The sequence below is a fragment of the Pteronotus mesoamericanus genome, unplaced genomic scaffold, assembly GCF_021234165.1.
Source record: "Pteronotus mesoamericanus isolate MK-2021 breed Mesoamerican mustached bat unplaced genomic scaffold, CSHL_Meso_final scaffold_408, whole genome shotgun sequence".
NCBI classification, from domain to species: Eukaryota; Metazoa; Chordata; class Mammalia; order Chiroptera; family Mormoopidae; genus Pteronotus; species Pteronotus mesoamericanus.
In genome coordinates, this window is record NW_026555315.1 from 7692649 (window position 1) to 7764225 (window position 71577).

At 45.6% G+C, this 71577-nt stretch overlaps 2 protein-coding genes across 4 annotated transcripts in view; one reads left to right on the forward strand and one right to left on the reverse strand.

Moving 5' to 3' along the window:
• Nucleotides 1-4003, forward strand: part of ETV4 (ETS variant transcription factor 4) — a 12951-nt gene extending 8948 nt beyond the window's left edge. For all 3 annotated transcript variants that reach the window (XM_054593275.1, XM_054593277.1, XM_054593276.1), the window contains exons 5-11: nucleotides 1-55; nucleotides 281-540; nucleotides 2353-2427; nucleotides 2549-2617; nucleotides 2790-2962; nucleotides 3232-3333; nucleotides 3675-4003. The exon at nucleotides 1-55 is cut by the window's left edge. In XM_054593275.1, coding sequence (XP_054449250.1) covers nucleotides 1-55; nucleotides 281-540; nucleotides 2353-2427; nucleotides 2549-2617; nucleotides 2790-2962; nucleotides 3232-3333; nucleotides 3675-3899 — 959 coding nt within the window. In that variant the 3' untranslated portion in view covers nucleotides 3900-4003. The remainder of the gene's footprint in view (nucleotides 56-280; nucleotides 541-2352; nucleotides 2428-2548; nucleotides 2618-2789; nucleotides 2963-3231; nucleotides 3334-3674) is intronic.
• Nucleotides 4004-7685: 3682 nt separating this feature from the next.
• On the reverse strand, nucleotides 7686-33117 carry DHX8 (DEAH-box helicase 8). Its single transcript, XM_054593210.1, has 23 exons — nucleotides 32960-33117; nucleotides 31404-31489; nucleotides 30948-31020; nucleotides 30159-30244; nucleotides 28764-28873; nucleotides 27989-28378; nucleotides 27424-27568; nucleotides 27125-27328; nucleotides 26322-26409; nucleotides 24493-24590; nucleotides 23409-23556; nucleotides 21999-22180; nucleotides 20378-20572; nucleotides 19881-20066; nucleotides 19556-19766; nucleotides 19031-19212; nucleotides 16783-16923; nucleotides 13631-13786; nucleotides 10930-11067; nucleotides 10138-10266; nucleotides 9791-9987; nucleotides 9155-9334; nucleotides 7686-8402 (listed from the first exon to the last, which is right to left on the reverse strand). The coding sequence occupies exons 1-23, from the start codon at nucleotides 33111-33113 to the stop codon at nucleotides 8183-8185; spliced, it is 3699 nt and encodes a 1232-aa protein (XP_054449185.1). The 5' UTR covers nucleotides 33114-33117; the 3' UTR covers nucleotides 7686-8182.
• Between the last annotated feature and the right edge of the window lie 38460 nt (nucleotides 33118-71577).

The window sequence follows — 71577 nt, forward strand, 5'->3', positions numbered from 1 at the left end:
GATCCTCCGGCACCTCCCAGCCCCACCCTGGCCATGGGTACCTCGGGGAGCATAGGTAAGGAGAACCCCCAGAATGCAGGCCCAGATCTTGGCAGTTTTTTCTCAGTCCCAGAGTGTTCTGCAGCTGCCCTTAGAAGACCTGGTGTGGTGGGGGGAGGCAGGGAGGAAGGGAAATTGACAGACACCCTCACAGTGGCGCCTACTCTGCAAGCTCTGGGAGTGGCAGGCACAGGGAGGGCTCAATCTAATACTCTTTTCCTTCTCATTCAACCACATCCAGCTCCGTCTTCCAGCAGCCCTTGGATATTTGCCACTCCTTCACATCCTCTCAGGGAGGGGGCCGGGAACCCCTCCCAGCCCCCTACCAACACCAGCTGTCAGAGCCCTGCCCACCCTATACCCAGCAGAGCTTCAAGCAGGAATACCTTGACCCCCTGTATGAACAGCTGGCCATGGGCCAGGGTGGGGTCAATGGGCACAGGTACCCAGGGGCGGGGGTGGTGATCAAACAAGAGCAGACGGACTTCGCCTACGACTCGGGTAAGAGACCCTCCGGGTGGGAGGGGTTGGGGTGAGGTTGCTGAGTGGGGTGACATGGGATAACCCCCAGAACGTCTTTCCAAAAGTTTTTTACCTTCTTATCCTTTTACTAGTTCATAAATCTCATCCATTCCGTTTTTTCATAGCTGCGAAAGAATTGTCGTTTTTCAGTCAGCAAATGTACTCAAATCAATGATAAATGGGATGTAGGTCCTTGCCTGCGAGTAGTATGTGACTTATTAGGAAAGTTAAGGCATTTCTTTCTACGTCTATTTAGCAGGTGTCGGGGGTTTTAATTGCCTACGAATGCCAAAATAGTGTTCGAGAGCATGAATGTGTGCAGTTGGAGGATACAAAAATGAATAAGATGAATAGGCTGTCCTCTGTCCCCACAGACACTTAAAAATACAAAGAGATTTGAATGAAAAGAAACATGAACTTGAAACTAGCCAGGCTCATAGCTTCCACTTGGGAATCAGGGTTAATATGTGGTTTCCACAACCTTGTTCATGCCTAAAAGTTGATGGATGACCCGCCACCCTGGCCAGCGCAGGATACCGGAAGTAGGGACCGCTGTAAATTCTAGTTCCCCCTGGTGCTGACCTGAGTGAGACGGGCTCAGCCATATTCATAAATAGCTGTAGTTCACCGCCCCAAGTGCAGCGGGAGGTCGTCCTCAGTGACTAAGGGCCCAGAGAACCTTGGCTTGTTACATTGTTATGATCCCCACATTTGAGCTGCTATGCAAACTTGCATGAGAAAAATAAATTCAGCGATTTGAGTGGGCTCAGAACTGGCCAGAGCTTTCGAATTTCCCCTTTTTTTTTTTTTGATGCCTAGGCTTTTAGGGGCAAGGGAATGAACCATAAACCCCAAGGCTACCCACCCAGAAGGGTATACCTCTCCTCAACCCCAGGGCATAAGCCTGAGCCACGCCTGGCAGTGAGATGCAGGAAAGGGGAGGGAGACGCTCTTGCTGCTGACCTTCAAAGGATGTAGACCGGAGGAGATCATGTTTCATGCCCTTGAACTCCTGCCCCTCCCCCTTCAGCTTCCTCTGAATGGAGTCAGGAATTCCATTCACAAAATGGTTGCGTGAATGAGCCCACCCTCCCGCCTCCTCCCGGAGGTGTCGGGTTTCACCATCTCATTCATAGGTGGGAGTGGAGGGGGTAGGGCAGAAGGGGGCTGGAACTTGAACGGGTGGCTTCACACCGGCAACCGCCTCCAGGTGGAGCGGGGAGGCTTCAATCCTATGGAATGGAATGAAATGGAGTGGAATGTGCTCTGCTGTCAGACCTGAAAAAAACCGCGGCCCCATGCCCACTGCCACTTCCCAAGATATGGAGACATGGAGTCTCTCCCTCACTGCCCCCCGACTCCGCCTTACCTCCATTCACCCCTCCCTCACACACACACTGGGCAGGGAATCTGACCTGCTGACCGGAGATTAGCCCATTCCAAGGGAGCCTTAGACCCGGACACTGAACCCTTTCCCCGGAGGTTCATCTCTATGCCCCCCTCCTCCCCTTAAACTCACAGGAAACAGCTGCTCCCTGGAATCCTGGGCCTTGTGGAACAGCTTTACCAGCCCCAGCTGCTGCCGTCCCCGCCCTCTGGCCCAGCCCGCACGCTGAGGGGCTCCAGCCTCACACCCACTCTGGGTGAACTTCCCCTGGGACCGGTGGTAGGCAGGCAGCTGGGAACTGAGCAGAAAGGCTGGCAGGAAGTTTGGAACTGTGCGTAGGCCTGCTGCCCCCGTCTCCACCTCAGCCTCCTGTAATGCCTCCGCCCTTCTTCCTCTACCCCCAGATGTCCCTGGGTGTGCGTCAATGTACCTTCACGCAGAGGGTTTCCCTGGACCCTCTCCAGGTGATGGGACCGCGGGTAAGGCAGCCCTCTCCTCCCTGCCGTGGGGGAGGGTCTCCTGGCCAGGAGTCCCTCTGGACACCCTGGGGTCTCATCAGTGAATCCCCAGGCCTGAGTGACCCCCAACTTCCTCCCCCAGGCTATGGCTATGAGAAATCTGTGCGACCATTCCCAGATGATGTCTGTGTTGTCCCTGAGAAATTTGAAGGTCAGAGAAGTGATTTCATGAGGGTCAAGGGGTCTTATCCACACCCCCTGATTGTGTCACCTGGGAATCAGGATACTGCATGAGAAAGGGCCTGGAAAGACTCCTGGGAGAGAAGGTTGCTTGGGGGACCTGAAGGCACAAACCCTGCCCCCCTGTTTGCTGTGTTCCCCAGGAGACATTAAGCAGGAAGGGGTCGGAGCATTCCGAGAGGGACCACCCTACCAGCGCCGGGGTGCCTTGCAGCTGTGGCAGTTTCTGGTGGCCCTGCTAGACGACCCAACAAACGCTCACTTCATTGCCTGGACAGGTCGGGGGATGGAATTCAAACTAATTGAGCCTGAGGAGGTAGGCCTCTCGGATGTCCCTACCGTTCCTCCCAACAGCTTTGGGACCTGGAGATGACAGAACTTGGGAACAAGTGGCATATGTCTTTACCATTGTTGTCACTTTATCTGACCTGAACTCTTATCGAACCTGGGTCTGTGGGCTGGTGCTTAGTTGCAGGACCCGCTTAGCATTTTGCGCTAAGAATCTCAAGGGTGTTTTCTGGCCTGCCCCCCGTTTTTCCTCTGCTGAGCTAGCATCACCACCCCAAAACTCTCCTGTTCCCCCAGGTCGCCAGGCTCTGGGGTATCCAGAAGAACCGGCCGGCCATGAATTACGACAAACTGAGCCGCTCGCTCCGATACTATTATGAGAAAGGCATCATGCAGAAGGTCAGGGGTTAAGGGTTCAGGGACCAAGAGGGTGGGGGCAGGTGGAAGGGTGATGGGGACAGGCAACAGAAGAGCATTCTCAGAGTTTGTGGGAGCAGATTACGAAGCAGTCGGAAGGGACAAGAAATTATGGACAATCCCAAGATTTTTCTGTCCCAAAAAATGGTAAACAGTAACTGAGAAGCATGGAGAGATTGAGATTGGAGATGAACAAGAAAGGGAATTGGCCGGTTAGAGGAACCAGTATTGGAGAGAAACGTACCCCACACTTGAGCCTGGACCCATTCCCCACTCCTCCACGGCCCTGGGGAGAGAGACTGACCCATCCCCTCTCCCTGCAGGTGGCTGGCGAGCGCTATGTGTACAAGTTCGTGTGCGAGCCTGAGGCCCTCTTCTCTCTGGCCTTCCCGGACAATCAGCGTCCCGCTCTCAAGGCCGAGTTTGACAGGCCAGTCAGTGAGGAGGACACAGTTCCTTTGTCCCACTTGGACGAGAGCCCCGCCTACCTCCCAGAGCTGGCTGGCCCTGCCCAGCCCTTTGGCCCCAAGGGTGGCTACTCCTACTAGCCCCTGGCAGCTGCTCCCTTGCCACCTGGGTGGTGTCCTGTGTACATATAGACGAGTTTGGTGTTGGGGAAGCCCTCGCTCTGAAATCCACAGTTGTCTTCGAGCCGACCTACTGGCCCGTCAGTCACCCTGGCACAGGCTCTGAGCTGCTCACCAGAGTCTTTGGGAAGGAAAAGTGGGGACACTGCAAGTTCAAAGGTGGAGTCTCACAAACTCCTAGGGGGTGGTCTCACCTCTGGCCTTTTCCTAGGTCCAGCTTAAAGACCCAAGCCCCACTCCCTCTCCCCTATCACAGAAAACAAGAGTTTGTTCTGGGGGACAAAGAAGGAATGCCCCCACTTCATCCTGGTGGAGAGGGATGCATTGAGCTCCCCAGATCTCCCACTATGGGGGCCAGAAGCCTGGATCCTGCACTCTACTCCAAGCTGTGGCCCGGACGGCCCTGCTTGCTTGCCAGTTCTTGGTGCTCTGTTCCCAGAGGCAGGGGGAGGCTGGAGGAAGAACCCAGGGTGGGGGCGGGTTGCTGGTGGAGGCGGGGAGGGCTGGGTGCCTGCTCGGAGGGCCGTTTGCTCTGCCTGTCCCTAGGTCCAGGCCTGGGGATATCACCTCCACCTCCACCATGTCTGCCAGACCATTAATAAAGGCCCCTGCTTCTCCTGTTTTCCTGTGTCCCGTGCTGCCATTGAAGGGAGGCCTGGGGTTGGAAGGAGCTGGGCCTTGGGGCAGCTGGTCAGAATTTGGGGCCTGACCCTGACACTTAAGTTACCAAATGGGTTCTTGCAAAAAAGACAGTTCCCCTCTGACTTTTCCCTCTGAGAAATGGGCTTAGCAATACCCGCTCTTTTCCCCTCCTGGGATTATTGTGTGAGGGTCCTGAAATCATAGGGTACTTCAAAGTCTAGCCCAGTGCTTTTCGGCTGCTTGCAGCCTGGCTCCTATACCACTGCCCGTTGCGGGGTGCGTGGTTGCTGAGCTGCGAGGCCGCCTGGGGCTTGCTCAGGCAGGGTGTGGCCTGTGGCTTGGCTGACCACAGTTGCTCCCGGGAGCCACACCGCTCACGTGTACCCTGTGTGTCCCCCTCCCCACTCCTGCCAAGGCTCCAGGTGGTTATTTCTGCTGAGGTTGAGGACAAGCGTAGAGAGGATCTGGAGAATGAAAGAAGGCACCCCCAGCATGAGGGTGAAGGGAGACGCAGGAACAAGCCCTGGGTCCTGGGCAGTTTAGGAAAAGGACATGAGATCTCTTGGGGGAAGGGAAGTAGGGGAAGGCACAGATTCTCCCTGCCCGAATCTGGGAGGGACCAGAACCCTGGGGACAAGTTTTCTGGGGGGTGGGTGGGAAAGGCAAGGCTGAAAAAGCGGGGATGTCTAGAGGTGGGAGTGACTGAGTAATTACAACAGAGGGGTAGCTGTGGAGGTAAGAGGGCAGTTGTAGACCCAGCCCTTGTGCACACAGCCTCCCAGAAGCCCCGGGCCCTCCGGAGCAGAGCTGTGCAGAGCCTGCGCCGCCCTCCCCTCATAGATGCCCGCCCCCACTTCCCCCCAAAGGCCCTGCCCAGCACTAACGCTGAGACCTGACAGGCTTCCCAGGGAGGGAGGCCTCTCAACCACTACCCATAAATAAAAAGCAGTGTAGTTTTTTCTTTAAACAAAGCATTAATGTACTGACTTAAAATTTAGAGCAAGGAAAAGAATGTTTTAAAATACAAGATTTTTAAAATATTTAATTCCATGTTAAAGCCAGGCGGTGACAGGGAGGTGTAAAATCTGAGTGGAAAGGGGCCCTGAGTACCAGTCCATGAGGGACAAGGGATTTGGATGAGAAGCAGCATCATGGAAAAGGTCTCCCCAGGCTGAGACATGTGACCTCTGCCCTGTGAAATGTTCATTAACAAGCCGCTCCTCACAACGCTTTGTTCCCAGCCTTTGCCTTGGAGCGGCCCTGCTCGGGAGACATCTGACAGCCAGTGGAGGAAATTCTTTGGGCTGCAGGAGAGGCAGCCAAAACCAAAGCTTGCTCCAGGATGGATGGTGAACCCAGAACCAAGAAGCCTGACCCAGCAGTAGAGCTTAACCGTGCCCCGTGGGGACAGTCCCCCACATACACAAACAAGCACAGACTCAGCACATGTGCAGGGGCAGGAAACTCCTGAGCTAGGCTCCCGCAGGGGCGCAGTGAACAGACTTTAATGGCCAAGAAGATTCCAGCTCCCTGCATGAGACCCACATCCTCTCCTGGGCTGTCACTCAACCTCGGGTAATATTGGTTCAAGGAAGAGGAACAAGGGTTGCATTGTGCGGGCGCAGCAGGCGAGTCCTCCTCCTGAATCTGGCCGGAGGCCCCCTTCTGAGTGGGCCGGGCGATGTGGCCTGTGTGCCGTGTCCTGAGGGACAGCTAGGTCAGACCCCGCCACGCTGTGAGAGCAGAGAAGTGACCCCAGCTGCTAGGGGAGATGTCACGGAACACCCACAGAGCCAGGGCCGCCTTTTTGCGCACCAAATGCAAGAAGATGACGAGCCCTGCCTCTCACCTTGTCTCTCACTGTTAAACATCCCCTCTCAACCTGCCCTTAAAGCCCAAAGCTCCATCTCGAGGGGGTTATGACCTCAGAGGTGCCAATGCCCTCAGTGCTGGTCCCTCAGCAGGGACAGGTGGGCTGCGAAGCCAAGTTTGTCGCTGAGCAAGAGAGACCTGGGCGGGAATTACGGTCGGGGGGCTGGCACGCAGCCCCTGCTACCATCCCAGTTTCCTGTCGGCCCTGTACCGTCTCCTCCCCACAAGGCCTCAGCTGTCAGCACACAAACACCGCCCGCCCCCCGCCCTTAATTACAGGCCTGGGCTTCCTGAGGAGCACACTCAGCTCTAAAGAGGGGTAGGGACCTCAGTCAGCAGACTCCTTGGCCTGTATTCCTCTGCACTGGCTTTTCTGAATTGTGTCTTCAGGGTGATTTGTCTGCCGCCCAATGACAGCCTACATTCCTTCATTTCCTAGAATGTCGTAGTCTCTGAGTGCCTGGTGTGCAGTTCTATGGTAGTTCTAGTATTTACATCATTTCAGAACTGACTAGAATGGGGATGGGGGGAGGCAGTGCGGGCCATAGCATACAGTGCTCTCAATCCCCCAGACACTTCTAAACAAACTTCACATCCACAGCAGCTTTCCAGTCATTCCACAACCCGGCCAGGCAGCATCTGTCTGTTCTTCTTAGTCAAGAGCCTCCTCAAAAACTGGGAGCAAACCACTCAGTGCGAGGCCCAGAGCACAGATGCTGGGCAGCCCGACCTGGCTCAGACAGGTCAGGTGTTGTGCTGGTTTTGTTTGGGGCAGGAGAGGGGAGGCTTCGACCATAAAAACCCTTTGTTAAAAGTCCATCGAGGACCCCAGGGGAAACAAAATAAAATAAAAGCTTTGTTGTTACATGTTTCAAAAGGAAATAGGACACACTGCACGTGGAGTGCGGCGGGCGGGAGAGAGAGCCAGGGAGAGCCTTCGGCAATCAGTATGTGGCATCTGTAAACATGCGGGCGCCCGCCCTGACCTGGGAGCCTGTGCAGTGGGTGTGGTTAATCATGGGGCGACCCACGGCAGGGCTAGCCTGTCACGGGTGCTGAGACAAGACTGGGGGTCTGGGCTGTGCATCACCTCTCAGCCCAAAGAGGCCCTGGGCTCTGGTCTCAGCGGACTCTCCACCACACGCACCGGTGTCACAGATACTAAATCTCCCCACCCTGAGCCCAGGCCAATATCCTAACCTCTTGGCCCAAAGAAACCTTCACAGAAAGCCATTTTTGTTTCCTTAAGAAAATAAATATTTTCAGGAGGTTAATCAAAAGTACAGGGGTTGGACAGGAACAGGAAGTTGGGGCCGACACTTCCAATGAGCTTCACAGCTCCCTCCTCCAGAGAGAACCAACCAGGGCATCGGGGTCCTCACCATGTCCATCTGTCTGTGTGTCCAGGCGTGAGATGCTCATGACCCATTTCCCATCCCAGGGCTGCACAAGTTGCCCCTTTCTTGGAGATGATGCAGTGTCCCCCCATGTTGGCTGCGAGCCCCAGGTGGCCCCAGTGACTTGGGGTAGTGGGGGCTGAGGGCTCTCGTCAACCAGGCATAAATCCATTTCATTTTACCATGAGGGAAAAAACGCAAATCAAGTTTGGAAAATGTCCAGCTAAGATACGCAGTTACTGGACAGCCATACCCTCAGGATCAGCATTTCACCACAAGAATGAGTCCAAGCCCTGGGTCACTGCTGCGGGAGAAGCAAACAAGTCCTGCCCTTCAGCGCCGCCGGAAAGCCCGGGATATTCTCCAGGCGTTGGGCTCCTCATAGCGATTGTACAAGGGTTCAAGACGCTGCTGCTTCTTCTGCTTGCTTAGCTTAGTCGGGTCGGAGACCTTGAAGAAGGCAGGAGCAAACTCCACAAGCCACCGGGGGTCGATGGTTGTGACCTCGCGCATGTACTCCTTCGTGGTCAGCACCAGCTCATGGTACACCACCCTGAATGGGGACAGAGATAGGCTCAAGCCTCCGACACAAGCCCCACTCCAGTCACCATGGTCCCTGGTGGGCCACAGCTGAGCTGGCATTTTACCCTCTAACCTCTCCTGCCTGACCCCTCAAGAGACTGCAATTTCTCTTTATGACAACCATGCTCCAGTACTGAGGAGGCTACGCGCTTCTGATCACAAGAAAGCTGACAGGACAATCTGTTCTAGACCTGGCTCTGGCTCCAACTGGTTAACTGACATAGAGCCAATCATATCACTTCTCTGGACCTCAGTTTCCTGCTCTGTGAAATGGGACGGTAGTTTTTCAGGCTGTCTCCAGAGGACTTAGGGCCCCGAAGAGGAGCCGAGGAGCCTCAGGAGCTGCTGCAAGGAGGTAGGGAAAGCCAAGCAGGCCGGGCTCTACCTCTCCATCCCTTTACCATGGTGGCCCAGCAGTTTTAAATCAGTTTTACATTAGTGTAGGTAAGATTACACTTTTTAAAAAATGCTATTTGAAAAAATAATTTTTTAAACAACCTCACTAAATGATCTGTAAGATCCTTCTTAGCTCTCACTCCCATGATTTTATTTCTCTCAAAAGGGTCCCACTGTGCCTAATTCAGGTTTCTGCCGCCCTAGAAATACACGCCATGTTAGAACAGGAAGTGCTGGGGGTGGGTGAAGACACAAACACAAAATACCAATAGATTTACAGGTTCTCTCTGCAGAGAACAGCTCCCAGATCTGGGCTTGCCCACCTACCATTCCGGTTGTCTGTTGAAGAGGGCACTGGAAGGGTGGATGTAGACCACCTGCTGGTCGATCAGTGTCCGGTAGCCCTCCTGCGGGTCTTTCTTGGCGGCGTTTCGGAAGAATCCACTGCAGATGGCCTTCTGCACTCGGACTGTGGACTTACCACAGGACACCACATCTAGCTTGTGTCTATCAGGAAAACAAATAAGAGGACAAAGTTGTGAGACAACTGTTTTCAGAGGTTCCATCTTGCAGAGTGATGGTGCCCAACACCTCCATCTCGGGTCCCCAGGGTAGGAACCAGGACCTTTCATCAGGCCCTAAGTGTATTATAGGGCAGCCCTGCCCAGTGAGCAAGATAGACACAATAAGAGCCAGAGACTTATCCAATTTGACTAAGAATATTCCAGATGCTTGTAAACAAAGTTTTTTTCCAAAAATAAATCATCACCTTCCCCTCAGGAACTTTCTGAAGTGATTCCCACCTGTACCCTTGCATGGGAAGGAATATAACAAAGATGGAAAAGCTGGAGGAAAGCATTATGCAATGAGTCGATGGCTCCACAGGTACATACAGCGATGAACAGACATGAATGACATTCAAGGAAGTTCAACTCAAATGTGGGAAAAGACACCAGATGTTACCTGTCCATTATGCCTAACATCTGCTTGCGAATGTCCTGGGCCCGGCGCAGAGAGCGGGCCTGGATAAAATTCTCGTAGCACCATGGGTTGGAGAACTTGTTGTTCTTCCAAGAGTTGTACACAGCCAGCAGGGTGAGGTGGTCTCCTTCGGTCTGGTGGAATTTGGCCTTCTTCTGATCAGCGAGCGCTTGTTTATCCTGCCAAACGGTGGGGGGAAAAGATCCTTTTCCATCCAGCAGCTACTAATTGAACATCCAGCAGTTGCGAGGAGCCCCACATGACCCTGTCAAGCATCGGCAATGACTGATGTCACCCAACCTAGCCACATCCTGACCTGAACTCCCTACCTTGGGCCTGTAGAAGACGTTCTGCACAGACAGCATGGACACGATGGTCAGCATTTCCTCACTGCAGCCCAAATGCACAGACATGATCAGCATTTTGCACAGCATTGGTTCCAGGGGGAATTCTGCCATCTAGTGGGAGAAGAAGAAAACTACAATTTCTTCCTTCTGGAAAGTCCTTCTGGACTTGCCAGTATGAGACACTGGTCAGAGTGGTCAATAGCCCACAGCAGGTTTACCCAAGCATGTGAGATGCCCATCTCTATCAGAAGATGATGATGTTTTTTATTTCCCAAAGAAATCCCAATGAAAGATACCTATATGACCAAGAACTTAACTACTGTTGTGGTAGGTAGAGACTTTGCAGACATCTTTTAAAATTAAGACCAGACTCGCCCTGGCTGGGTAGCTCAGTTGGTTTGAGCATCAACCCAATACGCCAAGGTTGTGTGGGTTTGATCACTGGTCAGGTCACACAGGAGACTTAATCAATGAATGCATAAATGAGTGGGACAAGCTGATGTTTCTCTCTCCCTCTCTCTCTCTCTCTCAAATCAATTTTTAAAAAGTTAAGGCTAGACTCAGTAATCTATCCTAAGGTCAAATTGTGGATAAAACTTCTTTTTCTGTAAAGAAACAGTTTTAAGTGACAGTGGAAAATCCAAGTTAAAACAGGTACCTAGAATTGTACTCAAAGCTTATCCAGAGCCCTAGAGCTTGATTTTGCACAAAACAAAAAAGTGTGGAAGACTGCCCAGCAAATCTTCCCAAAAGCACAGGAAGTGTGTCCTTTACCCTGCGGCCCAGGCGAGTAAGCAGTCCCTCATCATCCAGTGCCCCCAGCGTATACAGCTGCTCCATGGCTGTGATCAAGGTTTCCATTGGTGGGGCATCCATGAAGTCAAAGGACAGCAAGTCATTGATGCCCATGGCCTAGAACAGAAGGGAAGAAAGTGTGTGATGGGAGGGTCAGCCTCGCAGTGTTAACATGGAGAGACTCCTTATCCCTTTCTTTCCTGTTTCTTCAACTGCAATCAGGAAGCCATCAGCAAGGGAAGCAGCAACCTCAAGGGCTGGGCCACACAAAACTCAGACTAGTAGAGAGCATGTATTTTCTTAGGAAACTTCAAAAAACAGTCTCTCAAAATGATAGTACATACAACTCAACAACGAAAAGACAATTAGCCCTGACCAGGTGGCTCAGTTGGTTGGAGCATCATTCACCAAAAGGCTGCGGGTCTGATTCCCGGTCAGGGTGTATGTATATTGGAGGTAACTGATAGAAGATTCTCTCTCTCCCTCTGTCCCTTCCCCTCTCTCCAAAATCAGTAGACAAATAAAATCAATAAACATATCCTCAGGTGAGGGTTTAAAAAAAGACAACAATTTAAAAACTGGCAAAGGACCTGAAATACCCATTTCTACAAAGATATAAAAATGGTCAAAAAGTACATGAAAAGATACTCATCACAATGAGTAATTAGCAAAACGCAAATGAAAATCACAATGAGATACTACTTCATATCACTAGGATGGTTATTTAAAAAAAAAAAAAAAAAAGACACCAAGTGTTGGCAAGGATTTGGAGAAACAGGAATCCTCATATATTGCTGGTGGGAATGTAAAATACTGCAGCCAATGTGGAAAACATTTTGGTGATTCCTCCATAAGTTAATCATAGAATCATCATTATTATCCAGCAATTCCACTTCCAGATATATATACCCAAAAGAATTGCAAGCAGAGTTTCAAACAGATATTGTACACTAATGTTCACAGCAGCATTATTCACAATAGCCAAAAGGTAAACACCACCCAAGTATCCATCAATAGATGAATGGACAAACAAAATATGGTATAAACATGCAATGGAATATTATTCACTTTTAAAAAGTAATGGAATTCTAACACATACAATATGATGAACCCTAAAAATATTACGTTAAATTAAATAAGCCAGATACAAAAGGACAGTGTTTGATTCCACTTATATGAGGTAAATTAATAGAAACAGAAAGTAGAATAATGATTCCCAGCAGCTGGAGGGAGGGAGAAAGGGACAGGTTAGTTTAATGGGCACTGAGTTTCTGTCTGGGATGATGAAAAAGTTCTGGAGATGCGTAACACTGACGGCTGCACAACACTGTGAACATACCTAACACCACTGAATTCGCAGTTTAAAAAGGTAATAATGGTAATGTGTTGTGTATTTCACCACAATTTAAAAAAATAAGACAATACACCAGCTTGTCCTACCTCTTGCACACATAATACACTTCCTACTCTGCATTTGGAAGTGTCCTGTACCATATTCAGTGGCAGGGAGATGAAGATGACTAAGATACTGTCCCTGCTCTCAAAGAATTTATAATGGTGACACACATGGACACAAAACCACGACAACGCAGTAGAATCTGCATGCCTGGTACAAAGTAAGCAATCAATACATTTGTTAGCTAATTTGATGGATAAAAGAAATAAACGAATAATGCACTATCCCAGTGTATACATAGGGTGATGTGGCAGGACCTAAGCTTTCTGTGTCTTTCCCATGAACTGATCATAACTATAAACACAGCAGGTGTTCAAGTTTATTGTATGAATAATAACTACAAGGAATGATGTTGGCAATCAGTAAGCACTGTGCCAAGTGTCTTTACCTGTATTATCTCCTTTATCTTCACAACAGATACTATTAACAGCACCCCCTTCTGAGAGGAGAATACAGAACAGAGGGCCGACCAGGTAAATTGGCCAAGGACACACAGCGTAGAACAGAGGTCTGAGCCACAGATGTCTCTCTGTTCTCACTCCAGAGAGTGGAGCAAGTTTTTTTCTGAAGCTCTGTTGCAGCCTCTCTTACAGGGAATGAATAATAAATTACAGCAGAGCAGTCTGCACCAGTAGAGTGCTAGGGCTCCAGGGTAGCATCAGTGTCGGGGGCGGGAGGAAAGGGGGGGGTGCCATCATCTGGAAAATTACTCTTGTGGCTCCCCCTGCCAAAGGAGAATGAAGGTCCTCACTGGGGACTGAGAGAGGAAGAGCAATGATTCAGAATGAAAACCAAGACCCCAGAGGGCCAGTCTGAAACCTCTACTGATACCAAGTTTTTGGACTGAGAGTTTTGCTTCCGTTCTAAAAGAACAGAATGGTATCTGACAGCCAAAGGGATGAAGGAAGTGTGTTTGTCCAGTTTGGCACTGATTAGATTTTTCTAATATCCTTTTAGAAAATGCTCCTAATGAAAATCTTTCATAATCAAACATTCTGCTGGTTATTACGGTAAGGGAAAAAAATGTGTGTTCATAGCAGACATGCCAACTTGGCCCCAGACCAACAGTGGAAGGCTGTTATCACAACCATTTGCATTCCACTCAAAGGGACTGGTTCTGTGGAGTTACTGAAGTATTTAACAAGGTTCATAATATTGAGATTCATTTACTAATGCCACAGGATTGGACTGGTTTACCCATTCTAGAAAAACAGTGATTTCTACCTTGAGCGACAGCACTGTGCTTGCTAAGTTGGTTCTCTGGATTTCCGGCACGTTTGTGGTCAGCATTTCATCTCGGTAGGCACGCTCTGTGTACAGCCTGTAGCACTTCCCTGGGCCTGTTCTCCCAGCTCTGCCAGCTCGTTGCTTTGCCTGAGCCTAGAGGGGTGTGCATAGAAAATTAACATATCTGTTAAACATTGTTTAACTGCCTTACCCAGGAAATCCGTTAAAAGAGGGGCACTTAACTACCGACAAAATCCAAAATAGGGTTTATTTCACTTCCTTTAGGACCATTTCCAAGACTACCAAGGTTATTATCATTCCCTCTCCAACACTCAACATTTCAGGAGAGTGTGTTCAAGTGAAACAAATACAGAAGGAAAATAGAAGAAATATTATAAAGATCATAGAAATATGCCCTCAAAATAGTGTGGCATGACATAAAAGACAAAGCATAAAACAAGAAGACAAATGCTACTTCCACAGTTACAGCCAAAAATTTAAGTGAGCTAAATAAAATAGTCGTCATCATATACCAATGACAACCGCAGCCATTTTAAAAATCAAGTTTGAGATGCTCAATGCCAGAAGGAAATGTTCACTCACACAGGAGAGAAAAAAGCAAGTTATAAAACAATATTGATTTTGTAAAAAAAACCTTTATGATATAGTATAAACTACCAGAAGGAAAAACCTAGGCAAAAATACCCTAAAATGTTAACTGTGGCTAACTCTGGCAGTAGGCTTGCAGATAGGTTCTATTTTCTTTACTTCATCAATATCCGATATTGAACACTATTACTTTAATAATCAGGAAAATTAAATACTTAAACAAAAATATTCAAGACACACTTACCAGACTCCTGGAATTACCACCATGAAAAAAACAAACAGGAAAAAGGACAGGCTAGAGAAATATTAAAATGATGACAGTGGTGATAGCATTATGGGTAAATTGTTTTCTATTTCTCAAAAATAATGTAATATTACTTCTGTACTTAGGGGGAGGGGTACTAATTTTTAAAATTAAAAAGATTGCCCTGCCTGGTGTGGCTCAGTGGACTGAGTGCTGGCCTGCGGGTCATCGGTTCAATTCACAGTCTGGGCACATGACATAAAATTTTAAACAGTTTCTTAAATATACATGTAATTTAGCCACAGGCTGCTAGAAAACACTGAATAGCAATCTGGAGAGCCAGTTTTTGACAAAACCATCTGTCTTACAAACAGTATCAGGATTTACAAATTCTTATGCCAGCTCCAAACAAAGGATGTCATGTGAAAGGTCACTAGCCGCACAAACGCGGGCAGCAATCACACACGGTGGCAGACCCCACAGCATTATCAACAGAGGTCTTTCCAAATCAGAGAGGAATTAATTTCTCTACCACTGTGAGTTGCCTGCACTACCCCAAGAAGTGCTACAGAGCACACACTGGGGCCAGCCTGCTCAGGTTCAAATCCTGACTCCACAGCTGTGTGACCTTAGGCCCTCTGTGCATCAGTCTCCCCTGCGAAATGAGGATGGTAATACTACCTACCATTAAGTAGCAACATGACCTGCAGATGAGAGGGACACAGCTGGATGGAGCTAACCAGGTTCAGTACTAAGGTGTAAGACAGGACTCCTGAACTCAGTGAGTGTATGTAAGTGAAAGCACCTAGGGACAGTGCCTGATAAGGCACCTAGGAGGTACCCTGCAGGAGTTAGCTGCTACTACTTACGTTTCAAAATGAAAATAGCCTGATGGTTTTCATAAATTATGAAAGTAATCCATGCCTCTTATAATACTAAAACAATATATAAAAGCATAAAGAAAAAAAATGCACTACACCCATCAGCACAGTAACCAGCAGCGCCACTGAGAAATAACCTCGGCTTTTTGATTATGTGCTTTCAGGTCGCAGGTGGATTCACATACACGTGCACCAGCACACACCATCCATTTTTAAACAAAAATCGCATTATACTATTCCTGCTTTTTTGTAGTTCACTTTTCAAAAAATATATCACAGTTATATGTTTACCTCATTAAATATAGAAACACACCACCATGTTAATGCCACATTACATTGCATGGCTTGGATATACCATGTTTTATTAAACAAATTCCTTTTGAGGGAATTTTTCCAGGTTTCTTCTAATATAAACAGTACTTCAATGAACATTCTTTTGCATTACCTTTAGATACCTATTCAGCTATGTCTAACTTTCAGATATATTGGAACTGTTAGGTTAAGGAGGTGACCTTTAACAGATCTTTATCAGATTTTTGATACATTGTGGCCAAACTGCCCTCGAAAAAGGATAAGCAGGTTTTTTTTTTTTTAAGATTTTATTTATTTATTTATTTATTTTTAGAGAGAGGGGAAGGGAAGGAGAAAGAGAGGGAGAGACTACAATGTGTGGTTGCCTCTCACGTATCCCCATCCGGGGACCTGGCCCGCAACCCAGTCGTGTGCCCTGGCTGGGAATGAAACCGGTGACCCTTTGGTTCGCAGGCTGGTGCTCAATCCACTGAGCTACACCAGCCAGGGCTGGGTGGTTATTTAAATTTTTAAATATAATTTAGGCAGAAAATTATTCCATAATTACTAAAGAAACACATTATCATCTCATAAATTATTACTATCTCAAATATCTCTGGCTAAATACAATACTTAAAAAATATGTTCTTACTGCCCTAGCCGGTGTGGCTCAGTGGGCTGAATGCCAACCAGCAAACCAAAAGGTCACTGGTTCACAGGGCACATGCCTGGGTTGTGGGCTGGGTCCCCAGTAGGGGCCGTGTGAAAGGCAACCACATACTGATGTTTCCCTCTTTCTCCCTCCCATCCCCTCTCTCTAAAAATAAATAAATAAATAAAACCTTTTAAAAATACATATGTCCGTCCGTACTATGTATATTCAATAACCTGTGGTGCTAGGATTCAAAACTCTTTTTTAAGTTCAAATTTTACAGGGCTTTTTAATGTTGAAACACTATTCTAAAGATTAAAAACAATACAAAATCTTCCTTATCTCACAAAAGCACCCAGTATATTAAAACTTCATTTTTAAAAACAATAAAGTTCAAAATACAAAACCAAAAATATTTCAGAAAGGCCCAAACCAGGATTTTCAGGAAAGCTGTTGGTAGAAGCTACCATACCTGAGAAATAGGAGTCACCACAAGCTGGTCGATTCCTGTCTTGGAATTGTAAACTTTCTGCTTCACAAATCCAGGGTCCACCACATAGTAGATGCCATCGATAGTCAGTGATGTCTCTGCAATGTTGGTGGCAATCACGACCTGCAGATGAGAGGGACACAGCTGGATTGATCTAACCAGGTTCAGCCCCGAGGTATGAAACAGGACTTCTGAACTCAAACATTTTCCCAAAGGAGTGTGCAGCCATTAGTCTCCTCTTCCAGAAGATTAGATAGCACTCTCGGTTTGGCTGCAAATGGGTGAAGGGGATGTGCCTTCCTCTTAAGGGTTAGCTTGAGGGGGCGGGGTGGATGGGGGGTCGTACCTAACAGAAAAGGTGGAACTGGAAAAAGCAAAGGCCAATCAAAGCCAATTTCATTTGGTGCAAATGGCTACATATCTCATTTTCTAGATCCAATGTTGATTACTACAATTTTAATTTTCCAGCACCCTGGGCAAGCAGAGACTTCCTGGCATCACATGTGCCAGTGCAAAACGAGATTTTTCTTCCCCCACGGGGACATCTGGACTACAAAATGGGCTGTGTGTATATGTGGAACAAGGGGGAGTTGTTTTTTTTCCCTAATCATAAAATGAACCACAAGGCAGCAAAGGGATTTCACGGTTTGTGTGCATGCAGCAGTGTATGTGATCTAGGAGATTATTGGTCTCAGCTTGGCACTGCCACTGCTCTTCCACCCAGAGGTTCGGCTAATAAAACACAATTGCTTGGAAAAATCATTGCTAGGAGACACCAGGATATCTTGCATCACGCCAGCACTGTACAGGCCCCGAGAGGCTTCTACCTGCCTCAGAGCGACAGAGCCCTCTCAAAAAGAAGTCTAATCATCAGAAACAAACACAGAGGAATCACCATCCTTCTCCCCCAAACCCCTCCTCCTCCTCCATGATTCCCTCCTCAGCACCATCCTCCTTCCAGCTGCCCACAAACCAGCAACCTGGGAGCCATTCCTGACCTCTCCCCACCCTTTCCCCCTACACTTCCAGGCATCCACTGTGCCTTGTCCAGTCTAACTCTTTAATGTTATTCAAACCCATCTGTCATCCATTCCTAAGGAAATGAAAACATACATATGCACACAAACTTGAAAATAAATGTCCATGGCAGCATTATTCATAGTAGCTAAAATGTGCAAACAACCCAAATGTCCATCAACTGATGAATGGGTAGACAAAATGTGGTACGTCCGTATTTTGGATGTAGAATATTCTACAATAGAATATTATTTGACAATAGAAAGAAATGAAGTACTTATATATGCTACAACATGGGTGAATCTTGAAAACGTGCTATGTCAAAGAAGCTAGTTACCAAGCACCACGTATATATGATCCCACTTACATGAAATGTTCAGAATAGGTAAATCGATAGAGACAGGAAGTTGATTAGTGGTTTCCAGAGGCTGAGCAGAAGGGTAAATGGAGAGTGACTGCTAAAGGGTACAGGGTTTCTTTTGGGGGTGATGAAATTGTTCTATAATTATAGTGATTAATGGTTAATCATTAATTAATAATGGTAATTAATGACTGCACAATTCTGTGAATATACTCAATTGTATAAAGGGGTAAAGTATGGTATGTAAATTATATCTCAAGAAAGCTGTAACTTAGAATTAAATCCATGTCTCCTTTGCCATCGCTTGATATTCACACACCGTCAGTTCCAGCTACTGGAACTACACAGCTCCCTGCAATGGCCGCACTCTCTCGCCTCTAGGCTATCACGGGCTATTCTGTCTACTCAGAGCATACGTCCTCCTGCTCTTCTTGTTTAGATGGGCAGGAGGACATATGTTCTTCAAGACTAGCCTAGAGTGTTACTTCCTCTAAGAATACTGGGTTGGGCGCCTGCTCAGGGTACCCGGAGCACCAGTAGCACTTTCACACTGTACATTAAAGGCCTGTGCACTGGTGGATGCCTCACAGTGAGGAGAGGCCAGGCCTCAGACTGCTGCCCTGGTGTCTACTCCAAAGCCTGCAAGATGCTCAAAAACATCTGTCAAATGAAAGAAAGGAGAAGAGGAACAATGGTCACACACAAAACCCTCATTTCTTAACAAAGTGGCTGAACCAGTCTCTAAAACATACTAAGCAAGACTCACACATGTCTAGGCAATCCCAGTCGGGCCAGCTGCATGCACCACACGGTTTCAGAACACAAGGCAGCCTCCCTTCTGCCCAGGGTTACCTTTCTGCTGCCGGGTGGAGCTGGGTCAAAGATTCGGGTCTGCATCTCACTGGGGAGGGCAGAATACACTGGGAGGATAATCAGCTCTGGAACGTCAGGTCCCAGGGATTTCATCCTCTCGTACAGGATCTCACAGGCGGTGTCGATCTCTTCCTGCCCCGTCAGGAAGACTAGGATGTCCCCTAACAAGAGAGCGGGAGCATTAACGTACTTTCTGTGTGTGTGTTCTATACAAAGGCCACAGTGACATTAACAGACTCCAAATGACAGGAAACACACTCAAATTCCAAGCTCTAAAAAATCAAGAGGTTTTCATCTGTCCTTGTTTACTCTGTTATTTATAATTTGTGTCTATGTTTAAATAGGTACATTTCAACCCTGCACACCATTATTTACATTTTCACCACTATCATTTCAAACATGCAAGCCTAATATACTACTTCAAAGGCATTTTTAAAAAGCTGAGTGAAAAAGACGCCCACATCAGGACCTTTACCCTAAGAGGAAACCATGCTCTCCCCTCACCTGGTGGCTCCGTTAAATGGATCTGCATCACAGTGATCAAGCTGGCGTCCAGATAATCCGTCTCAGGCTCCTTTGTGTACAGTATTTCCACTGGGTATGTGCGACCGGGGATGGTGAAGATGGGGGCTTCATAGAAGTACTGGGAAAACTTCACTGCATCCAAGGTAGCTGAGGTGACAATCAGCTTCATGTCCTGCCGTTTCTGAACTGTCTAAAAGGAAATGTGATGTGCCTTACTGAAAAGGACTACCCAAAAAGACACAGGTCCAATTCCCAGAATTCAGCTGCCAACAGCTAGAAGAGTCACCAAAGAGCACCCAGTTACCTTCTTCAACAGTCCAAAGAGCACGTCCGTGTGGATCGTTCTCTCGTGCGCCTCGTCCAGCATGATGATTGCGTACTGCGTGAGGTCAGGGTCGATCAGGCACTCTCGGAGCAACATGCCGTCTGTCATGTACTTGATGACGGTTTCAGGGCTGGTACAGTCCTCAAATCGAATGGTGTAACCCACCTAAAGCAGAACAGAAGTCAAAAACCTTAGACACAAACCTCTCATCTGTGCAATCACCAGACAAGATTTCAGCCCAGTGAGACCATTTACCCATAACCTTAATAGACAAGAATTTAACCACGATGTAGAGTGATTTCCTCACAATAAAATCAACTTTGGACTTGACCCTAAGCAGATCAATGATGACAATGAGAACCCTCTCTCCCTAAGGAGAAATCTGGAAAGGTCACTTTACCAGCATTTTACTGGATAGAGATCTGTGCCTTTACCCTTTCTTCAGGCACTTACAGAACAGCTTCACTACCCCTTACCTCTTGGCCTAAGCAACAACCAAACTCCTCTGACACTCTTTTGGCCACTGACATGGCTGCCACTCTTCTGGGCTGGGTACATCCAATCTTGCCCCTGGAAGTGTAGCCTGCCTCCGCCAGGTACTGGGTGATCTGTGTTGTCTTCCCAGATCCTGTCTCTCCAATAACGATCAGGATCTGATTGTCATGGACGGCCTGAAAGCAACAGAATGCGGATATGGTTATTAACATTTGCCGCACATTACTCTAGAATAAAATAATGCTTATGTTCTAACACTAAAGGAGAAAAATGGGACACAATAGTACACATATAATAAAATTACAACCAGGGTTTAAATTATTTTAATCATGCATAGAAAAAAATACTGCCCTGGCTGGTGTGGCACAGTAGATTGAGGGATGGCCTGCGACCTCAAAGGTTGCTGGTTCGATTCCCAGTCAGGGCACATGCCTGGGCTGCAGGCCAGGTCCCCAGTTGGGGGCTTGCAAGAGGCAACGGATTGATATGTAATATATCTCTCGCACATAAATGTTTCTCTCCCTCCCTTCCCCTCTCTCTAAAAATAAAATAAATAAAACCTTTAAAAAAAAATACTAATGATTTTTCTGTGCGCAATGATCTTTATTTTAATTGCATGCATAACTTAAATTTAAAACATTAAACTTTATGGGTACTCTGTTTTCAACTGACTCAAATTTATATATTCTTTAATTTACTGGTTTTCTTAGATTGATAAAAACATAAAGAGGATGCTAAAAGCATAAACTATCACCCAGATCTCCCTAATATATGCATACAATTTTTTTGAAGTATTACATGCACATGGTTAAAAAGCTCGACACTAAATAAAAAGGTATAGATGGTATTCCTTTTCACTGTCACTCCCAAACCTCCAGTGCCAAACCAACAGTCCTCTCATTTTTACACTGTTTATAACAGCAAAGGACTTCCATCAACCTACATGCCTACTAATATAGGACTACTTAAATAAGTCAGAGCACATCTACATAACAAAGCACTAAAAATAATAATAAGGAACAATTTCTGAGCTATGTCATTAAGGGAAAAAAGCAAGATGCAGAAGAGAGTATATAACATGCTACCATCTAGAAATACACAGTACCTATAAAACATACAATGTCTGTGTGTACACATACATATTTACTCACATACATACATACGTATGACATTGTTGAAAGGATTCACTGGAAACTAGTCAACTCAGTTGCCTGAGGAAACGTGGCGGTCTTAAAATCAGACTTCCAGAAAATGGAAATAAGTACCTGAAACAAAGTCTCACCTCTACGGGATCACTGGCTGCCTCCCCCAACCCTTTTTTCTCACTGACTAGAGCTGTTGGTCTGTGCAACACAATACTCTGTCCACTCAGAGCTGCTCTAGGGTCCCCCAGTTCAAACAGGTTTATTTCCACACATAGGAATAAAATGTGTAGTGTAATATATATATATATTTTTTATAAGTACTTGGAAACGTTCAGTTGTTTTCCCTATCCCCTTTGGAAAAGCCACTTTAAACGTGCACACATCTGTCCAGCTAATTTCAATTAAAATTTGTCACCCTTCTCTTAGAAAAGCCCCTTATTCCCCGACCACTTCTTACCTGGACCAACTGCTCCTTCAGTTTGTAGATGGGTAGGCTCTCTCTCTGCTCAATAATTGACATCTGGGTCTTTTTTCCATAAGAAGCTTTGTTGCCCCCAAAGGCATGCTTCTTCCACTCTGGAATGTCATTGGGCATCATCCCAATACCCCTCATGTTGGCCGCAATCTGCCTGCCTTCCGCTGCAAAGGAAACAAGCCACTCATTGTTGTCCTCAGGCTGCCCCACTGCCCCCTCCTCCACAGTCAACAAATCAGATTTCCCCAGCACATCCCCGCTTTGTTAGCTCCGTATCCAAGCTACCATCCGCTCCCCCTCCGGACTATTACTATAAAAGCCTCCTGACTCGTCCCGTGTGCCACCTCCAACCCATTCTACAGCGCACCCTCAAAACCCTTTGGAAATGCAACTCTGATCACGTCACACCCCTGCTTAGAACTCTGCAACATTTCCCAGTGAACTTCAGCATTGAGCCCCGATTCCTAGTACCATCCACAAAGTCCTGGCCTTCCACGCCTCGCCCCCCACCACTCACCCATCTCTCTCTGTATTCCAGCCACACAGGTCTTCTTTCCCACCTCACAGCCCCAGCACAGGCTATTCCTCAGCCGAGAACACATTCCCTAACCCCTGCCCCATCCCTTTTAACAGGCTAAGTCCTATCTACTCTTCGGTTTGCAACTTTCCCAGGGAACTGACCCACCACAGCCAACTACATTACTGGTACTTCCTCAAATAGTATTAGTCATGGTTTAGTTAGTTATTTGGTAATTATTTGACAAGTATAATCTTTCCCACTAAACTGTAAGCCTCATAAACTAAGAATGATGTCTAATGCACAGCTGTATCCTCAGCTGCCTAACATAAACTAAAAAAAACACTTGTTATAGCTGCATTTACCAGCAGTTAATATTTATTGTACAAAGAATTAAGTGAAACGGGAAGTTTCAAAGTTGTATACTATTTTTAAGTTATTCAGAAGAAAAAGTCAGCCAGTCTAATAAATTGACTGGGATTACTAAAACATTTTTGACTTTAAACATTTGTTTAAAAAATAGCCCTGGCTGGTGTGGCTCGGTGCATTGAGCACCAGCCTGCAAACCAAAAGGACACCAGTTGATTCCCAGTCGGGGCACATGCCTGGGTTGTGGGCCAGGTCCCCAGTTGGGAGTGTATGAGAGGCAACTGATCAATGTTTCTCTCCCTCTCTCTCTCCTTCCCTTATCCTCTCTTTAAAAATATACATACATAAATAAATAATAACATTTTAAAACATGCTTTAACTGAAGAGAAAAAGCAAATCCCCAATGCCAAGGCTGAACCTTTAGTTACGTGCCAGTCGTGTCCCTTCTGTGTACCTGAAGGGCCAGGGTTGTTTTTAAGCCTCCACCCCCACTCCTAGGGTCCTACCATCAGGCAGAGGATCAACCCAATGTTTGTTGAGTCCCATGGGAATAGAGTCCATCTCGGCTTCCCGCTGGGCCTGCTTGAGTTCCCGTCTTTCTTTGGCCAAGGCACTCTGCATCATAGCTGCTTGGGAGAGGGAGCCATCTGGGTTCTAGTGCAACAGAGGACAAAGCAGCAACATCAGAATGGGGCCTCAGCACACAATGAATGTCCAGGAAATAAAATGTAGATGTTAAACCATTTGAATCTAAAGAATGAGGCCCATCTATAAGAAAGTTCATATCAACTTACCAGACTGCATGAAAGAAGTAAATTGTAGCAAACTGAAGACAATGATAAAGCACTAAAGAAACTGAGGAGGTTGGCTTAAAGATGAGAACCCCAAGAGAGATGGGACATACAGGAAAGGGGTAAAAATTCTTCTGTATGGACCAAGAACTAAAATGAAGACCAGTGCAGACACTTTACTAAGATAGATTTCAGTGCTACCTAAAGAAGAACTAATGATCAGATCTATCTGAAGATGGAACAAATCTCCTTAAGGGCTGGTGAATTCTCTGTCACCAACAATGTCAAAAAGAAGACCACAGGGAGGAACACTGGAGAAGGGTACATGACTGAATATAAGAACTGAATGAGTGAGTGGGCTGAAACACCTTTAAGATACCCCTGTTCCAAACCTAAAATTTTATCTTCTCCTCACAGCTCTGGCCTCCGCCCAGTGCCACAGCTATTAGGGGCCAGCAACAATTGGTAAAGTAAACCCTTCCAAATTGCCTGGCATACGCGAGGTAATGATTCAAGCCCTAAGGCTGGGGGAAAAGCCATGATGATGGATCAAGCACACATTCACCTCTGCTTCCTCCCCCAAAAAACACTAACATTAGAGTAAAATAGTTAAAAAGGCAAAAGCAACAAAGCAGAGTCAATATCTCTTTAAAACAAAAATATTCTAGACCCTGATCAACAGTCAGTACTACCTCGTGTGGCCTGAGTTCTGTTTATAGAACCTGCTCTGAAAAATAGAACTATTACGTTAAGAAAAGTTCAGGTGATAAATCCAGATTAGAGTCCCAGCATTTCTTACCTTAACGATTTTAATAGGGCTCATATCCATGCTTTGCTTGGTGTGCCCTCTCAGGAATGGAGGCTCTTCCTCAACCAGTTCAATCTCAAGGTCCTCATCTAAAAGTCCCCGCAAGAAGAATTTACCAAAAACAAAAGAAGTGACCAATTATTTTCACCAAAATAATTAATTTCCATACGCATCAGCAATCTTTATCAAAGTTAGCTCCCCAAGTCAAAAGTACAGCAATGCAAGTAAAACCCTAACACCGGCGTCTGTTCCCCCTGCTCTCCAGCCACTTCTAAAGCATTTGTTCTCCAACCCAAGAACTCAAGAGCTAATCAGAGCTACTTTCGAAAGAAGTTAAGCCTGTGGAAAAATGCAGGTCTGATATTCTAGTTGGTACTAAGGCATGTGCCATCGAACTTCACTATAGAGTTTATTCTTGCCCTGGCCAGGTATCTCAGCTGGTTAGTGTCGTCCCAATATGCCAAGTTTGCAGGTTCAATCCCTCGTCAGGGAGCATGCAAGAATCAACCAATGAATGCATATGTAAATGGAACAACAAATCGATGTTTCTCTTTCTCTGTCTCCTTTCCTCTCTCTCTCTCTCTCTAAAACCAATAAAAAATAATAATAAATAGAGTTTATTCTTAACCCACAATAGAGTGGCAAAAAAAAAAAAATTAAATTGGGCAATGGGATAATACCAAATGCTGGTAAAAATGTGGAGCAATAGGAACTCACCCACACTTACAGCAGAAATGTAAATCGGTACAAAAACTTTAGAAAACAACTTGGACTGCCTGGTAAAGCTGGACATGCACATTTCCTCCTACCCAGGGATTCTCCTACATATTTAGGAAAAGAAGAAGGTCTTGCATATGTGCATTAAGAGACAAATAAAGGAATTTTTTTAAAGGAATTTTATAACTAGTATTATTTATAAAGGTAAACAAAAACCCAAAAACAGCCCATATTCCATCAAAAATAAAATGGATAAATTATGGTAAATTTATATACAGCAACACTCCACAGCAATGAAAATGAATGAAATACAACTATAAAATCAACACAGATAAATATCAAAAGAATGATAATGAATCAAAAAAGTTAAAAAACAGACTAATGTTTAGGGATAAATATATAGATGGTAAAACACGAAAGAAAAGTAGAAATGATTAACACAGTATTTAGGATGTGCTTACACAGAGGAGTAAGGAGAATGATCAAATCAGGAGGCATGTAGGAGCTTCAAAGATGCTGGTAAAGCTTGACTTACTGGTAGGTATGCAGATATTCACTTAGGTGTTTGTTTATTATTGTTATATAAACTATACATGTCCTATTATAGAATTTATTTCACATTTTAAAAAATTGTTAATGGACTGAGTTAAAGTGGTTTCCAGGTGGGAGGGGGTGGAAGAAGGTATGGGGACAAAAATGGTAATGGAAAAATACAATAAAAATAATAATATATTTAAAAAAATAAAAAAATACAAGTTGTTTCCAGGACAACTCAGAGGTAATCTAGGTGGATCCATGGTTTTCAGAACAATTACTAAGAATAGGAGATCAAACATAATCCCCAAAGCATAATTATAGCTTTTTATATCCTGAAAACTTATAAGCAGCAAGCATAACAATATACAAATGTTTGCCAGAAAAATGAATTTTTTTGCTTCCATCATGGAGGGACCCTTGTTCTTTGAGAGAGGAGTAGTGAGACCTGAGAAATAAATGTCTCAGAACCACTGGATTAAACTACAAATAAACCACCTTGCCCAGTGGCTCAACCCGCCAACTGTCTTCCCAATCCGTTACCCTGCTCAAGCCCAGTGGCTAGTTACCTTCTTCATCATCCACTTTAGGAAGAATGCCAGTCTCTTCATCAAAGTCTGGAAACTCTTCTTTGGAAAGAACATTGGCAGCAATCATCTAGTCAAAAGACAGAAGGCAGCATTTGCAACTTGCTGGGATCAAAACACTTGTTTTGTAGGAGAGGTTTCTGTAATAGAGGTTTCATGTAGGAAACCAAGGTTTTCTTCTCTTCTGACCAAGTATTGCAGAGCCTCAAACATCATAAATCCCACCCCAGGGGGCAAGACAACATGCTGTCCAAAAGCATGGCTCAAGGACCTCGTCCCCAGGAAGAGCTAACTGCCAACTCTGCTCTTTCCCTTTGTTCCATAGCATTCTGCACATCCCTAATTATGGAACACGTAAACCTTAACCATTTTTTGTTTCAATTTGTCTCCTCCACTTGGACTTGCAGCTCCTCAAAGGCAGGGACCATGATACTTTCATCTTTGTAGCCCTAGTATGTACATAGTACCTGGGACACTGTAGTTCTGATGTTCAATAATGAATGATAAAAACAAGAAGAAAAATTTACATAGCACTGCCATACGCAGGCACTAACCTAAGAGCTTTATTTCTATTAAGTCGTTTAATCCCCACAAGGCCATGCCACTACCGGCTGTTTCTACAGAAAGCGCACTGAGGCACAAAGGTGCGGAGCAACTCAGCGCAGAAGCACACAGCTGGTAAGTGGCCAGAATTCACCCAGGCCCTCACGCTCCAGGGCCCACACTCTTGGCCACCGTGCCACATGCTGAACGGCTATGTGGCCAGAAAAGCAACTGGCCCCAACCTGTTTGATCTCCCACTTCTCTGGGTCAGAGATGCGGGTAAGGCGCTTGCGCTCCAGGGAGTCATCCTCTACTTCAGGGGCACTGACGAGGGAGAGATGAGTGGGCCTGTCTGGATTCCTCATGGAGGTCTCCTCGTTGGTCTCCCCAACGAGATTTCGTCGTCGATTTGGGTTTAGATCTTCTCCAGTCTCTTGATCCACATCCTAAGACACAAAAACAATGAAGCTAGCTCACCTGCTGTTCTCTTTCATGTCTCCTGGGCCATCGGATGTGGTGACTGGCTACATATCTCACCTACCTTCATGCTCAGACTGGTCTTGGTCCCAGTGAAGGACAACACTTTGACCTTGACTCTCTGGCCTTTGCTCACCACATCGGCCACATTAGCCACACGGCCTTCCCGCCGGAGCTCAGAGATGTGCACCAGGCCTTCCCACCGCTTCCTGAAGGAGAGTCAGACACATTTGGAGCCTGTCTAAAATACCTTTTCCCCAACAGATTTCCACCCTTGTTGGACCTGAACAAATGGAAATGGTCTTAAACTCAAGAGAAAAGTACCAAGAAGGTGGTCAATCAATAGAAAAGCATTATATTATTACGACCCTCCTTCCCAAAGACACGGGGGTGGCGGGAGGTATGGGATGACAACAAATTCTCATCTGTCTCAAAAGGGCAGATCTCCTGATGGGAGAGGAAAGGATAAATGGCTCTATGACACTTCAACTATAAAGTCAATTTCTAATAACCTGATATGGCTAATCTGAGTAAAGTATCATTAATTTTAACAACTTTTTAGAATGTGAAAATCCCTGGTGATAAATTGGGCCCATTACTGGTGTTGCAGGAAGAGCACCAGCCATTACCTTAGTCCCTCCAGCTGCACAAAGCATCCAAACTGCATGATGCTCGTAACTTTGCCATTGTAAATGTCCCCAATGGCGGGCTCTTCGGGGGGAGGGCGGTCCACATGCTTATCCCGCCATCTGTCCAGATTCCTCTCTCCATACTTGTCTCGGTCCTTCCGGTCTTTGAGGGGACTCTGACTTCTGCTCCTGGACCGATACCTAGACTTCCCTTTATTCCTCTCCCGGGTCCTGGAACGTGATCGAGAGCGGGACCGGTGTCGCCGCTTGTGGTCTCTATCACGGTCTCGTTCTCTATCACGGTCACGGTCACGGTCACGGTCACGCTCTCGTTCTCGTTCTCGCTCGCGGTCCCGGCTCCGGCTCCGCTTCTTCTTCTTTGTCTTGTCTCTAACAAACCAACAAACACCTGTTTAAAAAAGAAACCCACCCAATTCCACCTTTGCATCCCCAAGCACCCAGTACAGTGCCATGTATATAGTTAGGTGCCTTCTAAGAGTCACAAATGAATTAGTTTCAATAACTATGACATCCCTGAAGGTCAACAAAGAATGAGGCCATAAACATATTTAGCCTCTTTGAGCCAAGACTTCTCTCTTCTCAACATCTTAGCATTTGCTGCATAAATACTCTTGACAGGGAACAATAAAGAGATCCAACAATATGGTAATGGCCAGTCTAGATTCTGTAAACTAGCCTAAAATTTTGCTTGGCTGGTCTACAAAATTCATCATAGTATGCTCAACTTTCAAAGGATAGGAAAGCAAGGACAAACCGGTGCTCAGCATCTCTTTGCTTCTCTGGGCCGGCTGCACTGGGCATTAGAGCCTCCAGGGCTTTCAGGACGTTGACAGCGACTTTCACATCATCCTCATCCAGCATGGTCTACAGAGGCAGAAGCCAGCGAAGTTAGGAGGAGAAATGGGGGGAAAAAAATCACTCAAGAATCTGTACTCCAGGAGCATTTGAGATCATGCTTCCCAACACTGTCCTCAGTTTGGCTCAAATAAATGCTTATAAAAAAATTTAAAAAAGAAAAGAATCTGTACTTCAGATACTACAGATATGACAGCCCCTAACATCGCTGACCACTTATGTGAAGAAAGCAAAAAGGGGAGGGAGATTCCAACGCAACTTGAGATAGAGGCAGAGGAATGAACACAGGCTCTTGGAAGTCATTTCTACATTTGGCAAATCCCCTTTGTCCTTAATGCAAGACGAAGGAACCCCTTCTGTGAAAGCATGCAAGTGACCATTATAAACAGAAAATAGATGCTAAAATTTTTACAAAGCAACTCCCCTGCCGTGACCAGTGTGGCTCAGCTGGTTGGGCCTCCCCTCCAGCAAAGTGAAAGGTCACTGGTTCAATCCCCAGTCAGGGCACACCTGAGTTGCAGGTTCATTCCCCACCCTGGGTGCAAGCAAGAGGTAACCGATCAATGTTTCTCTCCCTCTCCCTCTCCTTCTCCCTTCCATCCTCTCTCTCTAAAACTAAATATTTTTTAAAAAAACAAAGAAAGCAACTCTCCCTCTGCTTAATTCTCCCCTTTCACCTCCTTAATTTTTTTCCATAGTTCTTATTAGTATCAGCTCTATTCTATACTTACTTATTTGTGTATTGCCTGCCTCCTCTCTGGTAGAAGAGTTACATGCTTGTTTCCTGTCCCCACCTCGATACTAGAATGTAATAATCTCCAAGACGGCAGAAACCCTGATCTGTTTTGTTCACTGTTGTATTCCTGTTACTTAGGACAATGCTTGGCACATGGCAGTTCCTCAATAAGTACTTGCTAAAATGGAATTTAAAAACCAAAACATTTCAAAAATTAGACTTCCAACAAGTAATGGAGCAAAAAAATCTAATTTCACACTTCAGGTATCTGTTCCAGAATCTTATTTCATACCTATTTCATATCCCTCATCACTGCTTCCCACAAGTCCTAATCTTATTTCCTTCAAATACCACTCTCTGAACCCTTTAACACTATTCCACATGTAGTATGTACTGAGTGATCAAAAACTTTCACTTTGAGAAATATGTTACAATGAAAATAAACTTAAAATTAATAACTAATAAAAAAAGAAAGAAAAAATTAGTAACTAACAAGACAAAGAAGAGGGTGGGGGGAACATGTAGTTACAGTAGACATTCTCAAAATGGTATCAGTACCCGAACAGAAGGGTTGTCTGGTTGGCAAAGGACTGGGAAGAGTTCCTTCAACTTTTCTTTTTCAGTTTTGGGTTTAACAACTGGATCTTGTTTCATTAAAAAGCATGAAAGAATTAAAAAAAAAAAGAGAGACGTATTTAATATTCTTAATGATTAATGAATGAACTTCAACATTGTATTTGCATCAAACTAAAATCAGAACATTGAACTTTTCTACATATTACGCATTTACTCATATTACTATAAACATAATTTAATTTTCTAAAGAAACACTGATTACAAAACCTTCAACAAACTAAGCATGGGCAGGTGCATCAATATTCATTTGATTGGTTATACCTTATAATTCTTACAATTTTAATTTTGTCTTAAGTCATTTGAAAAAAATTTTTTTTTTAAATGTTAAAACATTTACTTGTTCAGCAGCTGCTACAAGGGAAACAAACACAATATTCTTAATGATTAACCAAAGAACTTCAACTCTGGATATGATTCAACTAAAAGCAGCCCTGACTGGTGTGGCCCAGTGGATTGCATGCCAGCCTGCGAACCAGGGGGTTGCCAGTTCGATTCCCAGTCAGGGCACATGCCTGGGTTGCAGGCCAGGTCCCCGGGGCGGGGATGGGGAGCGCAGCATGAGAGGCAACCACACAATGATGTTTCTCTCTTTCTCCCTCCCTCCCCCTCTGTCTGAAAGTAAATAAATAAAATACTTGAAAAAATTTAAAAGCAGAATGCTGACAGTCTAAACTATTCAGGAGGCTAAGCTCAGCTAGAAGCTCTGCTCACCTTTGCTAGTAGAAGGCTTTGCTGGAGGCCGCATGGTTTGTATGAGACGCAGCAAGTTACTAATAAGAGAATCCTATGAAAAGAAACAGAACAAAACTTTTCAGTCCCTGGGTCAGTGCTTAAAAACACTAAGAAAAAGGATGTCCTTTAGAGAAGGGCAGTCATTCCTGCCTGCTGCATTTTCCCATAAGGTGTCACAGGAAACACAGTTATATCACCACTGCTTAGAGGCATGCAAACATTACACACTTGATAATCTAACCACTGTACATCTGAAACTGATACAGAATAACATAAACTATAATTGAAAAATAAAACACATCACAAACTTAATGTTATATTTGATTGGTGTGTACAAGTTATTTCCCTTCTCTATCAAAACCCTAATTAAGTCCTATCAAAACTAAAATTCAATAGTGACATTGAAATAGAACAGGGGTCTCCAGACACACATACCGTGAATTCTGCACCATTTTTGACCAGAGAAGCCTTAAAAGTATCAAAGGTGGTATTTTTCTCAGCAAGACTGATCACAAATTCAGCTGCAAATGAGAAAAGGGATTAAAACATGAAGAATGGAGATGAGAGCAAAAAAAATCAATTCCAAGTGTGTTATAAACAAAACAATCCAGCAGAGCACACACAGCGTCCATGAAGGGGAAAACAAACAAACAAACACACACTAATTAGGCTATCCAAAATCATAAAAACCAAAGACCACCATCCAGTATGGGTGAAGAAAGAGAATTTAGACTACAGAGATTATCCACATATGTTCTAGTTAATTTTTCTTAAAGATCTAATTGGCTTTATTGAACGATTCATGAATCAGGCAATGTCCCATCTAGTAGTTAAAAAGTTATTCTTCTGGTTATTTTTTATAAATGAAAAGCTGTAACTACAAAATGGTGCACCTGGCCTTTGAGTGAATTTAAGAGATGAAGGCCTTATTGGCCCGTAACATCGTAACCTCTTCCTATGGAACTACTAGCTTCCTAGCTAGAGGTAACAACATCCAAAAGCATAAGCCCATGTGCATGCACACACACACGCACACACACACACACACACACACACACAGAGGCATGCATAGGACATTTTCTACAGTTTCTGGAAAGGCAGACTCTATACATCAGGCCTAGGCACTGCTGGATGGGCCATTCTCCAAGTTGATGAAAGACAAACTTGACCCCCAAATTTTTCTCTGCAAACCTGCCTAGTTCCTGAAACTTCTAATATTAGAGGAATTTACTAATTAAGGGACATTCAGGAGAGAAGTTTTATCATTTTATGATAAGCTGAGATAACATGCCTCAAACTCTTAAGTCTCGCAAGAAAATGTGAATGATTTCACTTTTAACCCTAACAATTAATAGCAACGTGAATAACGAACATAAATTAGTCCTACCATACCATTTCCGTGCTGGAATTTGCCTTTACCTTTTTGATGACAATAAGTGAAAACCAAACGCTGTCAGGCTACATGGACATAAGGTAGTAACAACAAGGCCGATGGTTAAGACCTTTTGCCCATGTACTACATGCCAGGCACTACGCTAAGTGCTTCACAAGGATTATCCCAGGATCCTCACAGCAACCCTCACAGGTAGGTACTGTCGGGGCGCAGGGCAGGCCGCCCCAAGATATCCAACTATGGTATACTGATTACTTTGAATTAAAAGTTACTCGACAAGCAGCTGACGCAAGAAGAATATCTACCATCATCATCATTATGTGGCTGCTGCTGCTGTTGTTACGCTATTTAATTATCTAGAGCCAAAAAACAGAAGCAGCGATGGCCGATCTTTGACAGCTCTGGAAAATGGTTTCTAACAACCCAGCCTGGACGGCTCTCATGCGGAGGCCATCCCCGCAGGTTCCCTTTGCCCAAGTCTCTGTGACAGACAGAGAGAGACACATACGGACACATACACTCGTCTTCTCAACCCCATTTCTCCTTCCGCTTCCCTCGAAGCCAAACCCAGAGGCCGCATGAACTTCCCCGAGCTCACCCAGGTCCTTGTCGTTGATCCCCAAGTGATTATCCAGCTCGGTGCAAACCTTCGACACTAAAGACAGATACTCGAGTTTGGCGAGTTCTTCCGCCGGGCCTATCTCCGTCCCGGTCACGACTCCCGCCCCAGCCACAGCCACCGCCACCGCCATGGCTACGGCTTCCCGCCCCTCGCCCGCCCCCTCACTGCCGGCTTTCGGGGCTCCTACTGCCCGGCCCCAATTTTCATTTCCGGGTCGATGCACATCCCTTTTGTTTACGGTAAATTGAAAACACCAGGAACTTCTCTAGACGTAACCGGATAGATAATAGAGATCAGAACGGAAGTGCTTAAGGAAGGGACGGCCGAATGGATTAAGCTTCACACCAGCTGGCGCCCTCTGCAGGCCAGAGCATTTCTTGGCGGACTCTCGGCCCGAGAGCGTTCATTCTCAGCGCGCTCCTTTGCTACGTCAGCAGAGGGCGACCGTGGCCTGCTCAAAGAGCGCCTGGGGAGCGGGGAGGTCCCGGCCCGGCTGCGCCTGCGCTTTAGAACTCTTGAAAAAGGAATCTGAATTCAAGGGGAAAATGAAAAATTTGCTTTACAATATACATCCTTATATTCCCAGGGATTTGCTTGTTCGTGACTCATGACTATCCCAAGAGACTTTGTAACAAACCAGCAGGCCATAGAGTCTAGTCCTGTTATTAACTCATTTACAGATGAGGAAACTGACATCCACTGTCTAGCTGGGTGATCATGGCAAATTAATCTCTGGAACCTTAGTTTCTCTTCTGAAAACTGGGATAAAATTGTTCTAACTGGGTCTAGGTGATGACTAAATGAGAGTTATGCAAGGAGCCTAACATAGTAAACACTACAGACGTCAGTTACTACCATTCCCAAGACTGAGTCAATGGTCACTGTAAAGTTTGTCAACCACAGATCCCCTCAGTCTGTGTTACCAGAATGCCACCTGGTTTCTCTCTTGTAAAATCCACTTCTCAACCCCTGATTGTCCTCATGGTAATGAGGCTAATACCCTCAATCCTCTCCAAACTTGTCCCACAAGATATCTGCTATGGTGTGAACCCAATGTCATAAGCCCAGGTCTCCCAACTTCAACTTCAGGCCCCATTTTCCTTCGCAGTAACTGTGTGGAGAGGTGAGGACTTTCCCACATCACACTGCTCTGTGTGGTGAACAAGGAAACGGACGCACCCCTAAGTGAGTGGTCTTGTAATCAGTCAAAACGGAGAAAATCAAACCCTTTTGCTTTTAGCTTCAGGCCACATTATACCGCTGCACTTTTGGACTCTGTCCAGCCAACATTTCACCATGCACTAAATGATGGCAGAAGGAGAAAACCCTGGCGCAGTAGTGCTCACCGCCTCCAAGACCTCCATGTTTCTAGGTTCCTAAGGAGTCAGTACTGTATCTTCCATGTGCTTCCTACTGCTCTGCTTTCTCTTCCTCCTGCTCCCTGTGAACAGAATGGAAAATCCTACACTTGATTCCACGTGCTCAACTTGCCAGTTTGGAATTAGGCTATCGGGAGTTATCCCATTGGATTTCCTTTCTTTGTGCTCCTTTACCTTTAAAAAAATTATATTAATATTCTGCTTTCCTCCCATATTTAACCGGATGGGGTGTGAGGGAACCTCTCAGTCAGGGCACACGCCTGGGTTGGGGGCCAGGTACCCAGTTGGAGACAAGCGAGAGGCAACCAACTGATGTTTCTCTCTCTCTCTCTCTCTCTCTCTCTCTCTCTCTCTGCCTTCTCCTCTCTCTAAAAATAAATAAAAATAAAATCTTTAAAAAAAATAAAAGCCCTGGGGGGAGGGCGCTATAGAACCCTCACATGTAGTAGGCATAACAGTGTAAAACTGTAAGAACTTTTCTAATTATTTGGAAATTATTGAACATTTATCTCAGTAGTAAATATTAACAGTAAAACTTATTCAATTTTATTTCCATATGCCATTAACTGCATGTTTTCCCGAAATACCATGGCATTTCTTCTGAAGCTGAAGGAAAACAAGTAAATACATAGGTACTGATAATTTGACAGACCAAACACAGATGCACATAGAACCTTACTGGGATGCTGTAATAAACTATAAATTTCTAACTGGGCAGGTTATGGTGGGTAGCCATGCCCCAGGCCTACCATTTCTCTAACAAAAGGTTTTTAAGCCAGCCCTCCCCAATGTTCCTATGCATCCAGGTTAATGTACCTTTGAAACGCCAGAATACCCCTCAAAGACAAACACCCTCAAGAGAGCACATAATCTTTTAATCCAACCCCTGTCTTGATTTCTCCCACCTTCATGTAATCTTCCTTAATTTAAAATGCATAAAAGAAACTGTGCACTGTCATTCTCCAGAGCATTTGAGATCTTGTTTCCTGGCAACTGTCAGTTTGGGCTCAAATAAACTCATAAAAATTCTCTACAGGTTTGGATATTTTCTACATCAACACTATTCCCTCTCCCCATAAAAGATGCTGAACCATTGCCCTGACTGGTGTGGCTTAGTTGGTTGGGTGTCGTCCTGAAAATTGAAAAATTGAGGGTTCAATCCCTGGTCAGAGCACATGCCTGGGTTGTGGGTTTGGTCCATGCGAGGGGCAATTGATAGATGCTTCTCTCTCTCTCTTTCTCCCTCACTTCCCCTCTCTCTGAAAATAAATAAATTAAATATTTTCTAAAAATTTAAATTTAAAAAAAGATGCTGATTCAAATGCATTCTCATTGTCCTTTAGATATTATATATTTTTAAATTGTACCAGATATAATTAATTGCCCATTATTATTATACTACCTTCCCCTGACAGCCTTCATGTGGCCCTTTTAAAACAGCCATTGATAGTTCCCAGTAAATAATTTACCTTCACAGAAATATGTTAAAACAAATAGTCTATGCTTAGTCACTAACCACACCACCACCCGTGATGGATAAGAAATTATATACCACCCACCTTGTTGTAGTAACAAGCGCTTTGTTTTTATGCTTGTTCCCAGACTGACACATGTGTTCAACCCTAACCACAATTGGCACATTACTTCTGCTCTGTCCCAGAGACTGCTTCTAGCTGTGGGCAGTTGGGTAAGAACAGAGAGGTAGGAATCAGAGAAAAATGTACTGAAACTCTTAGTAGCCCAAGGTTGGATGGAGGAGGGCAGAAATAATCTAAGTGTGTGAGCTGAAAGGTGGCATCCTCAGGGAAGTTGGTGAGAAAAATCACAGGACTTCCTGTCCCTAAACAAAATGGTTTTGCTGCAAGCAAGACAGCCCTGGCCTTTTCCTGATGGGGTAAAACTGAGATCTGAGGGGAAATAGTTCTGCTCTAGAAGGCAACATCAGAATGATTTACTTCTAAGCATGTAACTGCCACTTAACTGTGCTTGTTATTAATGAAGAGAGACTTTGGGGGAAAATGGCCCCTTTTTCCCTGCTCCTCTGGGGCCCTGAGCCAGCTGGAGAGCCTGGGAGCCAACCGACAGGCATTGAAGGGATGGCCTGAGCCCTCTCATCCGAAGCCCTTGCTTGATAGGGACAGGACCCCAGAGAAAGTAAAGTAGTGAAACACCCCTTATTTTTCACTCTTTGTCTTTTCCTCCAAATTCTCCTCCAATGTGAATCAATTCATCACACACATATTGAACATCTACTGTGTGCCCAGGCACTGCAGTAACTTCTGAAAAGGATCATTGGGGGTTTGAAAGGTGATCGAAAACCATCAAGGAAGCACTAGAATACTCTGAATGTCACGCTCCTGGCGGTCCACAGGGCTGTGTTCATAACTCTGGCCGCTCCGCTGCCCTAACGTGAGGGCCGGTGACGCAAGACAAAAATACAAATCGGATCTGTTCCCTAGGGCCGCTGGGAGGAGGGGAAGGGGGTGAGGGTCATCTCACAGGGCAGCTCCTCCAGTTGCAATCCATTATTTGTCTGCCTTATCTTCTAATGCCCAAGCACAGCCTCGATTTTACACAAAATATCCCTGACCTAAAATTCCCGTTCTTTTTAAGCCATCAACCTGCTGTCAGTAATAATGGATGCTTTGGGCTTTAAATTCTCTAAAGCTTTTCAATATTAGTCAAAAAATGTTCTGCCTCAACCAGCTTTTTCATCCTCTCCTCCCCCTCCCCCTCTCCCTCCTCCCCCCTCCTCCTCCACCTTCTTCGTGTGTGTGTGTGTGTGTGTGTGTGTGTGTGCGCGCGCGCGCGTGTGTGTGAGTGCGTCACAGTCAAGTTCCTCTTTTCTCTCTCATTTTAAGGACTGTCTTTTAAATGTCTGGAAGGCCCTGGCCATGTGGCTTACCTGGTTGGAGTGTCATTCTCGTGCACTACCAAAAGGTGGCTGGTTTGATTCCCAGTCAGGGCACATATCTAGGCTGTGGGTTTAATCCCTGGTTGGGTTGCCTATGCTTCTTTGCATTGACGCTTCTTTCTCACACAGATGTTCTCTCTCTCCCTTCCTCTCTCATTTAGCCCCACCTGTGGAAATAGGGTATTTTTGTAACCTCTGGTTTCTATTTGAGGTCATTCTTTAGAAACCTTCTTTTTTAATAAAGAGTTTAAAGTGAAAGAGAATTTACAGTGAGGCCATAAGACAGAGAGTAGCTACCTCACAGACAGAGCAGCACGGTAGGAACTTTGAAGGCTTTCCTCAGGAAAGATGGAAAGAACAAGCCAAACCAAGAAGTGGGTTGATGGGAAGAGACCAGAAAAAAGAGGGACTAACATCCTACTTGCAAGCTGAGCATGTAAAAAGCTGCTCAGTTAGCCCCGGGCCAAAAGTCTGTGTTAATCTGCACACTTTTCCATTAACTCAAAAGACACTGCTCCTCCAGGAACTCCGTCTCTTCCCCCCAAAGGAAGAAGGGCCAGCTTCAGCATCCCTCCATCCCAAAGCTGAGCGTGCCGGGCAGAGCAGCTCGGTGGGTCTCCTTCCTGGCTCTCCAGGCCCTGAGCCTCAGATCAAAAGGCTTCGGCGACAGCCATCGCTGCTGCCCCGGTGCTGGGATAGCTGCCTCTCCATCTTGGATTACAGTAATTATGGTGAGTTATGCTTCCAGGGTGAAAATTAGTGATCTGGTGAGGTAACTAAAAATGAATGCGTCTCTTCCTAGAGTTCACTCCACCCAGCTGAGCCACTAAATAAAACCAGCATATGGGCCAATTAGAGAGCTGAGCTCCTGCTTTCAGAGCCCTGCAGAAAGAGGCAGAGTTCAGGGGCCCGTTCCCCGCCTGGTTCAGTAAGGATCAAAATCATCCCCGAACACGTGCCTCCTTTGCCTCTCAACAGCGCCCCAGTCTGCGTCCTCCCACAAAGGCCAGCCTGCGGTTTTGCCTTTCAAACAAAGTCATCTGTTCCACGACATCACTGTTTTACCCCTTTTTATTGCCAGTTGGCTGAGGGAGGAGAAAAGGGGAAGTGAGAATAAATGTCTGTCACATGGGTATGTGCAGGAAAAAATGTTATTTTCTTAGTCATACATTTGCTTTTACGTGACCCAGAAGGACTCTGATCCTGCCTAACTCCCATGCCTACTCTCCAATATTGGTGTGACTAGAAGTTATGCAAAAATATTCGAAAGATTTAGAGTTCCAATAGTGATCGATCATTCTCACCACTGAGCACAGGGCAGAAGTCCCCATTCTGTTTTATCCCCACGGGCTCGGTTGGACCCAGTGGGACTTCACAGGTAACGAGGATTGATGGGGGGGGGTCACACTGTCAGCTACATGGAAACTTGAATTTAAATCCAGTATTTAATCACTCAGCTTTCTCACAAAGTCTTAGAGTTGGAAGAGATTTAAGAGAGAGTGGACCCAAACTCTCTCCGAGGTATCCTGCGTTCATTGGTCTGGGTGTGGCCTGGGCAGAAGGAAGTTTAAAGGCTCCGCAGGCGATCCTGATATGTGGCAAACTTTGGGGAACGCTGCCCTAATCTGCTGATGCAGAGATTTTCAACCTTTTTCATCTCATGGCACACAGAAACTGATTACTCAAATTCTGCGGCACACAGAAAAATGTATATTTTGCCAATCTGACCCAAAAAAAGTATGATTTTTATCGACTTACAAAAAATAATAATAATAGTAATTACCCACCCCTTTTGCTCCAAAGTGACTTTCTAAAAAATCAGTTGCCACCTTGGGCTAGATTATTTCTAAGATTTTTTTCCAACTGTGAAATTCTACAACTACGTAAATTTTTTTAAATCATGTGCCTAACTTATATAAAGGAGTCAAATTCATAGAAACAGGAAGTAGAATGATAATGGTGGTTACCAGGGGCTGGGAGGAGGAGGAAAAGAAAGTTGCTATCTAACAGTTATAGCATTTCAGATGTACAAGAAGAAAACGTTCTGGAGATCTGTTTAACAACAATGTGAATGAATATATTGAACACTACTGAACCGTATACCTTATGTATAGTTAAGATGATAAATTTTGTTGTGCCTTTTTCACCAAAAACAAAACAGAACAAAGCACCCATGAGTGGCCTATACTATGAGTTTTGCCCTAAACCAGGCACATTTATGTGAGAGAGTCCCTGCTTTTAGTTGGCTCACAGCCCACGCCTGCTATGGGGGCCCACAGTCCCCATCAGCCAGCCGCGACGTCACTGCCACGGCCACAACAGGCGCTGCCAGAAACCCAAGGCTGTAAAAATGCCTCTCTGTTCTTCTGGTCTTCCAATCTCCTGCTAGTGCCCCAACGGACAGAACCCAATAGGAAGCCAGCTGGGGCATCAGCCTGAGAACGGTGGCGAGCTGTCAGAGGCAGCCACAAGGAAGAGGGAGGGTGGGACTGAGCGAGAGCAGGCACTGTTAGGAACAGCCCAACCCTTCTGCATCCACCCACAGCTCTCCACCCACGAATAAACTTGATAATGCAACAACAACAGCATTATAATGCAGCTGTCCCCCTCGCAAGCAAACGAAGGCATTCTCACCATTTTCCTGATAAGGGAGATACAAAGTTCCATCAGTCTAAGGGGTTAACATCCAAAATGTATAACGACCTTATAACACTCAACACTAAAAAAACCCCTAAAAACTAAAAATCAGGTGCCTATGCTTGTATGTAAGGATTTCTGGTACCAAAAATTAATAATCAGACGCAACCTTATTATGCTGTGTGACCAGTAAGATGCAACTCTATTATATGACCCATGTGAGACAGGGCATTCACACCAGAGGGCTATGGTTGTGTTGGTGGTTGTCATTTTTTAATTTGACAATCTAAGGGAAGAGAAGTCGGTATCCCCGACTAAATAGTCAGTTATTGCATGTTTTAAAAATTCCTGTAGCACCCTGGTTGAAAATTGCTGCCCTAATGCAAGGTTTATCAACTCCAGCATATTGACATTTTGGGGCGGGATCATTCTTCGTTGCTGGAGGGTTTTCCTGATGCACTGTACAGTGTTTAACAGCATCCCCAGCCCCTACCTACTAGATGGCAATAGTATTCCCTCCCCCTAGTTGTCACAAATGTCAGAAATATCTCCAGGAATTGCCAAATGTCCCCTGGGAAGCAAAATCACCCTGGGTGAGGGCCACTGTTTGACGGCCTTGGGTGCCCACCCTCCAGGACCTGTTGGCAGCATTGGAAACCCTCCCTCAGTAGGCCCCTCGCCCCTTTGGCTTTCACAATACTGCACTCTCTGACTCTGCATGCAAGGACATATTGATATTCAAAACATGTTTATAAAGTGAACCTAGAAGCTGCTCACATGTCTTTTGCTCACTTGCCATTGGCCACTATCTGCCAAGGGGACGAGAAATGTAACCTTTATTTTGAGCAGCCATGTGTCTAGTTAAAACTAAGTTTCTGGTCTTATAATACTTTCATCTTATGTCTATTTCCCATTTTCCTTACTTCCCACCAGTTGGAGGTACACATGCGGTAATGTTGAATCATCTTGGACCATATGAACAAGGTCCTGACCTTGGAATTGTTAGAGCAAAAAGAAAGATAGAATAAGCCTAAGTCTCTGACCTCGCAGAGCCGCCATACCAGCCCTGCATTGCCTGCTCCTGAGTTACTCTGTGACAGGAAAAGAAATACACTTCCGTCTTGTTTAAGCTACCATTATTTGGGCACCACTATTCTGTCGGCTGAATCTACTCCTCATCAATACAGAGCCAACCAAATTCAACTATCACTTCTAACAACTCTGAGATCTATATCTCACTTCTATATCTCCAGCCCCTGAAACTTTTCCAAGCTCTAATCTCACGTTTCAGTTACCTAATGGAAGCTCCAGCTGGATATCCAGCTAGGATCTTAAACTTAGTATGTGTAAAACCAAAAGCATCATTCTTTTTTCCACACTAACTCTCCCCGCTATGTTCCTTAATGCTCCGTAAAAGACATCTTCAAGTCACCCAGGCTCCAAATCTGTGACACCTGTCTCCCTTATGCTACCTGTATCTAATTAATAGCTCTGCAGCAGCCCCTATTCCCCTATCTGTCCCATGAACTTAAACCAAACTGCTTGCTAGTCCACCCTCCTAAATATGCCCTAAGCTTCCAGAACTATTGCAGATTCTGTACTTAACTTCTACTTAAAGTCCCTACCCAGCATGCCCTTTCCCTAAAAGCATATCCGAGTCATCCCAAAGAAGACCATCCCAAAGCCTTGCATGTGGTAGGTACGAAAATGTTTTTCAAATTGAAAAAATCAAGCAGCTTGCCCAAGACCACGTGGCTAGTTAGAAATGTTGTGCTACGTGATGAAGACAGCACATACAGATAATAAACTATGTGTTCTGATTTTTCTATTGGGCTGACAATGTCATGAGGACATGGACTTCTTAGGAAAAGGCAGTGATTTGAGAAATTCTAAACTACAATTTAAATCAGTGCTTTGCTATTTTGAGCCTTTGACATAACCGGCACTATAATTATACCCATGTGTCTGTGTAATGCAAGATAAAATGTAAGCATTTTAAATGTTTTTATGAACTGGATGTGAATCTTCACCCGAACATGCTCTAGCCTGCCTGATCCTTCACGGGCCAGGAAGCATTTAGAATACTAAATGAGACATTTTTCAAATAGAGAATCACTGTGGGGTCCTCTGGGCCAATTTTAAACAAATCAGTGGGTACCATGGTCGATATTTGAGTCAAGTGGCCTGCTCTGAAAATTGAATGTCTGTAGCCAGCTTTGTATATGGGCATGGGATTTTTTTAAAATAACTATCTTCAATAAAATAGTAAATGGATTTTCATGACAGAGAAGGAAACTAAGAAAAATAAAATACACCATACTTGTCTTATTTGACAAAGCATAATGAAAGAGCTTCCTTAGATGATGGGGTTCCCCAGCACTGTGCCCACAATTTTTTTTTAAGATTTTACTTATTTTTTAGATAGAAGGGAAGGAAGGGGGAAAGAGAGAGAGAAGAACATCGATGTGCAAGAGATACATCTCTCAGTTACCTCTCTCACACCCCCAACTGGGGACTTGACCCGTAACCCAGGCTTCTGCACTGACTGGGAACTGAACCAGTGACTTTTCTGTTTGCAGGCTGGTGCTCAACCCACTGAGCCACACCAGCCAGGGCCACAATTTTTTTTACAGAGTTTTAAGCCGTAGGAGGCGGCAGGAGACGGGGGGCGGGGGGGGGGGGAAGAGGCACAGTATTTATTCAGTACCTATCTAGGCACGTGGCTGGATGCTTTAGTCATTATCATCACAACCAGAGGAGGTAGGTGGGAACTACAACACACAGGGAAGTGGGGAGGAAGGCAGGAGGGCCAGGCCTCAATTGACGAGGCCCCCGATTTTTGCTGCTTTTCAAAAGCAAATTTGAGCAGGGCTGGTTTAAGCCTTGCACTATATTTTTCAACTCTTTCTAAGCACCATATTGCCCCCACTTCCCTTGGCCTGAACTAGTCATTCACAGCTACCTGTAAATTCCAGCTGGGTTTGTGATCAAGAAACTGTCCCCTTGGCTTCTTGGAGACAGTGCTCAGGTTATTATCACTCCTGTTCACAAAGAGACCTTTCTTCCTCCAGAGCACAGGACACGTGGTCTTTGGGTCTCATTCGGCTATTTCTCTAAATACAAAAGAAAGACTTATTAATTGCACATACTCTTATATGTTATCAGTTGCATATATAATGATATGTATTCTTAATGTATTTATTTATTGTAGTTGTAAACGTCTGATATTTTTAAAAAACTATTCCATATAATTTTCTACATTTTATCTTTCCCTTTATTAGTTTTAAACCTGGTTTACATAAAACAAAAAGAAAGATTTCACAATTATTTTCTTTGATGTCTACACTAGTATGTTTTTGTCTTTTTGTGAGTTCTGTAATAATATTCTGCAGATCAGTCTACATTTTTAAATATTCTCACAGTTTCATTTATCATTTTCCATTTTTAAAGACATCATGTAATTAGATACTGAATTCCAGAATTTAGGCCTTGCCCAGGAAACTCGGTTTAAAAGTAACTGCTTCACACAGTTTTGATATATGAAATAGATACTGTATGTCACCAAATTTCTTTGTATTAATAAGTTAAAAGTTTTTCTGGTCCGTTTCATTATTTCTCAGCCCCCACTGGTAGCTAAATCTAAGGGCAAGATGAAAAGCATCAAAATGTGAGAGCAGTAAACTTCATTGTGGTGTTGGACTAGGTATCATTAATCTCAGCTTACACACAAGAAAACCGAGGCTCAGAGAGGCGAACTATCTAAGTGGGTTAGCTTCCAGACTCACAATGAATTCCCGATCTCTGGGAATGCTTTTGTCTCTGACGTAAACCCCACACTCACTCCTTGCCAGAGCTGATTGGTCCAGGACCAGACATGTGACCCAAGCCGGACCAATCAGACTTCTTCTCCAAGGATTTTTTTTTTTTTTTTTGGAATTGGAATTGATGGGAGAGACAAGGACTTCTCTAATGGTAAAGTTATGATCCATGAGACACAAGTGTTACCAGAGGCTATGATACCCTCTGGGAAGAAAGCTGAACTGAATGCATAAAGCCAATGCATGAGGTGTGGGACGGAAAGGAGAGAGTGTCCTGGAGGGGCATTTAAGTCCCTGAGTTCAGTTACCCCCCATTCTAGATGACTTAGGATCCTCCCACTAGATTCCCTTTTTTGCCTGAGCTGAATCAAGCATCTTTATATAAAGAGCAAAGAGGCCTGGTTTCGAGGGTCTACCTCCCAAGCCCACGCTCGTTTTGCTGCAGGAGGTCAAAGTTACCTGATTGCTCAAATCTTGTCTCTGATAGAATGGGAATGAACAGCACAAAGTCATCAAACTCTGCCCTGCAACTTCATGTGATTCATACACATATCCAGCCTCAATCTGACCATGGCATGTGGGAAACTGGTGTTCTCCTATTATTGTACAGTTCAAGATGACACGTGCACCTAAGGGCATGGGTTTGGAAGGAAATGCTACACTCCCAGCTATGTGTCTCTACTGGATTTGGGTGACACGGTGAATAATCAGCCCCATGAAGCCACACCCAGGCAAACTCATACAGACTTGGAAGGATGGGAAAAAAAACCCCAGAGGAAATGGAAAATCTGAATTAAAGGCAAAGGTAACAAGCCTTCACATGGTTATATTGTTTGCAGCTTCCAAAGTACTTTTCCACACATTATCTTGTTTTGAGTCTCAGTGGTATCCCTGGAGGGATAGAGAGAAGGTACAGTATTACCTACATGTTACAGAGAAGAAAACTATGAAGACACCTTCCGCAGTGCCAGGGGCATTGCAGGTACTAATAAGCCCTTTCATTCATTCATTCCATGTGCTTCCCATGCCCAGTGACCATTTGACGAATAAGCATATGTGGCTCAGGGGCATGAAGTGACTTGTCCAATGTGATACAGTTAATAAGGGGCGGAAGAGGCGCTTAAACTTGAGTTGTCTTGCTCTGCACTTCACTACACAAGCTGCATCTGAAACTGTGAGCAATTCCAACCCCTTCATGAATTCATGCATTACAAGTCCAGAGACCTCGATTCCCCACTGCAAGAGAGAGGCACTTCCAATGCCTCCCAGTCCTGTAGAAAGTTCTTCAAATAAATGCTCACTGGCCCTAGAAACAATGAGATCTTCCAGCATTGAAAGGCCTTGTTACTCTATGACCCACGGACATGAACAACGGTGGGGGGATTGCCTGAGGGAGTGGGGGTATTGGGTGGAGGGGGGGTAAAGGGAAAAAATCAGGACACCTGTAATAGCATAATCTATAAAATACAATTTAAAAAAAGAAAAAAAGAAAGGTCTTGCTACTCAAACAAGCTGTTTCAGAAATCTATGGCTTGAGCACAAAAATGCTCAAAAAAACCCGTATGATTACCTTAGGAACTAGTGAATGATTTATGGATAAGACAGGCAGCCCCATGATTTATGGATAAGACATGCAGTCCCAATCTCTTTCTTGCTGCTCTCAATGACATGAAGCTAATTCAAGAAGATAGAAGGACATTTTCTGTGGTGGTAAAAACCCTGCTCTCTCTTTTTTTTTTTTAATCTATTTATTTTTAGAGAGAGGGGAAGGGAGGGAGAAAGTGAGAGAGAGAAATATCGATCAGTTGCTTTTTACATGCCCGCAACCAGGGACCTGGCCTGCAACCCAGGCCTGTGCCCTCACCGTGTATTGAACTGGCAATCTCTCAGTTCACAGGCTGGCCCTCAATCCACTGAACCACACCAGCCAGGGCTACCCTACTCTTCTATTAGTAGGCCATGCCAGCAGTTTTTTTAAAAAAAAGAAGTTACTTCTCCCACTGAGCATATGAAGATGATTGAGGTCTGTCTTTGCTTTATTCTCTTGTCACCAGAAGAATATCAGTTCTGGTGACAAGCTGAAATCACATGCAGAATATAGACCAAAATTTAAATGGGGCAGAGGCACTGCTGTCACTTGGGGGATCTTCTGCAGCTGAGGTTACAGGAGCTCTTCCCTCAGTCCCTGAGAGGCACGGTTGCTGACGCCCCTAACACCTGACAGATGCTTCTGTTCCCTGGGCGGGCTGAATCAGCTAGATGTGGATCTCCTCCTCAAATCTGTCTTGGGCAATCCGATTCCTGGCTAGATTCCAAACAGACTCAGTCCTGAAGAAATGAATGGAATAATCCCCAAGGGGAGATGCTTTACTCCTTAGGGCTATCTCTTCAAGATCACCCGGGACCAACATGGAACGCCCCTGGGCTTTGGAATAGAACTGGCGACTTTTTGGTTTGCAAGCCGGCACTCAATCCACTCAGCCACACCAGCCAGGGCTACAGTTTAAAATTTTTACAAGTGAGCATCCACTATCTTTAATTCTTTAAACTATTTTTTTTTAAATCCTATCCCTCAGTCTCTCTGGAATGATGTCATCCCAGCATCTGTCCCATCTGACTACTGAGTGGACCATTAATTACCCAGTGAGCTTGCCCTTGAACTTAATAGGCTTTAGTGAATTGCGATTCCAATGTCCCTTCCTGGCCCACAGTTGTAAAGAGGAAATGTTCCATGATTTGACCTCATTATAGGTGAATGATTCATGTGGTTGTATAACCATTGCTTCCTAGAAACAGTGCTGAGCACAGGCCTGGGGCTGTTAAGGGAGACAAATCCATGTTTTTAATGCACTTTCTGACCTTCCTAAAACAGGCTGTCAGAAGAAATTGAGGAGGGGCTGAGACGGGATGTTAATGTTTAATGAATAAAGAGTCTCAGTTTTGTAAGAGGGCACAACGTTGTGAATGTACTTCATGCCACTGAACTATACATTTAAAATGATTAAGATGGTAAGCTTTATGCATGTACATTTGAGCACAATTTTTTAAATGCATGCAGATAGCTACCCTTCCATTCATCTTCATTTACTGAATCACACTTCATAAATCCATGAAATCAGGGTTTTTCTGTTTTTAAGCAAATGAGAAGAAAATAAATCAAAATATTGTGTTAAGAAAAAAATAAAACAAAGGCTTGCCCTTTTTTTTTTTTTAGTGCGTTCTGACAGCAGAATCAAGGACAGCCACTAGGCTCTTGGCTGAGCAGGCCCATTCCTTCTGCAGAACAAAATAAAAAGTCCTTCCTATATCACCCAGCTCTAAAGAGATCTTTTCTCCTTATTATACAGTACTATTTTAAAAGGAAAGATTTTTGTAGGGCACCAGGAAGGGAGCCATTTGTGAAGGGCCAGGCCAGATAAAAATTAATTGTGAGCCCTTGAGGGCGACAGAAAAATAACACACCCAGGTGAACAAAGTGAAACAGCAGCCCTCCCAGAAGGGCCTGAGCACAGACATCCTCGCAGCTTCTCGGGCCGCACTCCGCCGCCTAACAGGTCATTGTTTCCGTGTTATCTCATCCGTCGTTAATTAACCTCCAATTGTCTGGCCAAGGCACACAACAGATGCCTGACTCTTGCCAACTCAGAAAAAAACAGGGATGTGTGGCGAGCTCTGCAGGTTACAGACATTTACTGATTGCAGGAAGGTGATCTTCTTGGTAAGTGAAAGAGACAACAGGCTGGCACTCAGTCCCTTATCCTGAGTTCCAGTTTGAACTGGAGCAGATGACAGGTCTGGAAAAATGATTCTGTCCTCAAAGAGTCTGGAAAAAGTATAAGAAGGAAACATTTTTTAAAAATTTTTGAGGCCTGGATGGGTGGCTCCGTTGCTTGGAGCATTGTCCCATACACCAAAAGGTTGGGGGTTTGATTCCCCATCAGGATCTATACCTAGGTTGTGGGGTTCAATCCCAGGTTGGGGAGCGAATGGGAGGCAACCAGTTGATGTTTCTCTCTCACATTGATGTTTTCTTTTTCTCTCTTTCTCTCTCTCAAATCAATAAAACATATTTTTAAAATTTTTTAAATATTTTTTTGAACCAAAACAGGCAGAGGTCCACACTCCCTTTCCCACCTAAAGGCCAGCTGCTTCTTTTGCTGCAAGGGTTCTCCTCATTGAACTTCCTTGAGCCTCAATTTTGTCATCTGTAAAGTGGGAGAATAGAGCCTACCTCACACGATCGTGGTTAGATTAAGCGAGTTAACACGGGAAAAGTGACTAGCACAGAACCTGGCTCTGGCACGCAGCCAGCATTAGAGTCAACACCGTTGTCGCCCCTCATGACCTCCACTCATCACTGCAGGTTCTTCCCCGTTGTGTCCTCGCCTCAGTCACAGCCGGCTCCTTGCCCACCCCATCCTCTCTCAGTCAGCACTTATTGTTGACTTGAAAATATTTTCCTTGGCTTCTATTTTTGTCCCCTCCACAGATTTTTCTCCATATCCTACCTAGTTAACTTTAATAGCAAGAGCCTCACAAGGGCATTTGCACAATTCCTCTCCTGTGAGTGATCAGTGAACTGGATGCCACACGGGCTAGAGGTCATTATGACCTACAGCACAGCTGGCTTTGAAAAGCTGTATTTGAGAGGCAGAAGTAAGGTGACCAAGCATCCCAGGTCACCTGGGCCTGTGGGGGTTCCCAGGATGTGGGGCTTTTGGTGCCTCATCAGGAAAGCCCTGGGCAAACCAGGACAAGTTGGTCCCCATGGGCAGAAGAGCATAATATAGGTTCTGGAAGCTGGACTCAAATTCTGATCCCAGGAGGTTACACTTTCTAGCTGTGTAACCTTGGACAAGTCACTTAACCTCTCTGAGCCTCAGTCTTCTCATCTGTAGGATGGAGATAAATATGTAGGATTGTTTGTGAAAGTAAATGATTAGTTAATGTAAACAGCTCAAGATAGTGCCTGGCATATCATCTGTGCATTATATAAGTCACCTATTACCAATTCAAAGTTGTGTAACATCAAAGCATAATCCAAACCTACAAAAAAATCTCTGTTGACCAGATACAACCCCACCTGGATCTTCAACTGCATTTTCTTTTAGTACTTCCCTTTTAACTGAAAGTACGAAAGCAGAACAAGCCAATATTTTGTTTGCCCCAAATGTAAAGCTCAAGCTTTGTCTTTGGTGCCATGTGGGTCTTAGCCCAAATTGCCTGTGTACATTTGCTATACGTGTCCATCATCACTGGCCAGGGACCGTCATGGCTGATGGCTCATAACCACTCCCAACCATGCCCTTGATTCTGAACCAATAAACAGCCAATCACCTCTACTATACTGTACTCTTCTAGAATCACAGGCCAAGACAACGTAGGCCCTTTTTAACCAGGAAACGGCATTATTCAGAGCCTCTCTGCTTTCAAACACTCTAGTTTATCAGGGAGTTCCTGCACTAGACAAGCCAGGCCTGAGGCAGAGTCAGGAAGGAGGAAGCTCCAGAGGTGCCCCAGGGCTCAGATAAAAGACATCTTTTTACAGGACAGTGACCCTGTTCTAAGACCCGTTGTTCCCACTTTCTGGAAAAGCACTGAATCATGGGGAATCGTGAATGCACCTGTGCAGGCGATGCTACAGGACCCCTGCTTCATTATAATAGCATTATAATAAATTAGCATTGAGGGACCCCCTTCCCCAGTGTCCAATCAAGGAAAATCATGGGAGACCACATGCACACTAGCTTTAAAGTAATATAACTACTTGTACCTGTGCAATAAAAGCCCGCCAAGACTAGCCAGGAAATATCCACCCTATAAGAATAGAAGCCCTCCAGACCCTGAGGTCAGTCTCTACCCGTAGTTGGCCCACTCCCATGTTCTGTGGAGTGTTCTATCACTAAATAAATATGCTCTCTCTCTTTTTGCTATAAACTCTGTGTGTTTGGTTCAATTCTTCGTCCATGGTCACCAAGAACCCGGTTACCTGTGCCGTCCTGTGACAATCCTAGTGATGCATTTATATCACAAGGCTAAGACAGTTGTAATGGGTTGAACTGCAGTTAGGACTCTGGACCCAATTATGACGTGTGTCTATTTCCGCCACACCACTGGACACGTCTGTCTGTGAAACACGTCATTCCCTGTTCACTCATTAAACAAAAGTTTACCGAGCATCTTTAAATATCAGGCTCTCTTGCAGGCACTGATAGTAGGCATTGGAAAAGACAGAAATGTCTCTGTCCTCATGGAGGTTTTAATCTAGCCAGAGAGACAAACAACAAGCAAACAGATAAGTAAACAGGGTGATGTTTGATAGCAATACGGGCTATGGGAAGTATAAAGCAGGGTGATTATTTCAGCAATGTTTATTCAAACAAGATGTGTGAGCATGTGCAATGGGCCAGGCCTGTGGTAGGGGTTGGCAGTATGGCAGGGAGCAAAGCCTGGCAGAGACCCCTGCCCACTGGCCCTAAGAAGCAGAGGTCGGGAGAAGTCTCTCTGAGGAAAAGACTTTGGAGCTAAAGGGGAAGTTTCTCCTAGAGACTGGCAGATAAAAAGGCCCTGAGGCAGGAAGGTGGCTTCTAGGAAGACAAAGGAGGCCAGCAGAGCTGAAGCCAAGCAAAAGGGAACTGACACTTTCTGGAGAAATCCACAAGTTCCCCAACTTCCAAACTGCAGTTGAGCAAAGGGGTCCAGGGACACTCGGCTTGGGTGCGGAGACGAGACGGATGACAGGAAGGTTTTCACTTCCCTCTTCCCCTCACCAGTTTTTCCTCTGCCTGGAACATAACCCTGAATGGGATTTGTCCAGCTTCCTAATCCAAAACTCTAATGAAAGTGAGAGTTTAGATGAGGAAAAAGAATGTGCCACCACCCGCCAAGCCAGGAGCTGGTCACCCTTCTCCAAAGTCAGAGGCTTCCTCTGCCAGAGGCATCACCTCCCTGGGGCTGGAGGGAGCTGACTCCCAGGCAGCGTGCTCAGCCAAGTCTCACTTCTCGGCTTGCTTGTTTGTTTGTTTTTTTAAATTTATTTTTCACTTCTCCTCTTTGTTAGAGCTCAGAATTTATTTCTGCCCCCAGGTGCAGAACCATGTGAGATAAGCTGTGTGTTGATCTGATTTGATTACATCTGTTTGTTCTCTCCACAGTGGGGAATTCCCTCACCCCTACACAGCCTAGACAACCCCACTTTCATTCTTGTGTATTTCCCAGCTCGGGGTGTGAGGCTGCCAGGTCCAGCAACTGGCAAAAGAAGGCGTCTCTACAAGGGCCGCCTCTCCGCCAACGTGTAACATGGCACTTTGTGGGGTAATTTACACTGGAAGTAGACGGTGGAAGCTATTCTCGATTTGCAGCTCACAGGGACCATGTCAGTAATGCTTCCTCTCTCTCTCCCTCTCTCTCTCTCTCTCTTTCTCTCTCTCACACACACACACACACACACACACACACGCATGCACAATGATTTGCCACCTTTCCTTTTACTTCAGAGGAAAAAGAAGCATTCAGAGCCACAGCCCAGAACTGGCAGGCAGGGGCAGTGTGGGCCAGGACCTTCACTTCAGCAGTCAGGACACTCATCGTGGGGTAAGAATGAAGCACCACCCTCACCCCAGGGCTCAGCACTTCCTCTGCTCTCCAGCCTCTGCTGGGAAGGCTCTCCTTGCCGGGGAGTGCTGAGAAACTGGCTTTGTGTCTTCAATTGCAAGAGCACCCATCCACCAAGGACTGAGAGGCGCCAAGGTGAGAACTTGGAAGAAGCCCAATCTTAAATTAGGTTGGACAGACGTCTCAGGGAAATGGCAGGTTTCTAGAGGCTGGTGGAGTCCGTATTGTGTGTCCTGTTGGACGACCTTGAGAGGGTGTTGTACACAGGGAAAAAGGGAACCCAGAGGAGCCGAAACCCCAGTTCCCAGTCCTGGGAAGAGATGTGGGATCACCAAAGCGGGGCTTAGAGAGGCTTCATCCATCCCTGTAATCAGCCAGCCCTGTTCCCTGGCTTTGATGGGAACGATTGGTTGATATTGACTGTTTCCCATTCTTTTGTAAAGGGCAAGCCCCTAATCCCATCTTCCACATGATTGCCCTTTAAGAGAGAAGTTTTGTAGCCACACTGGTAATAATAGTAATAACTCGGAAACCACTTAACACCCTCTGCCATCCATACTCTCAACCTCAAAATATTATATATTTATAGAACACTTCACAATTTCCATACCCTTTCCCCCATAAATTTTTGTTTTGAATTTCATGGCAAACCATTGAGGTAGCAGGCAGGGGTTCAGTAGGCCCTTTTTACTGCAGAAGAAACTAATGCTCAGAGAAGTTAAGTAACTTGTCCAAGGTCAGCCAGCAAATACAGGAAGTGGTGAAATAGGGACACAGATCCACGCAGCAACCAGACCTGCAGGTGGGCAAACAGAGATTGTGCGCGCTTCGGTTGGCCAGGGAGAACGTGGAACAGGCTTTCCCACCAGAAATGGCAGAGCGTGCTCTCTGTGACAGCCTCGTTACAATGATTAAATCGTTCTGTGTCAGTGACAGATTAAAAGATTGGGAGGCAGGTGGACTATGAACCCGAGAGCACCTCTGGGACAGCCTAACCAGTGTAAGCCATCCATCACCAGGAGCCGGTGGGGACAGCCGGGGGCCCTGATGAGCCAGCTGTTATGTGCTGCCATTTGCATCTAAAGTTCCTCATTTCTTGGCATGAATTGATGGAGGAGGCATAAAGGGGTGGTATAATGAGGTTGGCACTTTTGATTCCTTTTTGACCCCGATTTAGAGCATCCTCGAGGGGCAAGTTCCCCAAAGGTTAACTGACGTTAGATGATGAGCAGGAATATAATTAGACAACTTAGCCAAGAAGCATCAGAGGCCTGTGGAGGGCAATTCGGCAGAATCTATCAAACTTTAAATGAATGAATTAATGCTACAAATAAAGGCTTTCATGGGCCAAATGGAGCATTCACAAAGCCATTCATTGTAGCATTTGCCCAGTGCAGGCATACCTCTGAGACAGTTTGGGTTTGGTTCCAGAGCACCACAATAAAGCAACATCGTAATAAAGCAAGTCACACAGAGTTTTTTTGGTTTCCTACCTAGTGCATATAAAAGTTATATTTATACTATACTGTAGAGTATTAGGTGTACACTAGCATTATGTCAAAGAATGCACAGACCTTAATTGTAAAATATTTTATTACTGATGGGAGCCTTCATCTGAGTCTTCAGCGAGTTCTAATCTTTTCGCTGCTGGAGGATCTTACTTTCAATTTGTAAAAAAATGTAATATCTATAAAGTGCAATAAAGCAAAGAGAATAAAAGGAGGTATGCCTGTATTGAACAAACATCTGCTAAGCACTGTCGGTAGAGCAGGAAATATACCCAAGTAGCTGCCCTCATGAGCTTTCATTCTAGAGAGGAAACATTTACTCACTTATTCAATAAATCTTTACTGAGCCCCTACTATGTGCCAGACATTGTTCAAGAATTTGAATTTCAGATAAACACAATGTTTTTTCAGTTTAACTATGTCTCCAATACCTGCCCTCTTGAGACATAAGTATAAAACATGCTTATATTAAAAATTATTCATTGCCCTGGCCAGGTGGTTCAGTTGGTTGGAGCGCTACCCCGTATGCCAAAAGTCTGAAGGTTCAGTTCCTGGTTAGGGCACATACCTAGGCTTCAGGTTCGATCCCCAGGCCGGGCACATACAGGAGGCAGCCAATCAATGTTTCTCACATTTCTCTCTTTCTCTCCCTTTCTCTCTCTCTGAAATCAATAAAAACATATCATTCATTGTTTACCTGAAATTCAAATTTAACAGAAATCTGTATTTTAATTTGGTAACTCTGACCACCCAATTCTAAGAACACTGTTTGTAAGAGCAAAAATTCAGAAATACACTAAGAGTCCATCAACAGGAGAAGTAAGTAAATTATGGTAAATCCAAACAATGGGAAATTGTTGCCAAAAAAATAATAGCATAGATGTATATGATGATTCGGAATTTTCCAAGATACATAACTAGGTGAAAACATAATTTTCAGGGCCCAGTACAAAATATTGACCCCTTTTTCATAAGTTAAGAATTTCAAAAACGGTAACAGCGGAGCATTAAATCAAGAGTGAAAGTCTTTCTAAACAGGGGGCCCTGCTTGACTGCACAGGTCGCGCACGTGCGCGACATTCACAGTGGCCAACGGGGAGAAAGGGGCAGTTTTGCTGTGAGACCTCGCAGCCCTGCACAGCCGAGAAAACCCACAGCAGCTGGTAGCTTTCCTTGAATAGGGACACCCGGAACATAATTCCTCACAGAGCCATTTTCCACACTCAGTGCTGCTCTGGTCATGAGCTCAAAGGAGAAACCAAAGTGGTAAAATCAACATAAATCAAAGCCAACCACGTTAATAAAATGCATCCAAAGGGTCAGTGTGACATGGCAGGCCATTAGAATTCAGACAGCTTTAGTATCTTCCTGGACAAATTACACGAATTGCTGTCAGAGATATCCCAAACTTCACCAAAAAAAAAAAAAAAAAAAATACGCCTTCTGGCTCATTTAAGTTCCATTTCCCCAGCAGTAAATGATTAACTGGACAAGCCTGAGCTGGTACAGCTGCAGTTCCAACACAGGCCTTCTGTCTGTCTGCGCAGAAACCTTGCCCCGTAATCTGTCCTGGAAGAGACCCAGTGCGAAATCCATCTCTCCCCAAGTGGCCGCTCCAGGCTGCAAGGGAGCACCCTCCATACAGCACCCCGCTTCCTTTTGGAGCGGGGGACAGAGTCCCCACTTAGGGACCAAAGGTGGTCCTGCAGCCTCAGAGCAGCAGTTCATAACCCAGCTGTAAGTGACCGCACAAGGCCAAGGACACCAGAGGAGCCCATGCTGCCTCTGCTGGGTGAGAAGGAAGAGGGGGAGAGGAAGGGAAAGGAAAGAAAGGGGTCACGTGAGATCAGAGCACAAACTGAAAGGGGGAGGGGCAGAGCGAGGAAGAGAGCAAAAATATAAGCTTTGGGACAAAGTATACAGTTCCAAAGACAAGCTTCCACCTCGTCACCACCCCCAGCTCAACTTCTAGAAGTCCTTCCAGTCCTTGAGGCTCAGTTCAAAGGACACCACCTCCAGGGAGCTTTCACTGATTGGCAAGGATGTGAAGAAATTAGAATCCTTGTATATTGCTGGCAGGAATGTTACACTGTACAGCCACTTTGGAAGACAGTCTGGCAGTCCCTCAAAAAGTTAAACATAAACGTTCCCATAGGATTTAGTAATTTCAGTCTTCGCTATATGCCAAGAGAATGAAAACATACATCCGCACACCAAAAAACTGGTATATAAACGTTCATAGCATCATTAGTCACAATAACCAAAAAGTGGAAACACCCAAGTGTCCATTAACTGACTGGTGATGGTTGTACAACATTGTGAATATACTAAAAGCCACGGAATTGTGTACTTTAAAAGGGTGAATGTTATGGTATATGAGTCACATCGACCAAAAAATTGATAGAACTGTATACCAACAGGGAAAAATAAATGTTAAAAAGTAAGCATTGTGCGCTCTCCCTCCCAGGAGCAGGCCCATGCCTTCCTTCCCCCTTTCTTAGGGGTGCCTTTTCTCCCTAAGGTCTAGGGGTCCCCACGAGACTTGCAAGGGGCAGCTACAGCTCGCCCCGGGCTAAGCCCCTGAGCGTGTCTCCAAGGCCCCTTTCCCTGACGCCCCAGGGAGCCACAGCAGCCCGACTGAGGCTGTCTCCTTTTGCTTCTTCTGTCCTAAACCCTTCCTTGTTTCACTGTCCCCAGCTTTAATAAACATGCTCTCCGAATTTAAAAACAAAATTAAGCGTGTGTCTGGTGGGCAGGAACCAGGTTCTCACCTGTTTTGTCACCTAAGGTGCCTCACATCGTAAATGCTCAGGACAGCTACTCATCAGAACCCCCAGGGTGTCTTAAAAACCTTCTGATGCCCGCAAACCCCCACCAGACACTCTGATTTAATTGATCTGGGTGCAAACTGGGTAAGTACTGAGAGCCTTTAAAGCTTCCGAGATGATTCTAATTGCAGGAAAATTTGAAAACCACTGGCTTAGCAAATGGGTGATGACCAACAGTTCCAGGAAGCCAAAAGGCAGCCCCCTCCCCTCCTTCACCTCAGAGCAATCAGATCCGATTGGTCCTTGGCAACAAGGACGACCGGAATCGTGCCTGCTCTTCATCATGCTAGGCAGAAACACATCAGGACATTCTTTCCAGTTCCTTGAGGTTCGTTGCTCTCTCCGTAAACATGGGGTGGATGAGACCACTGGCGACTGAAGGAAGATCCCTCCTGCAACACTCAGCCTCTTCCATCCGCCTCAGGCTCCGTTGTTGGTGGTCGGGGATGGAAAGTGGAGGAGGCAGGATAAGCCACATAATAAACACACTCACCGTAGCATGTTGCAGGCTTTCAGTTACCCTTCCCAGGGACGTTCACGTATTCACAGAGGACCCCTTGCTAAACAAAGGCGTGAAGGGCTATGGATAGAACTTCAGGTGCTAGTCGGGGCGGTTTTGAGAGAGGGCCATTTTCCCTTGACAGGTCAGCCTGTGTCTGGGCTGGTCCTGATTGTTGGCCTGTCTATTTTCTTTCGGCACAGAATGAGAGCCGAGCTAGCAGCATTCCATTTGCTTAATGACTGGGGTTTTGAATCAAAATTTCATTCAGTTATGATTAGGTATTGTCTGTGGCATTTATGGGCTTTCTAGGCCAAGCAATCTCACAGTGAATTAAAAGCTCTTTTGTTTTAACCATGATGGTTCCATGCAGGTGTGTCCTATTTCCCTTAGTTACCAAGACTTTTGGTTACAGATTACAAAAACCAATTCAATGAAGCTGAAGAAAGGAAGTTTATAAGATTACAGGTAGAACCAGGAGAAGTTAAGCCTCAGAGAGAACGGGAATTCGAGCAAATCTGGCCAAATTCAGGGAGTAGAAACTGGAGTCCCACCCTAGTGGATGGAGAAGTTAGACCTCGGAGAATAATAACCATCTAACACGAATGGAACATTTACCATGTTCCACGCACAGGTCTAAATTCTACACATATTAATAACTTGGACATGTTCACGCGCCTCGAGAATTACAACTCTGTTACTTGTTCCCAGTATATCTGATTTTAACGTCGAGTCTGTTCTCTTTTTTCAAACAGTTTAGTAGTAGTTGAACTCTTTTAGTAGTTAACTGTAGATACTCAAATCAGTTAAAAATACCCGATTCGGGTCACTTGGAGACTGAGAAATTTGAGTTAAAATATGTGTTTCTAATTAAGTTTTAATAAAATAAAATCTGTGCAATTAAAAATACTAAAAAAAATAAATAAACTTTACATATATTAACTCATTTAATCCTAAGAAAAACCCTATAAGGTTATTCTTTTCTCCTTCTTCTTCTCCTTCTCCTTCTCCTTCTCCTTCTTCTTCTTCTTCTTCTTCTTCTTCTTCTTCTTCTTCTTCTGAAGTACGTTACCATTCCCATTTTACAAATGAGGAAACCGAAGTCCACAGAAGATAAACAGCATGTCCAAGGTCTTCCAACTGGCACTTGAACTCAGGCGATTTGGGTTCAGAATCCACATACTAACCACCCTGTGAATGATGCCTTTGGGAGCTGTGCGGTCTGCACACCTGCAGGTGGCGGCACCGGGTACGGGGCGTGGACTAGATCAAGGGCACGGTGGGCATTGCGGGTCAGGTCATTTGCTGTGCGGGACTATCTCAGCCCCATTTACTAAATGCCGGTAGTAGTACACCTTCCAGTCACTGGGACTATCACACTGTCCCCTGGGGGAGAGCACCAGCCTCAGCTGAGAACCACTGGGACAAACAGACACTCCCAAAAGGTATCTATCTCTCTGTTTTGTAAACCCCTTGAGACCGAATACCCACGGGCCTTCTTTTCCTCCTCAGCCAGCAACGGCCCAGGAAACTGCACACATTCACTCCGCAAGAGCAGGACGTGCACTGTCCCTAGAGCCTGAAGGTGCCCAGCGGCCTCGCCTCAGACTGCCGTACCCAGGATTTGGGTGGGCATTGAATGAAGAGGGTGTCCAGTCTTGTCGACCCGGAGTGACAGGGATGAAATTATGAGTCATACACGGTAGTCACCTCCAGCAAGCTTTCACAAACATACGACAGTTTTCACGGTGTAGGGATTAGTAATTTCTATTATGAAAGAAATGAAAGTAAATTTTTTTTTAATTTTGAAAAAGAGACAAGCACATATAATCCCACCACCTGCAAAACTACTCTTTTGCCTGGTACCCCCAGTCCCTGTCTACACGCCCTCTCACAGCTTACAGGCTCAGAGTCAAAAAGCATACCCCTGGGGTTCTGCTATTTTCACTCACTGTCTACAAATGTTTCCATGTCGCCACAGAGGCTTTATACGGAGTGATATTTGAAATGTCTGCACAGTGTTCTGTTCCGTAGATCTACTTTAATTTTAAACAATCTCCCAAGTGTTAAATATTTCGCTGATTTCCAGGTTTATTGTTTGTTGGTTTTTGCTTTATCGGTAATGCTACAATACATACAGTCATGAGTATGTGGAATAGTTTATCTTGTATTATTAATTATTGTACTATTTTTCACATGACCAACTGTAAATCTACTTTTGCCCCACCCTGTTTTTTATGCACACAACTCTGCTTCTGTTTTAATTATTCAGATAATTCCCAGAAATGAGATTCTTGAGTCAATGGGTGTGGACATCTTTATGATCCTTGGCAAGAAGTTCCCTATCATTTTCTCAGAGGCATATACCAATTTACAATGTTTCCTGACAGTCTATGCGTGCATTGATTTCACTGCAACTTGACCAGCATTAAGGACTCTCATTCACTTCCGTGAAATGGTGATATCTCAAGTTGGATTAAATTTGCATTTGTGATCCATGCATTTTCCAGGTGCTGTTAATTATTTGTATTTCTCCTGATATTAACAAATTACACATAATGTCTAGAGTGGTAATTATTATCTTCATTTTACGCATCAACACCCCACTCAGAAGGGTTAGGGAAAGTTGCCCAAGGTCACAGAATTGACCAAATTTAGATGGAAATTTTCAACTTGCTTCCTTTAGTTCAGTACCTTTCCAAGCGCCACTCCCACGCCCCATAGCCTCCCCTGGCTCAGACAGACTCAGTGCAGAAGTCAGCTTGCAGGTGCAGTTCCTCCACAGAGGAGCCATGAGGGGCTGATTGATTCAAAGGGCCTCGGCTCTGTAGTTAATGCCCATCTCGCTCCAAATAATGGGCCCAGATCCCAACTCTCAGCCTGCTTCCTGCCTCCTCGGCTCCAGGTTCTATAGAATAAGTAGGGGGTTCCCCAGTGTTTCACCTCTGATCAGTTCCTGAGGATAGTGATTCCCAGACCTGGCTGCTTCCCAAAATCCCTGAGAGACCCCTTCCCACTTCCCACTCAAGGGTTCCTGACCCGAGGAGTCAGAGCCTCCTGGGACTGCAGCCTGTGACTCTATAGTTTTAACCCCCTCCAGGTAACGAAGAGGCTCACCTAGGTTAGCACCCACGGCCTTGGGGTTCATAAGATCACCCAGGGGTGCTTGTTAAGGGATCCAGCCTACTTTGGGTCTGGTGTTAGCACCCTAGAATTTACATTCCAACCAGAATGACGTCCACAGAGCACACTAAAGGGACCTTTGGGGACTGGGAACGGGTCTCTGCAGTCACCACTTTTCCAATTCAATCAAAAGCAGATGAACCTCAATTGAAAACGGCTCTTCCCTCTTCCCAGAGGAACCAGCTAAACTTCCTGTAAATCCTGTTTTCTCGTCTAGCCCCCAACCATTAGCATAAAAGCACTGGCGAGTGAAGGAAAAGGAAAACAGCTTTTCTGCCCAGGGAGAAACCTCTCCCTCCCCAGAAGAAAGGGGGAGTTGCGGCAGGACGGCCTGGCAGGTGGTGTTTATCTGCAATCAGGGACTATTCACCAAACTCCCAAACCGCCTCTTACATGCAAATTGTTCATCAGCGTCTTCACTTAGCCATTCATCCTGGGAATTGATGGCAGCAACTTAAATTGCCTTTTTTGCCCCCTTTCCCAAATCAAACTCCTAAAGAGCCAGCAGAGCCTGGAAGCCACACAAAGGCAGCACTTCCTGTGTGACTGGACAGGACATCACCCCTGGTCCCAGGACTTAAAACGAGGGTTTGTTTACACAGGCAAAATCACAAAGATGTTTTTACGTAAATTCCAAAATGTTCCTCCCTTTCAGATTGGAGGTTGGGAGAAAGGACATTGAACTTCAGGATTATGGCCACTTTCCCACCTTGCTCTCCACGGCATGCTTATCTGTGAGCAGGAATCTGCAGCCTCAGCCCAGAGCAAGTCATTTGTTTAACTAACTGGCCTTTATTGCAGATTCACGGTACGTCAAAAGCCCGCAGCCTCGGAGATGAAGGACTGGTAAAACCAGTGTCTCTGTGTCATGACCTGAAAAAAAAACTGTCAAATTGGCAAAGAGTAAAAGGAATGATAATACCCAGTGTTGGCAAGAATTTGAGAAAGAGGCAGTTTTTTCTGGGCATTTTGCGTCACAAACCCTAAAAATCAGGCAAATCCCATGCCCCAGCATTCACACATCTAGGAATTTGTCCCAAGCAGGAAAAAAGGGTACACAGATATTAGTTGCAGTAATATCTGTAATATCTTTAAGTGGAGATGACTTAACGTTCAAGAGAAAGAAAACAAAATTTGTAGACATACAATGGAAACCCAGTCAGTTCTTCAAAAATAAAGCTATAGAACAGGAGTTGACAAACACACCCACTGGCTAAATGAGCATGCCTCCTGCTTTTGCAAATAAAGTTTTGTTGGAACATAGTTGTGCTCATTTGTTTTATGTGTTGCCTACGACTGTTCTCTTGCTGCAATGCCAGGGTTGCAACAGACGTTATGGCCTGCAAAACCTAAAACATTTACTATCTTGACCTTAATAGAAAAAGATTGACAGCCTCTGCTAGAGAAGACTATTTCCTGACAAAGGCAAACGTTTACGATATATTGTTAAGTGAAATTTAAAAATCAGGCCACTGGCCCCGGCCTGGTAGCTTAGTTAGTTAGAGCATCTTCCCGATACACCAAGGCGTGGGTTCAACCATGAATGCAGAAGGAACAGGAAATCAGTGTTTCTCTCTCGCTCTCACTCTTGCTCTCTCTGTCTCATTCTCTCTCTCTCTCTCTCTCTCTCACTCTCTAAGATCATAAATAAAACTTTTTTAAAAAACCAGATCACCACCTAATACCATTTTTGTTATGCATCTGCATAAGAATGAAAGGAATTCAAATAACGATGGTTCTCTCTGGGTGGCAAAATCTTGGATGGTCAGGAGTGTCTGGATGTTTCTGACAAGATTTTTTGTTTTCACATCATCCACGTGGAACGTGTATTGCTTCTGTAATTGGCAAGAGGGAGGAGGAAAAAATAACAATACCTGGGAATTGGATCATTCTTTAAGCTGGCTTTGGTACCCTTTCGTACTCTCCCTTCTTGACTCCCACCTCAACCCCCAATCCCCAACCGCCAACCCCATCCCAGTGTTGCCTGCTTTGCAAAATCCCTGCTCTAGACAAAAAGGGGAGGTTTCCTTTTACGGTAGCAGGGGCCGAAGCAGCATTTGCACCTGGGCACTTGGGGTGCTGGGGGAGAGGAAAGAGAGGAGAGGGAGGAAGAAGGGGAGGAAGTGGGTCTTTATGGGTTTTGCCTCTGAAGTGAAAAGACAAGCCTTAGTCATCGAGCTCTTCAAGGCCCATCCTCCAAACCGTACTGAGTTGCCCCAGACTCGGACACTGGGAAGCCCCCGTGCCTAGGTCAAAGCCTGAGTACCGTGCAGCCTCGCTGTTGTTACAAACGTGCTATTTCATGTACATGTTCTCAGATTGTTCCCAGCACTCGCTGGCACCAAACAGAGCCCTACCTCACAACTGCAGAGCTGCACGTGAACTTTAAAATGGTAATAAGCTCCATAATAAACTTTTATGCTTGCACAGCACATTACAGCTGTCAAGTCTTTTACACATTAATGTCATTCTATTTCTCCTTAATCATCTACTGTGTATAAAAAATTAGACGTTATTAAGTACCTACTGTGTGCATGGCCCCATGGAAAGTGTAAAAAAAGGTAAGCATGACACAGTGGCCCTCAGTCAGGCTGAACACAGAATCACCTGGGAAGCTTTCCAAAGTGTCCAGATGTCAGAGCCTCCAGGGGTGCAGCCCGGGAACCTGGGATTTAAAGCCCCCCAGCCAGCTCTCCCTTGTGCAAGGCAGTAAGTCCAAATGATTCCAGTAGATGGTTCTGGAACTCGGCTGCCCATTAGAATCACCTGAGGGATCTAAAAGTCCCAGTGACCAGCCTGGTACCCAGGTTAAATCAGAATATCTGTGGGGAGACCCAGGCATTGTTTTTTGTTTGTTTGTTTTGCTTTTTTTTAATCCTCACAGGAAAGAAAGAGAGGAACATTGACATGAGAAACATCGATCGGTTGCTTCAGTTGCCTCTGTTGCCTCCTGTTCGCGCTCTGACCAGGGGTGGAACCAGTAACCTAGGTATGTGTCCTGACCAAGAATCAAAACTGCAACCTTATGGTGTATGGGCACAACACTCCAGCCAACTGAGCCACACAGTCCGGGCAGCACTGGCATTTTCTAAAGCTCCTGGGTGATCCTAACACGCAGCCAAGCTTGAGAGCCACTGAACTGAAGGAATGCAGAGGTGATAAGAGGGTAGGCTAGGGTGGCCAAGGAATGTTTCTGCAGGAGATGGGATCTGAACCATGGCTTCAAGAATGAGCAGAAAAGAAGGAAGGAATTTGAGGGTGGAGAACAGCGTAAGCGTCTGTTTGGCTTAGGCAAGATCGGTAATGTAATGAGAAATAAGGCTGGGAGCATAGGGCAGGGCCAGACCCTGAGGAGCCCAGAATGCCAGGTAAGGGATTTAACTTATTTGTAAGAGACAGTCAGAGATCCTGAGAAGTCCTTGAGTGCTTGGGGAAGATAAATCTGGGAGTAGATAGCAAATGCACAGGGAAAGGCTGGAGCCAGGGAGACCAGATAAGAGACTGTTGAAGATTTTCTAACGTGATAATACCTAGTAATGGAGAAGATACAGAGATGGACATTCTCACGTACTGCCGATAGGTATATAACTTGGTACAGCCTTTCTGGAGGGCAGAGCAGCCTTTGGAAAAATGGAAATGCCCCTCCCTCCAAATAGACACAACCCCGTGCCACATGTGTGGCTTAGCAAACAGATTTGATTTTCAGTCTCATCTTGTTTCCCTTGACACTGGCCCCATGTGTAACAAACAATCCTCACAGTTGTCTGCAGCAGCCTCTCTAGAGGGCAAGTTCACAATGTTGGACGACTGCACACAGTCAGTGAGAGCTGTGGAGCATTTGGGGCCCGTTCCTGCACAGGTTCACTCGGCACGGAGCTGCACGTATCTTGGAAGCGTCTAAGCAAGCAGTGAGGGCTCTCCAAGCACCTGGACCACGACAGCACAGCAGTGGCAAGCACAGCTGACACCGTAGGTGCTGCCCCTGTCTGCCTGGATCCAGGACCCTGCTTCCATCACGCAGCAACGTGCCCAGCACCAAGGATGACTTGGGACTGATCTAAGCCATTTCTGGTAGTAATTGCTGTTCCCTTTGTTAGAGATTGGTCCGAAGTGGTCCAAGGGACTATTTAACAGTTCTAGCTTCCAGTAATTAGAGGATTTTCATCCCCAAAAAAGAGGAGCATGTGAACTATGAAGCCCCTTTGCGTCCCCTCATTCTTGTTTCCTGTTTGGAAGGAGGTTGTGTGAGGATGTGATGCTGGAATCCTGGAGTGGCAGCTACCGTGCAACCACGAAGAATCTCAGAGATCCTGAGCCAGGACAATCCCAGAGATTTTTTTTTTTAAGATTTTATTTACACATTTATTTTTAGACAGAAGGGAAGGGAGGGAGAAAGAGAGGAAGAGAAACATCAATGTGTGGTTGCGTCTCACACGCTCCCCACCAGGGACCTGGCCTACAACCCAGGCACGTGCGCTGACTGGGAATCAAACCAGCAACCCTTTGGTTTGCAGGCTGGCACTCAAGCCACTGAGCCACACCAACCAGCGCCAATCCCAGAGATTCTGATCAGTGTCCTGACCTCGCTGAGCTGCTTACCTAATCCTAGAACCACCTATCTTCAGACTTCACGTTTTGTGAAATAATTAAATGCCTTTACATTTTAAGTTACTATTCTTTAGCTATTGTATTACTTGCAGCTAAACACATCTGACACTTGCAAATTAATTTCTTCGACTAGAATGTAATGAGCTTCTTTGATACTAAGGATTCAAAGATGAATGTTTCCAAAGCTCTGGAAATTTAAGTTCTAGAGGAAGATGAACAGGTAAAACAAATAACTGAGGTATGAATAAAGTACTGCAGGATTAAAGGAGACAAATTCCTTGGCCTGAGAATAAGAGGATATAGAGATAGGATTTCGTTCTAAACATTAGGTTTGAGGGATATCCAGGTAAAGAGGTCTGTGATGCTACAAACAAGTTTATAAATTAAACATACAAACTTGGGAGGCATCAGCAGAGAGCTGGTAGTTGAAGTCCTGGGAAATGTTAGTATCTTCCAGTATACCTGTCAGGGATACTTTCAGCAGCTTAAAAATAAGAATAGCAGGGCTAGGCCAGGACTGATGCATTCATTGGCCTAATTGCATCAAAGCTCCAGGGTAGCATCCCTGGGGTCGAGCCTGTTGGTCTTCCCAGGCTCCCCAGATGGATGCTGCAGCTTCAGGTACCAATTCCTCACGTCTCGTTTAAAGGCAGGAAGAGCTGCTTCTCCTCACACCTTTGTTTCCTGAAACCCTTCCCCCTCCAGCTTCTACTCAGGCCCCACTGGCCAGAGCTATATCACGTGTCTACCCTTAAACAAATCACAGGCAAAGATAAGTTATTTACTGTGATTTCTTGGATCAATCATGATTTATCCCTTGGAGGATCACCTTCTCTGGACAAGGAAAAAAAAGAGAGAAGAATGATTGTTGACTATGTGACCAATGGTATCTGCCAAGAGAATAGACAAAGGCCTAAGACATAGAACTGCGAACTTGTCAACTTCTTCAAGTTGAGGGAGGGGAGTGAGAACGGAGAAGAAAAGATCAGAAAAACAGGATGAGGAAATTCCAGAAGACAAGAAAAGAGACTTTCCAGAAGGAAGAAGTGACCGGCAGCTTCAAACATTATAGGGAGGTCAAACGCATGGGGGCAATTCTGGAGGCCATTAATCTTGGTGAGAAGGAGGTCATTCTTGACCTTGGTAAGAGTGTTGCCAAGAACATAAAAACATGTTGTTAGGGGTGAGTGGGAGGTGAAGAAGTAAAGTATGCAGGAAAAGAGGGGAAGCAAAATATGGAGCAGAAGGAGAAAACTTGGAGGGAAAAACTGTATTGAGCAGAGTGAGCCAGAACCCCAAGCTAAAGCTAGACCTGATTGGCGCTAAGCAGGAAGACTGACCAGCTTCTTCTATTGCATATTCAACAGGGACCTTCTTGCCAGCTTGACAGAGAGTGATGAGACAGAAGGGCCCCTCCCACCCTGGTTCCATGATTAATTCCCGTCTCTCTGAGGCCTGGCATAAAAGAGGGACTAATGATGCTTTCTCACCATCTGGGCAATTATGGTCTCTCATCAGCTGGTACAAAATGAGGGGTTTGTGACACTTAGTGGCAATCCTGCCTCCATCACATCTGGGCCTTAATCTCTTGAATTAGCCAAATCAAGGGAAATTTGGAGATGTATTATGATTCAAGTGATGGGATAAATAACCCTTTGGCCGGGCCGCACCCCCAGTCTCCCTACCTTTGTAATGCTCAGTTAGAGAAGGCTACCATCGCTTGGCGGGCTCTGCAGACATCTCATAGGGAGACACGGGTCTGGGCATCGGGTTACGGCAGGAACGTGACCGGCCTGGGTTCCTCCTGCGGGGTCTTCATAGAGCTTCCCCATCTGCTGTTGACCCTGGACCCGCGAGCTAGAGAAAAAGGGCTATCTCACTTTGAGCTGAGGGAGTCCATGCTGGGCAGACAGCAAGGGGATCTCCATAAATTGGGAAGGAGCGATAGGAGAACTGTGTGATCCCAAAGCTCCGGCCTGTCCCTCTGTCCCAGCACCAACCACACAGCATAGGAATCCTCCAGGACTCTCTCTGTCCCATAGACTGTTCACTGGGCAAGGGCCCTGTCTGCCTTTTTTCACACGAGTGACCTCTATGCCCAGTGCCCAGAGTAGGGACTGGCATGAGGCAATACTCAAGGGCTGGTGGACACAGGAACAAATGAATGAATGAAAGACTGAGAGGGTGCGGAGAATATATTCTGACCACAAAACACTCCTCAAAGGGTATTCCTTCAGGATCCACCATGTGTTCATGGGATGACACTATGTCGCTGGGACGGTGCCTTCTGGTAGGAAGGTAACTGGTGGGGCCCCCCTCCTGGCCCCCTTTAGATTACGAAGCACCTTCACATCTGCTCTCTCATGCAGTGTTTGTTTGCAAACCTCTCTGTGCTGCGCACTGTCCTAAATGCTCCTGACGCACAGCAAACAAAACAAATATCCCTCCTTTCTCATAGCTTGCAGTCTAATTTGGGAAGACAGACAGTAAGGAAGAAAGCTATAAATCCTTACAAAACCTGGACAGAGTGGGTACTATTATTATCCCTGTTTTTTAAATGTTTTATTTATTTATTTTTAGAGAGAGAGGAGAAGGGAGGGAGAAAGAAAGGGAGAGAAATATGGGTTGCTTCTCGCACACTCCCATCCGGGGAAATGGCCTGAAACCCAGGCATGTGCCCTGGCTGGGAATTAAACTGGTGGCCTTTCCGTCCACAGGCCAACACTCAATCCACTGAGCCACCCCAGCCAGGGCGCTGTCTCTATTTTTCAAATGAGGAAGCTGACGCAGGGAAGTGAAGGGCTCTGCTCAGTGCCACAGCTGGTACGCAATAGGCAAGGGTTCAAATGCAGGCTTTTAACCTCCAGGGGCCACGCACTGTACCTCTACGCTACTCTGCCTCTCCAATAACAGCCTCCGAGGTTATTTTAGAACCAAATGAGAGAAAAGGCACTTCGTAAACTGTAAAGGACTGCACATGTGTTGGGGCTGATGGCGTGGCTGATCAGGGTCTCCTGAAACAATGACCGTGGTGGAAAAGCAACCCCCAGTCTCCTGCTCACTACTAGGCCAGGGCCCCTTTCTCTGCCACCCTTCGGCTCTGGGCTTCTGGGTGCTTCTGACATGAGTGTCGGGGGCCTGGGGAAAGTGCAAAGTAATGAATTCTGCCCCCTTCTGATGGCCCAGAGGCCCTGCAGAGACACAGCCTGGAACATGGCCTTGCTCTTCAACCATGTTTTTACTTTGGGTCTTCGTCTTGTAGGAACAGAAGTCCTGGCAAATCAATAAATCAAGCAAGCAAGCAAGCAAGCAGCCCTAGCTAGTGTGGTTCAGTGGGTTGAATGCCAGCCTGTGAACCGAAAGGTCGCCGGTTCAATTCCCTGTCAGGCCACATACCTGGGTTGCGGGCCAGGTCCCCAGTCGGGGGTGTGCGAAAGGCCACCAACTGATATTTCCCTCACACATCCATGTTTCTCTCCCTTTCTTTCTCCCTCCCTTCCCTTCTCTCTGAAAATAAATAAAATCTTTAAAAAAAAAAAGGTTTAATTAAAAAAAACAACCCAAAAACCAAGAAGTCCCAGTGGCAGAGTGATGGAGGCTGGTGGGTCCTGCGCTCCCAGCCTCCTCCACGCACCAGCACCATACGTAGGCCAAGGGAGAGACAGGAGAGGAGAGAGCCTGCCGCTGCCTGCCTGCAGCTGGGGGCGAAGGCTGGGGGCTGGGGAAGCCAGGACTTCCCTTCAGACCGAGCAGATGGTTGCCGCTTGATGAAGGCAGGCACGCTTCAGTAGCTCACACATGCTCTCTCACACACACACACACACACACACACACACGCCCACGTGCGCGGAACAGCCTCCTGCCTCTAAGACGGGCCTGTTAGACTTTAGAAAGGGGCACTCAGTCGTTACTGGCTGCCTGAATAGTGCCTCAGGGAGAGGACAAATACCAGATCACATTTGCAAAGCATTGTCACGTACATTAGCTCGTGTAATCCTCCAGAAAGAAAGATGAGGTGGGTTTCACCAATATCTCAATTATCTAAATGAGAAAATGGAGGCTCAGAGAAGTAATGCTAATTTTTCAAAGTCTCGCATCTGATCCAGGGGCATTTATGGACGGAAGGAAGGAATTTGGTGAGCCAGGATCTATAACCATGTGGTCTTCTCCAAATTCACTACTCTTTCCACTATGTATGCTGCTGCTCTCCTCATGAAGAGTTAAAGAAAGTCTTCTCTGAGGAACTGAAGTTGGAGGCAGCTGTGAGAACAAGACTATACAGAAATCTATCCTGGAGGGCCAATGCCACTTTCTTAGCTGATGCCTTCCCGGGGACAAAGTGACCTGCCCTCTAAGCCCACCAAGCGCTTGCTCTCACAGCCAACCCAGACCACACCCAGCTGCTGTGTGTTAACATACCTCCTTAAGCATCTCATCCCCCCTTAGACGGTGAGCTCCAAGCACTGAGCCTTATTCATCTCTGCACCCCAGCATCAGGCATCACCCATAAGTGGAATGAATGAAGACAAGAATGAAAGAAAGAAAGAATGAATGAATGAATGAAGTATGTGACAGATTCTCTTTTCCTGTGTTCTCCAAAACAGAACAATAGTAGCCTGACCCCCAATATTCTGCTCAGTGGTTTGGTAGCAAAGGGACTCTACAAGGCCAGTTCTGAAAACCCACAATCTCTCTCTCTTTCTCCTTCTCCCCTCACCCTTAACTCTACCTCTACCTCTATCTCTGTCTCTCCCCCTCCCTTAGAAAGTGCACCACTATTTAGGAAGCTAAATATCAACAGGGCGACAATCTCTGCTCCCAGGGAGCAAAAGGGGACAAGCACATCCCCGCTGCTTCACCCCAGGCAGCCCCAAGGAAATAAATTTTCTTCCTCCCTCAGAAGGGCCTACACAGCAATGCTTCCATCCCCCTCTCGGCTCTCTCACGCCTCCCTTTTCCGCCTCCCTGCAGACAGCTCAACGCTGCCACCCTCCCACCCAGCCCTCCGCTATCAGAGCTCTGAACACCCAAAAAGGAAAAATGATTTCTGCTGAGGGAAGACAGAGCCAGGGAGGAAGGGAAGGGCTGTCCGTTGCCAGCTGACGTTCTACAGACTGAGCTCCTCGTGTCTGTCCCGAGGGTGTGGCTGCCAACAACGTCTGAGAGAGACTGAGGAGGGGGAGAGAGAAGAATGTACTCATTTCTACAGCATGTCCTGAGTCCTATCTTAAACTGAACTGAATTGACCCCCTCAAGAGGGAGGATGAGACCAAAGGCCCAAAGAGGATAGAGAACTACGGGAGGTCATGCATTCATTCAACAATCATTTACTGGGTACACTATGTGCCAAGCAACACACTCAGCACAAGGAAAGGAGGCGTGAAAGACAACGTACCTGTCCTGGGAAATCTCACCTTTGGAATGGGAGAAATGGACAAGTAAACAGGAAGCCCTACCACAGTGCAATCAGAGGTAGGGGAGAGAAAGGCACTGGATACAATAAGAGATCAGGCCTCAAAAGGGGATGCGCAGTCAGAGAGTCTGCCTGGAGGAGGTGACACTCAAAGTGCAAAGTTGTGAAGAACGAGGAGGAATTACATCAGTGAAAATAGGAGAGACATTCCGAGGTCACAGGAACAGCCTGTGCGAAGGCAGGGGACTGAGAGGAGAGCAGGGCGAGCAAGGGCCGTGATTTTGTGCGGAAGAGTGAAGAGTGAAGAAGAGGACTACCCAGATGATGAACGTCCTCGTAGCAGATGCCAAGGAGTTTGAATGTTATTGTAAAGACATTTGGGCTTTCATCCGAAGGCTTTAAGAGGAGGAGGTAACCGATTGGCATTTGGGGAAAACGAGCCTGTCAACGACCTGAGAATCAGATTCCCAGGGTGCACGCTGGGAAAGTAGGAGACGGCTGGAGAAGTTAGGGCTGTAACCCAGGGACAAATGGCGGGGACCCAAACTTAGGGTGGTTCCCACAGGGAGGAAGAGGAAGACACAGGACTTGTGCGGCATTTAGGGAGCAGAATCACTGAATGTGGCGACATGAGCAGCATAAGGGCTGGGGCGGGGGGCGGCAGAAGAGGATGATGCCCAGGTTCTGACCTGGGTATTGAATAGGTCAGATGAAAGGCTCCATGAATAGAGATGGGGAATCTGGATGGTGGGGAAAGTTTAGACAGGAAACAAACGAGCTCAGTGCGAGGTCCCTTGAGTTTAAGGCACCCGCAGACGTCTAGGGGGAGACATTCAGCAGCGGGGTGAGGCTAAAGTGTGGGACTCAAGGAGAGGGAGCCAGCATAGCTGCTGTGGCTAAAACCGTGGGTGTGGATGGAATCACCCAAGAAGAATGTGCACACCTGAGAGCGTGCAGTCTGTCTTCCTGCGCACAGGCTCGATGGGTTGAGACAATGTAAGTGAAAGTGCTTGTCCTGACACGTGGGTGCACATGGACTGTCATTAAACTGTAGTTGAATGAATAGTAGGTCAAGAAAGAATCATGAATAATCATTTAGCGCAATGTTTGACTTCCAGACGTGATCAATACCATATCCTTCTTGCTTTCAAAACTTTCCATTTTATTGTCTCTCTTTTTTTAATTATATTTTATTGATTATGCTATTACAGTCATCCTGATTTTTCCCCTTTGCCTCCTCCACCCAGTACCCCCCACTCCCTCAGGCAAGCCCCCCACCATTGTTCATGTCCGTGGGACACACGTGTAAGTTCTTTAGCTCCTCCATTTCCTATGCTGTATCCTACATCCCCACGGCTATTCTGTAACAACCTATTTAATCCCCTCACCCCTTCACCCACTCCCCCCGCCCCCACCTGGCAACCTTCCGGTAACTAACTTCTGTTCCCTTATTGCATCTTGATCTTGATCATTGGAATGCTCTCGGGATTCCAGCCTTTCCAGTCCTGGGGTCCTGATCGTCTTGCTGACTATATTCACCAACTGCTCACGCTCTCTCCTTGCCTCCTACACTCTCCCTTGCCTGATATTTTTAAACTGTTTTATTTTCAGACAGTATTCGTCACTGCCATCAGCTGCCTATCTGAGGTATTTTCACCAAATATTGTATATGTGAAGTTAAACCATAACTATGCATAGAGGAAAGCAATGCCACAAATAAACCAAAAGTGACCAATTCAAATGACTTCTACGTGGATTAGGAAGCTGCTTTGGTCCTTGCCTCTAGGTATAGGAGTGTCAGATATTCCAAAAATCAAGTCCAAGCCCAATGGCCATATTAGGCAGAATTGATAGAGGAATTTGCCTAGGAACTTCCCAGTTGTTCCATCCAAAGGTTTTTAACATGCACCCAGCTTTCTAGCCACACATCTATTCCACCTATCTGTCTTCCAGTTCATCCTTCTATCCATCCATCCTCCAAATCCACCCATCTGTTCGCCCATTCACCATCCATATATCTAAAAACATCTTCTGAATTCCTGCTCAATGCCAGACACTGCACTGGGTGTTGAGGGACATGAAAATAAATGAGACATGGAACTAAGAACCCTCCAGTCCAAATGGGAAGAAATACCCAAGATAAAAATGACTCTAACTTGTAAACACTCTGAGAGAAGAATTTGGAAAGAGGAC

Bases quoted from the DNA above. Each gene is read 5' to 3' on its own strand.
- DHX8 (XM_054593210.1), bottom strand. From the start codon at position 33,113: ATGGCGGTGGCGGTGGCTGTGGCTGGGGCGGGAGTCGTGACCGGGACG. The intron at 26,410-27,124 runs GTTGGGGCCAGT...TCTTTTGACTAG, and splicing joins AGAAGTGGGAGATCAAACAG to ATGATTGCTGCCAATGTTCT. The intron at 23,557-24,492 runs GTAAGAAATGCT...CTGTTGCACTAG, and splicing joins GCCCTATTAAAATCGTTAAG to AACCCAGATGGCTCCCTCTC.